Genomic DNA, 66403 nt, shown 5'->3' with positions numbered 1-66403 from the left:
AGAAAACTGCAACAAATGTTGACATTTTGGCATTGAGAACATTGCTTTGCCTAGGGTCTAAGTGGTGGAATGTCAACATTCTTCACTTTCTCTCAGTAAAATATTTGCTTTAAAATGTAAATGAAGACCAGAGAGCTTTTTCTTCATTTTAGCTTGTCAAAACATGTGGATTTGTGTTTACATTGGTTGGCATCACAGGGTTGTCCTTCAAAAAAAATCTGCTTTTATTTTATGATTTCTAACGGGACCTCTCAAACATAAGGTGCTTTTCTGAGTAATGCAATACTGTCTGACATGGGACTAATCTTAAATATAAAGTAAAAAAGGAGCAGCTGAATCTACAGGAGGCTAATGTGAGAGCAGGTGAAATATGGAATGATACAGAGCAAATGCTACCTCCCTGTGAGGCTCAAAAAACCACTCAAAACCAGGTAATGCTCATACAGGACTCACTTCATCAACTGATGATTAATTTTAATGTTAAAAGGAATCAATTTTTAAATAAATTTTAAAATTAAAAATTAAAAATATTTAAATTTTAAATCATTTTTTTCTGCTATGGCAGGAGGCAAATCTAGCACTTTTTTCTCTTTTGTTTTCAAATTCTGTATTTTCAAGAAAGCATGAAGCAGAAAAAGACTAAATTTGTGTATTGATAATTCTATTTCAGTGATTACAAGAGCTGTCAGTTGGGGTCCAATACACCTGATGTGTGTTTACACAGCAGGGAGCAAGACTGAAAATTACTACCAGACAGCAATAGCAAGAAAAGCAGACAAAAATAATTTAGGAAAGCCAAAATTTTCTCCGTGGTTTTCAGCTTCACTCCAAGCTTTATCTGCCTCCAAAATTAACTAAGTGTTAAGCTACCAGTGTATTTGTACTTATTCTTTCTCCATCTCTGCATTCATTACAGCTCAACTGAGCCAAATATTTCTCTTCCATGGCTAGACTTTGTTGGAAAATTAGGTTAAACAGCCTTGTAATGGTTGCAGTATAAAGTAGTTACTGATTTTTTCGTTAAAACTTAGACCCTTTAAACTAATCATTAGTCAAACAAAAACAATAAACCCAATGCTGCAATCCCTCTTTGAAATAAAGTTTATTAGCAAGAAAGATAGGGGTTTTTCCCCATCCCCAAGATATTCCTTACAGCATTTTAATGTGCTTAATGCACATGTGTATACATTCTTGTATAAAAATTAGGAGTATGCTGCTGGGGTCTGTTAGTCCATCTGTTTACTTTACACGTGTGTATTTATATCAGGAATATTTCAGTTCGTTTTCACATCAGTGAAAAATTAACGCCCCAGTGCGTTTTTATACAGTTGATCTTCTATTATTGTTACAGTCAGAGAAGGGGCTGCAAAAATGGCTTTGTTTATGAGCATGCCAGTTCCTGTGTGGCTCTGAGTCAGTGGGAAGTTACAGTAATGGCTCTGCAGTTAAGGATTATATTTTACAGTCTTTGCCCTAGGGACACCAGCACCTACTTTTTCCAGTTTCTAAAATTCTGTATCTTGAAAGAATCCCATAAACCCATGTCCCAGTTTATTAGGAGGACTCTAATCATCAATTAAAGACACTTTAGACTTTGGGCATCTTGATTCAAGGACAGTGAGATTCACTGGATCTGCCCTAAGGCTGTGAAGTCTGGGAGATTACTTTTCTTGCTGTGGAGTGGTCAACAAGGCATGTGTGAGAGACACTTGTCCCACTTGCAGGCCTTGATTTGAGGCAAAGAAATTGGTAAAGAATACAAATTAAATCAGACAAAGCTCATCTGGAACATCTGCTGTAGATGGGGGTCACATTTCTGCAATTCTTTTTTTGTGGGTTTTGTGCTGTCTTTGTTACTGCTCACTTTGGACTCCCTGGAAACAAGAGAAATTGGAGGTAGTTTTTTCTTTTTCTTGCTTAATTCTTTTTTTTTCATGTTGGTTTCCTTCTTTTAGAAACTACCCTTAGGTAACTGTTGGACACAGTAAGCAAAAACTTTAAACACACCTTGAACATGTGCGTGCAACAGGAGCTGCAGAGTTCTGAAAGTGATCACAAAGCAAGAGTGACATTTTTCCAATGCACAGATATAGAATATATCGATACAAAGATCTGTGTGCAGCTCTTCTGCTTCAAAATACCACATCAGAAATTACAAGTGGGCATCTTTCAGGAGTTGTTAAGCACCCTGCATTTTTTTGGGCTCACTTACTGAAGGATATATAGGGTCAGCAATTTGAATATGAGGTGAATATCTCCTCTGGGGATCACAGTGAAGTAATTAATTGTCTCTGCACCTCGTTGTGCCCTTTGTAGCTGTTCCTCACAGTCTATTTGTTTCTTGACGTGATGCTTGAGGTGAGTTTCCTCTGATTTCTCTGAATATCCTTTCTGTAGAGCACAAATAGGTTGAAACAGATGCTGAGAAAAATCAACAATGGCAAAATGAAAAGTGGGTGGTGTTAGAGCACTTATAACCACAGAAACTGCAGAATCAAAGGGGTGGGGGGAAAAATGCAGTGGGGAGAACTTCTCTTTTGATAAAGGAAAATCTAATGACAAAATTTAACCCCTCACCCCCAGCCATCACACCAGACCTTATCAGAGCACAGTCTCTCCCCCTCTCTGCATCACCACGTCCCTTTCTCCTTGGGGCAGGATTATGTACTTCAGTATTTTAATTTCCCTTAAAAATGTCATCAGAAGCCAGAATACTCAAAATGAAATCTCCCTAGATTTTATTATTCAGTACTTTAATGAAAATCCTTGTAGAGATGGATGCTCCCAAATGCTTTGGAAAGTGACAGAAAGATTTCTTGGGTAATCTTAGTGTAAGATGCTTATTAATCTATCAGCAGTTGTGATACCTCTTCCCAAAGCTTGGCCACTTTGTCCCATTCATGAAGCAAATCATCTATTTCTCCCAGCTCAGAGAGTTTCACTATATTCAAAAAATTAGCATCTCTTTATAACCCAAGTGCCCTGTGTTGATTTAGTTAATTAACAACACTTTCATCTCAGCAAGTCAAAATCCCTCCTTTTGGTAACTCCCCCAACATGTTCCCCTATGAAATGTCTGTTTCACAAAGCCCTTTACAAACCAGAACAGCAGATTTGGGGTAAACCTCCCCTTCGCCTTCCACTTAAACCTGCTCTGTGAAATAGTTACTCCAGGGCTCTTCTACCTGCTTTATTTTCCTTTCCCAAGGGCTCATTCCTTCAGAAAAGGTGATAAATTATCAGTAATGAAAGACTTTAAGGGTAGCTTTTCCCTTTAGATGAAGGGAAGAAAGGGAGAAACAACAGTGAGGGGAAAAAAAAAGCAGCACAGGACTACAGCTTTTCCAAATTAAACTCTTATCTCTCTTATCACTACAGATTTTACAGCCCTAAAGAGGGAAGGTTTGTAAATTAGTTGAATTTCTATGCAATTACAGAAAATTATGCCACTTCAGGCATAACTGCACATAGAAAGTGGACTTGTAAAATTCCCCCAGAACCCAGTAAAAATCCTCCAGGATATTATCTTTTTTCAAGGTGATGTGGTTAAGTTACTATTTTTAGTAAGCTCAAGGGAAAATGTATTCATGACATGCAAAACTGGTTATAGCATGCTCTGGAAGCTAGAGAGAGAACATTCTGAGGGCCCCACAAAAAAAAAAAAATAGTCAGCAAAAATGAAATACTGCCCTCTTCTGATTAAATTTGATCCAAGAAGTAGCTGCACTTGCAGTGGAAGAAGAGGTCTGAGGAAAAGACTGAAATGAGTTTAAAAGAGGGGATGGCAGGTGGATGAACCCTCTCTGCAGGCAATGCAGTCGGGAACCTCCACAATTTCTGTGTGGAAAATAATGTCCCACATCAAAGCAGAGATATGGGGAGCCTGAATAAAAGCAACTTGCACTGTGCCTGTGTGTTTCGGGGTACTTCTGTGATGTGGTGTGCAATGCAAGCAGCAGATGGATTAGTTAAAGCACATCTGGCATGGTTTCCCCCTAATTTAGGCATGGAACTTCTTCCTTGCCCAGTTTTGTGCACATGAAGCCTTTTACGTGTCCAAAACCAATCCAAGCCCCAGAAAATCAAGTGCACTGGAGACCTGTCAAACACAAATACCCATTTGATATTCAAACCGCTGTGTGAGTGTGCTGCAAATATCAAATGCCTTTGCTTGATGATGCCCTCTCCTAAATATTTTTTTCACTGGTAACTATCACTGATAATTTGTGGCATTTTCAATTATTTTTATTAATATAGTATTTCTCTAACTACAAAATATGAGTGGGACACCGGTCTTAAAGCATTTTGCAGACACACAAGCATAAAAAAATTCAAAAATCAGATCAGAGAGATATGTGCATGTTGAGCCACTTCTCCGGTCATTTTGACTATTTTGGTGGTAACTTCCTTACAGATTATTTCACACCAGACTGACACGCAATGTCGTTCCAGCTGTAAATTACCACATGATCTGAAAATCCATGGAATGTGGATGTGCTTGAGCCCAGGTTTCAACTGGCCTTTCTCACCTGAGAAAGGCGAGAAATCTCTCTTAGAGATTTCTATGAACTGACCTTCAGCAGTGATCCCTGCGGCAGTCTGAATTTGTCTTTCTGCACGATGTGAATCAGGACATTTCCAGCAGAACTTTAATGCATTTTTTGTTCATCCCCAGGCTGTGCAGGACGTGGTGGAGCCACCTCTGACACGTTCACTGTTGTTACTCTGTGAATCAGACTTGTCTTACTCAAGGTGTGGCTCCGGTACTCACGGAATAGTTGGCTGCTTTACTCTCTCATGTCTGGATTCTTTTTTTTTTTATTATTATTTTTTTTTTTTAAGGTATTTTAAATACACAACAATATGTAAATGGCTTGTGCATACCTAAGTTTCTGTTCTAAAAGAAATACAAAAGCACTTAGAAGAAAAGTTTTCAAGCAATTCATCCACATAAAAAACTTTGCTCTTCACTAATTTACCTTGCACAGTGCTTCTTCCACTTACATGATTTCAGGCTGAGTAAAATGATCTTTCTGCCCATTGCTGAACCTTTACTTTTTGAGTGTGAAGAGCTAAAGTAAAAATATTTATAACAGGCTATTTGTAACATGGGAAAATAATTACAGAACTAAAAATGCAAAATAGTGGCATTTCTGTAAGAACCACTGGGCTGATTAGAGCTGATACTGCCGCAAGCGTTTATCTTCTTGCAACTCTCTGTCTGTTTTCTCTGGAGAAAACATGTTAAAACATAAAAAGATTATTAAGCTAATCACAAAAACAAATGCTTGCAGGCTTTGTTGCTATACACAATGGCAGGACTGGCAATAGGTGCAGCCACAACTTGCAGACTATGCCAGAAAAAGAAAGCATCATGAATTGTGAAGAACCTACTTTCAGATGAAGTAAGGCATCATTCTGTACTTGTACAAATCTTTACATACTTTTGTGTAACTTGGAGGAAACGAGGGGAATGGTCAACCATGTAAGTAACAAATTGTCCATCTGCTCAGTCTGAAGCATTTTCAGTATTTGCTCACATTTAAGTTGTGATGGTGGAGAGACCAGTGAGTCCTTCCAGCAAGTATTCTGGCTGAGCGATAGATTTTGATGAATTTTCATTAGATTACATGTCAGAGACTTGCAAGATTTCTTCTAGCACATTTCCAACAAGGTATGACTCTACCATGATGAAACAGATGACTGCCCATCTATCTCAGCCACACTCGTATTAAGGAGTTCTTGTTTTCCGACAGAACCACTCATATTTTTGCAATTTTAACTGTAGAAAAACCAGTTTTTCTACAATAGGCACAAACCAAAGAATTACTGCTGGACCTGAAATGTTTTACCATTTTATGAGCTTTTACATTTTTTGTGTAAGGCATGTGTTTTACACCAAGAGCTGCTGGTCCTTTGTCACCCCTGTAAGAAACACACTTGGACTAGAAAGTAGGATTTTAAATGCTGTTTATTAGAGTTTAGACTATCAAAAGACAATAGCACAGATAACCCCACACCTCTCTAGGTGCTCTGAGTCCTGAGGGTGTAGCATTGAACACAAACACAGCACTCCATGCAGACCTGGTCCAAAGCATAGAATCTCCCTTTTCTATTATTTTCTTACAGGGAAACAACCCTTTTCATCATTTCTACAGTCAATATGAACATCATGAATGTTCATGCTGGTCCTGAAAAAGTACTGGCTGTGTGTCCTTAGTGCTAAATCATCTCAAAAAGTTCTGATTTGTTTGTTTGTAGGAGCTGGTGAAACAGAAGATAAAGCAACAACTGACCAAGCAGCAAAGGTCTGCTCTGAGGCAATGACTGCAAAAAGGGGAGGGAAATATTTACACCAAACAACTTGGAGAAAATATGCACATTATTTCAAGCTCGGATGCAGACAGTTTCTGGGAATAATTTATTAAAGCGCCAGTGGAACATGAGACATGTAAAGAACTGAAAGGATTGTGCTAATTCACCTTTTATATAAAGGAGCAATCCCATCTATGCAAACCAAGTGTTTTTCTGCAAACCAATAAACCTCATTCTCGTTCCTGTGAATTTGGCTGGGAGATTGTGTTTTGTGTTTCTATTCAGAACTGCTGCCTCTAAATTACATTGTATCAGTGGTACTGGTGAAGATTAGGACAGTAACTTTCCACAGTATTGAGCTGTAAATGAATCCCAGCGTGTTTGTTTCGCAGAGGATTGCTCTGAAGAGGCAAAGAAGGAAGAAAATTCAAAACCCATTTTTGCAATGATGCTGAATTTAAAAACAAGATCAACCAATACGATGTACTTGCAAAATGCACTGGCACTCTCAGGTGTAAAGTTCTGAGCCTTTAATACATACTATTATAACCCAGATCCTATAATACTTGTTTTACCAATGCCTCTATAAACATTCTTGGTTAGGTGGCTCTCCAGCTGCTGGAAGAACCATACCCTGGGTTGCAGTGGAGCACATGGGGAAAGGAATAAAGTGTTTTGTTTTGGCAAAAAAAATAATGACAAGAAATAGAAAACCTTGTATCTGCATAATGAAAGCAATACTAATTAATTTTTCTGTTTAATTGTTAAGGGAAAACAAAAAAAAATGCCCAAACAAATAAAACCTCAAATAAAAACAAATTAGAAATAACTGAATATTTACCAAGAAAAAATAATAAAGCCTTTGTCACTGTGGTGTGGCTCAGAAATACCAGAAATACCTTTTCCCTCCCTAAAGATTTTTGTCACATTCTAATTCTGTAGCACTTCCCACCTGCTCTGACTTCTGCCAGAAGAGCCCAGCAGCGGTTTTAATCACCAGATCTATTTTGGAACAGCACTGAGGAGGAGAAGCAGGAGGAAAACCAGCACTGGAGTTTAACATTTGTATCTGCAGGCAGTTTTTGCAGGCGGCTGGAGCCTGAGAGGGGCTCAGAGCCAAGGGATCCATGATGAAGGAGAGATTCCCATTACATTCCATTTGTCTGCCTCTCTACATCCCTTCTGATCTTACTGACAGCAAAAAAACAGCTTTGAAAAATTGAGCATAATACCCTTACATTAAAACTCTCAATACAATTGTTTCTATCTGCATAACTTGATTAAATACAACTTTTCTTCAATCACAAAAATATTTTGATTCAGTTCTACTAGGAAAAGGTCATCTCTGAACACTTGCTGTTTATAAGTAAGTTGCTCTCACAACTACAACTGACAGAAAATCCACTTTCATATTCATCTTCCCCTGCTAATAATGAAGACTATTTATGTATTTTAGGAAAATTAACATCTTGACTTGCACTGTAAGGAACATGTAGATTCTTTTCAGTGACACACTTCTCCAAACCAACCCATGACCATGCACAGAAACACCTCCACTGAGCATAGTTTATCTAATAAACTGAGGATCTTTAACAGGTCAGAGCAAGTAATTACCCAAGATGAATAAACCAAGATGTAAGATTTTAATTTAGAAAACAGTGACAACAATAGTAAACTGGGAAACCTTTTATTCAGGCAACAAGGTAGAAGTAAAATGTATTAACCAAGCAGATTTTTTGCAGCAAAAGTCCAACAGCCAGTGAGAAAAGTAGTAGAATTAAGTAAAGTTGTAGCAAATACCAGTCTTATCCAAACTTGTTTCCAATTTGTGTCAATAACTGCCAAACTAGCAGCTACAAAACCCTCAGTAATTTGCCAATACCCAGTGCAAAGCAGTTCTAGTTAATAAAAGTAATTCCCCAACACTCAAAGTGCACGTTAGGTATCATGCATCTCTCTCACCTACCTGGCAGGCTTGCACAGAAGCACCAGTACCAGCCTACATCAAAAACAGAACAATTTCAGTATTAACTCCTTGCAGGCAAAAGCCACAGTCTGTGGAACAATCACAATAAATTCTGACAGGGCTGAAGTGCTGCACTGTGAGTTACATGTTAACTTCCTTCCCTTTCACCTCTCTTACCACAACAGCTGCCGCAGGCATTTAGTGGGGACTGGCATGTAAGAGTTTAGGAAAGGAAGACCTCCTTGTTTTCCAGGTTATCCAGAGATGTCTACATCTTCCCGTTTCTAGTGTGTCTGAGGCCCTGGGAGACCTTCACACTGAATATTTTAGAATGAACAGTGCAGCACTCTTAAATCTGCATTAGACCTCTCATGAGCACAGATACAGAAATGGTGGAGACTTGACACTGGGCACATTCGTGGTTTACTGATCCTTGTGCCAGAATAAGGTCGATAAACTATTGCTGGTAAACACACTGGTATCAGAAACCACAAGCAGTAGTATCCCCTTGGAATAAAATTACCTAACAGGCATTCCTGTGGAGAAGCAGACGGTTACAGCCTGTAAACCATCCCAGGAGTCTTCCCTGACCTCCTTCCCATTTTATGTTGTATTTTTATTGTTTTCTTTGAGGGTGTGGAAAACACAAAGTTCCAGCTGATGTAGTTTCATGATTAGGTGGATTTTGAATGACTTCAGTCATGCACGTGAAGCATGTACAGGTTTTATTAGAGAATACACCTCCACAAGGTGTGTACATGAAAAGTGTCTTAACCAGAAAGTTCTCTAATGGCATGCTGGACAAAAGCATAATCCAAAAAAAGGAAGAGAACTAGTTCTGCTGGAAGCAAAATTGCTGTGGATAAGTGCCCACTGACCAGAAAGCACCAAACAGCCTACAAACATTCCAGGAGGCACCAACAGTCTGCATCCAATGGAATCAATCAGCAAAATCCTGGAGGTCTTTAAAAGCCTCTGGACCCAATCCTGAGTAATCTGCTTAGGCAGGGAGGTTGGACTAGATGACATTCTGTGATTCCCACCCCCCCACAATCTCACCCACTCTGATTCCGTGAAAATTAATAGCAAGTCCAAATCCCTTCTCAAAGTTCCCGTTACATAATTTTCCTGTTGACTTTCAAGCTCTGCTGTTGACATTGCTCTCATGCACACAACTGAACATGAAGAGCTGAAAGAGGGAGGAAGACACAGCAAAATGCAGCGAGCAACTTCTTTTAGGCATCTCCTCGATGCTTTATTTGTACTACCCTGCACAGTCTCACGTGCTTTCTGGACACTGAGACCTTTATTCACTGTGCAAATTAATAAACTCCTTCCTTAGTTTTCTCCCCTCACGGAGTTATCCCCAGCTATCCTAAAAAGGGATATTTTACACTTGGCATTCAGCAGGTGTCACTGGTTCTAGGTCTTTAACACGATCAGGGGTCTCACAGGTTGTTTTTAACATTACTACTCCTGCAGCTGCACCACCAAGTATGGGGCTCTCCAAACAACACGGGAAGTATTTGGCTTAAGCAGCAACTTATTTTACAAGGTTTCTCATAATGTTTAAAGAAGACCCTCTGTACCCTGAACCAAAATGGTTCCAGTGGTTCATGTAGTGGAACAGCTGATAAAGCTTCAGGCGTTTCTCAAACCCTGTGGCTTTGGGGATTTTACTGTGGTAAGCAGAATAAAAAGAACTGCTGAAGCCACCAAACATCCCAGCTATTGCAAGCTCGTACTCTGAATGGCCATAGAAAGAAGCCGGATCGAAGATAATCGGACCAGAATCATCCTCAGCTACATTTCCTCCCCAGAGATCCCCATGCAGGAGAGCAGGAACAATTTCCACACCACAGAACAAACTGGGTATCTTCAGCTGCAGGGGGAGAAAAGCAAGACATGTAAATTAATGTAGAGGTTTATCTGCATACTTGCAGTGTCTTGAAACCCATCATTTGAAACACCATAAGACCTGGTCAACAGAGATGATGAGTACATCCACAGGACACTTATTTTTCATAAAAGGCAGCAGCAGAACAGTAATCTAAATCTTTTCTAGCAGGAAAATACAATCCTTGAAACTCAGATATTGACCAGGGTTAGTAATAGCAACCACCAACCCTTCATCATTAGAAAGCTCATCAAATTTCCAAAAAGCAGGACCCAAGGAGCCAACCAATGGTGCAGTCACTTAAACAGGTGCAAACAGTGAACAAACAGACAACACGCAGAACAGAACTACTTGTGTACATTTCTCCTCATGAACGTGTTACAGGGAATGAGAATATGAGCTCCATCCAGTATTTCCCAAACGGTAAGGCAGGGCAGTATCTGGCAGTTTGGAATTCACTCTGGAATGTTAGCATAGGGCGATGTGGCAAATGCCATTTTACCTTAGAATAAAGGGCATTTTAATCCTTAAAAACTGGAGTCTCTTATCAACTGTACCTGGTGCAAACCAACGAACTTGAACTTTGGTTTAAGAAAATAAAATTGAAGTATACCCAGCTCTGCCAATAATGAGAACTGAGGGAATTGCTCCTACCTGAAGCTGTGCCCAAAGTTCTCTTGCTTCTCTGTCACCTGATTTCTTTTCGACCATGTCCATCTGGGGTTGGATCCTCTGTCTGGCAAAGAAGGTCACCCAGTCACTCTGCCAGTCATTCACCTGAAGGAACAGTACTGCAGATGTCAGTTCTACAGCACACAAAAGACAGATTTTCTTCTTTTTCAAATAAGCCTTTTAAGGATCACACAGCTTTTGTGCTGGTACCATCCAGGACAGTAAACGCTATCATTTAATCGAATGTTATCTTAAAACATTAAAGTAGAGTAATAATTTTCTCTCAGTGATTAAAGTCCAAGAAACTGAAGAGTTATCAGTGTCCAAAGCAGTTATAAGTGCTGTCCAAAGCACCACCTTCCTTAGCAGGCTGAACCATGTTTCGTTTATTTTCATGGCTCCACAAAAATTCATTTATTTCCATTACGGTAATTTTTGACCCTCTGTGTCACAGAAGGGAAAACAAGATAAATTTGAAATCCTATCAGTCTGATGAAGTACAACCTACCTGTGGAAGATAACCGCAGCAGGTAACTGTATGAAAGCCAAACTGATCCACAAACTGGACTTCTGTTTGCCCTGGACCTTTACCTTTTAAACCAAAGACAAAAATTCGACACCAGTGACAAAATACTGAGCATCCGTGACACAACTGAACCTTTAAAACTAAAAAAGAGTGCAATGCTGCTTCTACTGAGAATAAAAAAAAAAATTATGTTCTTTTTATGGTTACAATGTGGTGGGTTTTTTAATTTAAATTTAAATTTCAATGTAAAGCAGACTTATTCTACTCTTCAAAATTGTATTTTAAGGTTCTTTATCCCCTCTGATACCATGTCCTTGTAGAAACTGTGGTTTGGGCTCCAAAAAAGGGTCCAATACTGAGTAAGTGTTTTGCTTACACAGACCCAAACAATGCAAACAAAATCAAAAATAAACCCTCCCCAGGTTTGTTTCATCCAAACCTATTCTCATTCTGTTTTCAAGGGAAGATGAACTTGTCCTGAAGTAGCAAAAGTTATTTTAACAGCTTTGTAGATTATCATCAACTGGGTTAAATTTGCAAACAGCTGTGTACTGTACCAACTGTGTTCCCTTCTTTCTTCAGCTTCTCTCCAAGTTTCTGGTTATGAAGGTGAAGATCAGCCAGCTGAGTTCCAAGCAGTGCCGAATGTCTAAGAAACAAAAAAGCAATCTGAGTACCACTGACACATGAACAGAATCAGGTCTTGATATTCCAGGAGTTACTTGAACAGATTTATCGAGTAAGTAAAAGCAGTTCTACACCTCTAACAAAATAATTTTTCGGTGTATCCCAGTTATAAACACCTTGTCTTCCTATCAAGACTGCACATTAACACAAAATGTACTTACTTGGCTGTTTCTGACACCGCTACTGAAAGTGAAAGTGAGCAGCAAGCATGAATTTACTAATAATGAGAAACTATCAATTCTAATTTCTGTGTGATATCCTCTGTAAGAACTCTCAGTAAGATATGTGTAAGAAAGCATGCACAACATGTTATGCCTTTTTTGGTTTTTTAACTCTGGTAAACTGTATTTGGCAAACAGAACGAAATAAGGCTGATCCTTTTCTTTCTACCGCTGCTTCCAGCTGCTTTTCTCTTATATGCCTAGATGATGAGAGAGTCACAGGGACCTAGTTTATTATCTAATAAAGCCTCATCCTCTACACGGTTCAGAAGAGCACTGAAGTAATTACAAACAGATTTTACAACCAGTCACTTCCCATGTCAACAAAATTATGTTCCTTTTACTGCCTTTGATCTTTATCAATTTTTCCTGTTCTCAAGGCACTGTCATTCAAGGCAAAGTTTTTCTTCAATTTGTTCCAGTTAGCACAGGAAATCTGCATGCCAAAGGTACCATTTTTAAGCCCAAAACAGCAACATCTCTGCCCTTTCTCTTGGGACTCATTGAGGGCTCCTCATGAGTTAGAAACTCTGCCAACAAGCAGGATGAAGGACAAGACTTTAAACTGGCTGCAGAAGTTCTAAGGGAGAGAGATGAGAAATCGGTCACAATCACCACCCTAATGGAAGCAGACAGATGAATTCATCATATTAAGTGCTCGTCACAGAGAAGGGTCAAAAGTTTGAAACTATCAAAATGAAGGTAAGAGCTGAAAATACTGAAATCAAGATCTATTGATTTGGGGAAGTGCCTCTGCACAATCATGTCAAGCAAGAAAGTACCGGTTCTTATATAGAGGGCAAGTACACAAAACATGGGATCAGGCTGGTCATTTTCCTTTCTGTGAAAAGAAACCTTGCTGTAAAGATCACTAATTACCTAAGCTAAAAAAAACCCAAACTAACCAAAACCCAGGCTCACTTTGGGATGTACGATCAATTTGCTAGGTGAGGCATTATGAAGTATTTGATACAGCTCTACTCTGGGTGATTTCCCATATTTGTCTTGGCTTGCTTTAGAAAGAAATGAAACAAGGTTCCCCTGTGAAAACAAGTGATTGGACTATAGTAACAGCCAAAATTTCTTGTTAAAGGAGGCAAAGATAACACTGTTTTACCTGTTTAAGCCTCCCATTTCCAAATGTTCCATCACAAATGCAGTACTGCCCCCGGGCAGGTCTATAACTTTGATGGGTTTAGGCACTTTTATCGTCTGTGTTTTCAGGATGGCTTCCAGGCTTGCCATTTCTCCCTCAAACATTCTTCTGGCCTGCCAGATATTAAGGGAAAGCATTAGTGTCTACGAGCCATCAGTCAGAGGTAAGCAAAGCACTTCCACAAAGTCAACTGGTTTCATAAAACTTACACAGAAAGGCTGGAGGAAATGTTTATTCACACACAAGGTACAGGCAGAACCACACCGTCAGACTTGACAATAGTTTTACAATTACAGAAATTTCACTTCATAAAACAAGTGAGTGAAAATTACTTAGGCTCTAGGATTCTCTATAATTTAGAAAGTCTGTTTGTAACTGAAGGAGTGCAAACTGCTTACAGACAGAGTATGAGCTCCTTCAGCTGTGCCCCATCAGACTGGTTTTCTAGAATGGTTTTCCATGTTGTTTTCTTTTACCTCATGGGGGAAGGGTGTGGGTGGGAATCTACTGTTGGAGCCAAATGCCCCTTATCACACTTGCACAACCCAAGCCACTACAAACTGCATTTGCTTGGAAGACATTCTGAATTTGGGGCCTATTTCTGCACCTGTTACCCACACCAAGAAAAATCTATTCTCCTGAGCTCCTCCTCTGACATCAGTCACACTCATCACATGGAGAAATGCTTCTTTACAAGAGTCAGGCAGGGGTTGTAGAAAGAGCGTGTGGGAAATTTAACATATCTGGCAAAAGCAAAAGCAGAGAAGCAGAATGAATAAAATAGAAAGAGAATGCTAGCCCTTCAGTAATGATCCACACAATGCAGTCATAGGACAGTCTGAGTAGACTTCAATTAAAAATTCCAAAGCTTAGAGGCAAACACAGAATGTTTGTGCTTGAAGGGACCTTAAGACATCCATAAATATCCATAAACACTACCTTGTCCCATCCCCTGCCATGGGCAGGGACACTGTCCTGGGGTGCTCCAAGCCCTATCCAGCCTGGCCTTGGACACTTTCAGGAATCCAGATGCAGCCACAGCTCCTCTGGGCACCTTGTGCCAGGGCCTCACCACTCTCAGAGTCAGGAATTTCCTCCTAATATCTAACCTAAACCTACTCTCTGTCAGTTTGAAGCCATCCCCCCTTTCCCTGTTACTCCAGGTCCTTATAAAAAGGTCTTTCTCCATCTTTCCTGTGGGCTCCCTTCAGGCACTGCAGGGTGAAACTGTGTCTCTACAGAGCCTTCTCTTCTGCAGGCTGAGCAAGCCCAGCTCTCCCAACCTCTCCTTATGGTGCTCCATCCCTCCATCATCTCTGGCTGTCCTTCTGCCTCAAGACTGAAGAACTGCTGCGTTACTGAGGCATGAGTTATGTGTCCACAGGAAACCAGGAAATTCTGTGTCTCTGTCTAAAGCATCACATTTGGCTAAAGCCAGCTGCTCAAACAGAGTAAAAACTGCTGATGCACAGCGGCTGCTGCTCACACAGCACAGCATTTACTTCAACAAAGTTTGCTTTGATCAGTGCTCAGGATCCACATACAGGCAAAAGCATACAAAATGAAACTGCTGAATAGAAAATCTATCCAGATCTTTTTTGTCCCCCCATAAGCCTGATCTTGCAGCTAGTTGGATTGTATAGCTAAATACAGAATTAGTGAAGGGCTACACCATTTCAACTTCTCTTCTGTAAAGAAGGACAACTGTCCTGTGTCCTTCCATGTTACCACCGCAAATCAGCTCCCCAGCTTGATCAGAAATTGTTGAGAAATCTGGAATAAATATAGTGGCATGCATACTTTCAAACACATTTGCTTGCTATGAAGGGCAAACATAAGTTTGGCTCCTGTTTGCCACTGAAGCTCTTTATGTGATAAACACAAGAACAAAGTATCTTTAAAGTAAATTCCACCTGATCTCTGTTTTTGCAAAGGATGCTGAAGAAGTAAGTTACATTATACTTATCTCTACCAAACCTAGGTATCTACCTTCCACAGTATGTTCCAGATATTGAAAGGATAAAGCAGAAAAGCTTGAAGAACTGTGAAAAAATATCACTTACTGAGAAAAGCTCTTTCTTGTGTGCAGGGAATTAATTAGTTAAAACCATGGAAATCATACATCCCCTCAGCAGACAATTTTATACCTACTGGGTTGCCTTAGCCACTGTCACAGCACTTGCAGACACTGTTACAGCACTGCTACCCTCTGTAAATGACAAAAGCATGTCATGGTACTGCATATCCTGGACCAACAACACTGATACCACCACAGAATCAGTCAGGCTGGAAAAAACCTCCCAGACCATTGAGTCCAACCTTTGACCCACCTGCACCTTGTCACACACACCACAGCCCTGAGTGCCACGTCCAGGTGTTCCTTGGGCACCTCCAGGAATGGGGACCCCACCATATACCTAGGGAGCCCCTTCCAATGCTTAACAACCTTCTCTAGGAAGAAACTCCTGCTGATGTCCTCCCTGAGCCTCCCCTGGCCCAGCCTGAGGCCGTTCCCTCTCCTCCTGTCCCTGTTCCTGGGAGCAGAGCCCGACCCCCCCGGCTGTCCCCTCCTGGCAGGGACTTGTGCAGAGCCACAAGGGCCCCCTGAGCCTCCTTTTCTCCAGGCTGAGCCCCTTTCCCAGCTCCCTCAGCCCCTCCTGGGGCTCCAGCCCCTTCCCAGCTCCGTTCCCTTCTCTGGGCCCGCTGCAGCCCCTCAATTCCCTGTGCTGAGGGGCCCAGAGCTGGACACGGCACTCGAGGTGTGGCCTCAGCAGTGGCAGCACAGGGACGGGCACTGCCCTGCTCCTGCTGCCACACCAGGCCCGGAATGCTGCTTCCCATCGCGGCACCTCCCGATCCCCACCCCGCCACACCTCCGACCGAGAGTTGCTCTTCACGAACACCCGGCCGTGGTCCGTGTCGTAGCTCCGGCCCTGGCTGATGCAGCCGCCCCCCGTGTGCCCGGTGGGCCGCAGCCCCGCCGTGCCGAGCGCTCCCTTCAGCGCCTCCTCCATGGCGGCGACTGCCGGGGTGGGGACGGGGCGGGACGGGGCGGGCAAGGGAGGGGCGGGACGGGCCGAGAAGGGGCGGAACGGACCGGGCTGAGGCGGCTGAGGCGGCTGAGGCGGCTGAGGCGGCTGTGGCGGCTGAGGCGGCTGAGGCGGCGGAGGGGGCAGAGGGGGCAGAGGCGGCGGAGGCGGCAGAGGCGGCGGAGGCGGCTGAGGGGGCTGAGGCGGCTGAGGCGGCGGAGGCGGCTGAGGCGGCTGAGGCGGCTGAGGCGGCTGAGGCGGCTGAGGCGGCTGAGGCGGCTGAGGCGGCTGAGGGACCCGGCCGGTGCTGTCAAAAGATTCTCTCGTTCCTTGTATGCCAATTCTTCCGTACGTTCAGTTTTATTCTTCTCTTAATCACCGAACCAATTACAAAATCAGATAATATGTTGAGTTGGAAGGGATCCACGAGGACCATCAACTCGTGGCCCTGCACAGGACGTCCCCACTATCCCATGTGCCTGAGAGCACTGTCCTACGGTATTTTTCTTAAAATCTGCACAGCTGCATAGTAAGGGTACCGGCTCTCCAGGATCTACTGACAAATTTCTTATAAAGCCCTGAAGAAAGGAAAAGACCAGAAAAAACTCAGCTTCAAATATGATAATAGGCCACAACAGAAGTAGTTAAAATGCTGAAATTTCTGTAATACTAAAGTTTGGTGCTAACTTACATCATCTTAAATAAATAAGCTATAGTACAGTAATGACATATGTAATCCTACAGGCATTAACCTAAAGTTTTAAATAAATAAGGTAGACTTGATAAACGTGGCCTGGCTAAAGCAGACAATGGGTGCCAGGACTCTGCTCGCTGTTGCCAAATTTCTGTATTAGTCTCTTAATGCAAGATAGATTGTTGTGCAGATACTGGTGTTAGAGATGACAATATAATATTTGCTTTCGCATTTATACATAATTTTTATTTATATATAACCTTTTCTATCACAAGTATTTTGATATAGTACAATTTATACTTAATTTTAACTGCTTTTGTATAGTATAATCTGTCAGTATACACTTATATGAATGGTAATGTAATAAATACATTGTGTCGTAGGCATTAGTGAACTGTTAAAGATAGAGACTAAAAATATCTCTATATAAACAACTTAAAGAACGGTGCAAAACCACTAATTTTCCTTACATTTGTGAACTAGCGCATAAGCATCCAGAGCATGAAATAATAGGATAGGAAGACGGGAAGACGTTACCTATAAAATATCCTGCAGGCAGGTCAGAGGTTAAGAATCAAACAAGAAGAGAACCTGGAATATCAAGAATTGCCAAAGAAGTTTGAGTAATAAAACATGAATATGCGTGAACCAGATTAATGGCACAGTATAAAGGCAAATTGTTTCAAATCTACAGCGTCTTCTTTGGCTGTTTGCAAGGAGCACCCCAGCACTGGACTTTCGTCTCTTATTTTATTCCCTATTAAACGTCTTTAAAATCCTGAAGAGTTACTCCGTTTTTCGCACTGGCATCCATTCTTCATTCGCAGTAGCCAGGGCTACACTAGAAAGGAAAGCAAAAAGAAAATTAAGGCAGGTAAACATTTCTGAGGAGTTTAGTGTTTCTTGTTCTTCGCTTTAATGCAGCACCAAAGACAGCTCAAATAGGTGGAGTCTGAGGGCTGAAAAACTTATTTGGCTTACTTTTGCAAAAATCAGTCAGCACACGCCGAGTCTAAGCATCTGTGGGAATTTCTCATGGTTTTCCTTTGTCTCCTGCCACAGCACCAGCGAATTTGGAATAATAATTCTGCCCGCAAATACATTAGCAATATAGCAAAAAAACTAAATAAACGCCAGCCGACACCCCTCTAAGTTCTTAAGAATCTAAAGAATTCTGATACTGAAGATGTGAAATGTGTGTGTCCAAATCAGAAAAGTTTGCAGAGGAAGAAGTTTACATACTATCACGGCATATCCAGGTGGCGACCGTGAGCCCGCCTGGCGACACGGGCTCCGCGGAGCTCCGCTGTAACCGGGGGCTCCCCCGGGGCCATTGTGACCTCACGGCCGATGCGGTCCCTCGCTGCCCCGCTGCGCTATAAAAGCGGGCACTCCGGCGCCGCGCCCGCCTGCGGCGGCATGGCTCGCTACCGCCGGCGCTCCCGCAGGAGCCGCAGCCGCAGCCGCAGCCGGAGCCGGCGCCGCCGCTCCCGCCGCCGGGGCGTGCGCAGGAGGAGCCGGGCCTCCCGCCGCTCCCGGTACCGCCGCCGCCGCCGCAGCAGCCGCAGACGCCGCCGCCGGCGCTGAGCCGAGCGCGGGGCTCGGCCTCGCACGGCCCGAGGAGCGCGCAGAGCGCGGCCGTGGCGCGGGGCTGGCGATGCCAATAAAGGCCAGCAATTCCTACTGGCGTCTGCGTGTCCCTGAGTGTCCCTGAGTGTCCCTGAGTGTCCCTGAGTGTCCCTGAGTGTCCGTGCGTGTCCCCAAGTGGGCGCTTGCCCCGAGTCCCTGTCAGTGTCAGATCGCTCCAAACATTAATCCAAAACTACCAATGGCACCACTGAGCCATGTCCCAGGTGCCACATTTACCCGCCGGGACAATTCCAGTCCACAATGAGCCACTTGCAAACGAGCCACCAAAAAGTCACTGGGAAATAAAAAGACACTTCAGGGCCCTGCGATGACTGCAGGGGGATCAGGAGCCCAGGTGCTGATTTCCTCAGCTCTTCCCAGAAAGCCAAATTGTATCGATAGAAATAGGCAGATTCGGTTGGTGTCAATGGGAAAATGTGGGCTTTGTTCACCACAGAAAGATCTACTCAACACCTGCCTGAGCCACTGGCAATGATGGGAGGCACCTTTCACTGAGGAAAAAGAGTTCCAGCACAGGAGTCAATAGCGGGGCTCATTGACACAGCTTTAAACTGCCTTGGATGGGAGAAGGGTCAAACTTGGCTTGCCAAGTCTAAGAAATGGCATGGTATGCCAAAAATGGAACAAAGCAGCACAAATGGGATCCCTCCATCTGCTTCATGAGCTGTTGGCTACCATGTTCCAGACCTGTAATGTTTCTACAGCCATGCACTCAGTGTGAGGAACAAACGAGAGGAGCTCGAGGCTTTGGTGCAGCCCCAGAGATTTGGCACCTCTGGCTCTCTCGGAGTGAGAGCTGGTGGGATGAGTGCTGTGGATGCAGTGCCCTGTCGGACTGTACGGAGCAGCAGGGTTACCGTGTCTGCAGCTCACAGATGCCAGGGGCACAGCTCAGGGCCTCTGGATGAGAACCAAGGAGCAAAGAAATGATGTGGATGTGACCGTGGGAGTCCCCTCCCCAAAGGACAGAGAGCTCCGCTTGCCACGTGAGTCCAGGGACCGGCCCTGAGGGTGACTGAGGGCTTGAGCCACCTCTGAGACAAGCTGGACCATCCCAAGAGGTGCCCGAGCATTCCCTGGGATTCCGTGGATCTGCACCTCAACTGCATCTTGCACACGCTGGCAAGGCAGAATGATGCTTCTGGGCAAAACCACCATGAAGAAAAGACACTGAATGCAAGAACTGGCCAGGTAAATATTCCTGTATCTGCCTTATGCCATTATTGAGGTGTGTTGCTTTGTCTTCAATTCTGTTCTGATTCTTAACATCAAAAAAGGCTATATTATAAATTGAAATAGGAGGAAAAAGGTAAAAACAAAACTCTGAAAGCCCAAAAATACCTTGAACATTAAGGAAATATACACTGCTAATGCAGAGAGCCACAGGATCACTGCAGCTTGAAAGGCATTTATCTGAAAGCTCCACTAGGGATCAGATTTACCACAATAAGAATGTTGTAGCTGCAGGAAAATTCCCATTTTTCCGTGTGCCTTCAGCTTTCTCCCCACAATCTGATCAGTGTCAGGCACTGACAGAATCGTTCCTCCCCTACCCAAAGCTCCCGTGTTTAGTCCAGCACAGATACAACCCCTGGCCCGGAACTCTGGCCATGCACTGATCCAGAACTTGCCTGAACACAAACTTGTGCCACAGGAGGTGATTTTGGAGGTGGATTTGGCTTTGAAGTCAGCCCTGCCTTGTGTGGTGGAGCTGGACAAGAACCTTTAGAGATCAGAGCCAGCAGGGCTTGTCCCCCATTTCTGTGGCTGGAGAGCTGCATTTGCCAGGGACTTCCACTCCTCCGGCACCAAGGCCAGCTGAGCACTTGCAGGTTTTGCCATCAGACCCTTCTTTAGTATCCACTCTCAAAATGCTCAGTCATGGTCTGGTCCTTCTGTAGCTGAAGCAGAAATAAAAGGTCTCGGCTGGCTTAGTTCCTGTTCTTGCCAAAATGCAGGGGTGGTGTGTGGTCACTTCATTAAAGCTGATGGGAAATACCAAAGGCTGATCCCTGGCAGAGAACCGTGGTGGTCCTCATCACCAGCAGGAGACATGGTGCAGACAATGGAAGAAAAATGAAAACTTGAAGTTTATGGATATTGATAATTCTTCAACACAGACATTTTAAAAAGTTTAAGTTCAAAAGGTATTTTTCTCTTTTTAAAGTAGTCTGCAAGGAAAATATAATTGCATTGGCCATTTCTTTCCATGCACAGCAAGGACATCAGTAATAATTTGTCCTGGGTTGATGTTACGGTGCTTGTATCCCCAATGGTCTTCTGTTTCTGCTACAAATTAAGTTCCACATCTTTAAGACTGGTTCCAGTAGCGAAACTATTTGTTTTCAGAAATTTTCAGAAATGTTTATTTGTTTTCAGAAACAGCGCTCACTCCCAGCGCATGTTTCTCCAGACTGCGTTGTCTGCAGCAGGGACAGACTGCGGGTCAGAGCTCTCCTTTGCTTTTAGTTAGTTTTTAAGCTAGATGAGACAGAGGAGTTCCCCGGATTGTGGGGTGGGGTTTTTGGGGTTTTTTGGGGGGTTTATTATTTGTTTATTAATTTATTTATTTTCTTGGGTCTGTTTAAACCTGCTCTGGACAGACAACTCAGAAAACCCCAGGAGCTCACGCATGTGACGCAACGGGACCTGGGTCTCGCCACTTTCCAGCGCCACAGGGACTGAAAAGACATTGCACAAGCCGAGGGACTCGGTCTCCCTCGGGAGCGAGGTTGCGGCGGAGCCCTTTGTGATGCCAGAAGTTCGCAGAGGCGACGTCCCCGCTGAGGTCACGGCGGGGCTGCCCCGCTGCGCTATAAAAGCGGGCACTCCGGCGCCGCGCCCGCCTGCGGCGGCATGGCTCGCTACCGCCGGCGCTCCCGCAGGGGCCGCAGCCGCCGCCGCAGCCGGGGGCGGCGCCGGCGCTCCCGCCCCCCGGGCGTGCGCAGGAGGAGCCGGCCCCCCCGCCGCCCCCGCCCCCCCGCCCGCGGCCGCACCAGCCGCAGCCGCCGCCGCCGGCGCTGAGCCGAGCGCGGGGCTCGGCCTCGCACGGCCCGAGGAGCGCGCAGAGCGCGGCCGTGGCGCGGGGCTGGCGATGCCAATAAAGGCCAGCAATTCCTACTGGCGTCTGCGTGTCCCTGAGTGCCCCTGAGTGTCCCTGAGTGTTCGTGGGTGCCCGTGCGTGTCCCCAAGCAGGAGCTCGCCCACGTGATGGGATACAGAGAATGAGGTTTGCAGAGAGCTTTCAGGTCACCAAATCCAAACATCAACCCGAAACTACCTGTCCCACCACTAAGCCGTGTCTAAAGTGCCACATTTACCTCTTCTTTAAATCCCTCCAGCATTGGTGACACCACCACAGCCCTGGGCAGTCTGTTCCAGGGTTTGATAACACTTCTGTTGAAGAAACCTTTCCAAACAGCCAACTAAACCTTTTCAGGTGCAACTCTCAGCATTTTCCTCTCATGCTTTTTCTTGCTCCCTGGGACAAGAGCCTGGAGCCAGCTCGGCTTCAGCCTTCTGTCTGCTGCATCCTTGGCAGGGGGTGTCTCCAGCGCTTTGGGTCTCTGTTCTGGGCAGTCCATGACAGTTTGGACCTTTGATAAGGACAATAGCACAGAATAGCACAGCCTTGCACAAATAGATAAAGGATGGAACTTAGGCAAACAGAAGCCATGCCAAATGCAAGCAGGACATTTTCTCTCCTTTTAGAAGTCCCTCCAGGAACGGTGAAACCACCCTGGGCATCCTGTTCCGATGTTTGACAACACTTCTTGCTGAAGAAACCATTCGAAATAGCCGACTTAAACCTTCTCAGGTGCGACTTTATGCACTTTTCTCTGGCACTGGCTGCTTTCACCCTGCCAGAACAGCCTGGAGCCAGGCTGAGCACAGAGTGAACAGCAGGAGATCGCCGTGGCACCCGGCCCTTCCCGCTCCTCATTTCCTCCCTTCTCCCCCCAGCTACAGCCCAAAGACCGCCCCAGCCGGGTCCCCCCGCAGGTGCCGCTGCGGCCGCTCCCGGGCCGGGCCGAGCAGGAGCTGCAGCCCCGGGGCCCGGCCGGAGCTGCCGCTGGCACCGAGGCTGAGCGGGACGTCGGGGCCCAAGGCAGCGGGAGCCCGTGAAGAGCCGGTGAGGCTGAGGAGCACCTGCGGGGGCTGTGGCGGCTGGGAGGAAGCGCCTGCCCTGAGGGGACTGGCGGGGAGCTGAGGAACACGGCGGGACTGAGGGGACTGAGCGATGGCGGAGGTGGCGGAGGCTGGGGGGGGGGGGGCGCTGGGGGCAATGGCGGGGCTGGGGACGCTGAGGGCAGTGGTGGGACCGAGGGGTGTGGGGTGCGAGCGATGGCAGCAATAAGGGGCTGAGGGTGATGGTGGCACTAGGGGCGCTGAAGGCAGCATTGAGAGTTGCGGGCGATGGTGGCACCGAGGGCAGCACTGAGAGCTGAGGGCGATGGCGGCACTGAGGGCAGCATTGGGCACTGAGGGCAGTATTGGGAGCTGAGGGCGATGGCGGCGCTGCTGGTCCGAGGGCAGCGACGGCTCTCGGGACACGAAGGACAATGCTGGGGACCTGAGGGTGATGGTGGCACTGAGGGGCTGGCGGTGATGGTGGCACTGAGGGCAGTAGTGGGAGCTGAGGGCGATGGTGGCACCGAGAGCAGCATTGAAAGGTGAGGATAATGGCGGCGCTGAGGGCAGTACTGAGAGGCGATGGCGGCGATGGCGGCGCTGCCGGTCTGAGGGCAGTGACGGCTCTGGGAACACGAAGGACAATGCTGGGGACCTGAGGGCAGTGGTGGCACTGAGGCCCATGGCCGCTCGGGAGGGCACTCAGGGCACCGGGGGCTCTTTGCAGCCGCCGCATCGAGGGAGCCCTCCCTGCCCGGAGCCACCAGCCCGAGCTCAGCAGATGTTGAAGTTGTGGCAGATTCTTGGAGGAGAAGCTTCCATTGCCCCATCTTGAAATGGCCTCTTTCTTGGAGGTAAGTCTGCTCGATGACAATGCTGGGTCTGGACTGAGAGCTTTCTTGCAAGCTAGAGAAGGCTTCTTTCATTCAGATTTTGATGGACAGATTTTGATGCTTTTTACCCTACAGATTTTGTCACACGCTCCTGGAAATACCCAATTTTCCTCTGGAGCAGCAGCAGAGGGCTCCAAAAAGCAGCAAATTGGAATTTCATGTCTGAGCAGCTGGGTGGGTTGAGGTTCCCAGCCAGAAATGTGTGCTTTGCGTGTGGGTTTGTAGCACATGGTCCTGGGCAGTGCCTGGAGCGAGATCTGTCCTTGCTCACCCGTGCTGGGGACAAGGAGAGCCCCTGGATTTCTGCTGGCTGATTTCTTACAGCTCATGGCATAGGCCAGGGTCAGAGTGGGAGGGCACGAACGCTCCTTTGGTGTATTCTGGTTTTCTGAGTTCATGTTTTGCCTGGGAGATCATTTTTTGACAGCTTGAGCTTCTCTGCGGCAACTTCAATTTGGAGTTTAAAGCACTTGTCATGTGAACCACCAGGGCAGTGCTCCCCTCGTGTTCCACATCCCTTGGGAGTGGAGAACAGTTACTGTGTGCCTGAAGTGATTCCTAGAAAATACCAAGTGATCTTTGTTTGACTTGTTTTTGTTTTTCATCCAAGGAGGATGTCAGCGTTGTCCCTGAGTGTTCAGGGCAGCAGCCTGTCAACAGGGCTGCAGCTGAGACAGCCTTGCCTGGCAACACAAGCGGTGGGAACAGTTCCCTGGAGCCCGAGGAGCCTGGTAAGAGGGGAGCCCCCATTCCTTGTGAGAGGTCTAAAAGGGCTGCTCTGAGCTGGACAGACACAAAGGGAGATCAGGAGTTCAGTCCTGTCTGCAGTGTGGGCACCTCCTGAGCCTTTAGTTCAAATGCTGCAGTGGCAGCACCTCCCCGAGCCCTGCCCCGCGCGCTCCTGAGGAGGCACCGACACCGAGACCTCTGCTGTGGCAGCAGAGCCATCCCTGAGCCTGACCTGTGGGAGTTGTGTCACCAGCCCCAGTGTCCCCTGTGAAAAACGAAGTTCACTCCTGTAAATTTTAAAAAGTTTAATAAAGACAATAAGAGACATAAAATAAAGCAAAGAGTTAAAACGGTCGGGTGCCTTGGCGCGCTGCCAAGAGCACACCTGGTATCCTATGGATACCCCTTTTATCCCATCCTTGCTGTGAGGGGTTAATGCATATTCAAGCATGTCCCCTCCCTGGTTCCGCCTTCTTAGATCATGCTTTTGCACAGTCTCAGTTTCTGCTGGTCATCATAATTTTTTTGCTGGTCATCATTATTCTTGCTGGTCAGCATTCTTTTGAAGTCTGGTTTCCTTTTCTCTACAGATGGTCAGTTGTTGATAAGGGTCTGGGCCCCTCATCCTTCTTCTGAGGGCAGCTGAGCTTATCTTTCCCCCCTGCCCACGTCCTGGTACCGGTTTTTTTGATAACAGTTTGCTCTCCCTTTCCTGCTGCTGATAACAGCCTGTTTTCCACAGCTTGATCCTCCCATTGTCTTGCCTTGTCCGGATGAAACATATCTTTATTATTCAGAATTCCTATCTAAGCCTATAACTTACTAAGAGAGAAAAGAATATAGTGAAAGCATATAATATATATTTATCAGAATAATTGTGAAAAGCCAATATTTACAACATGAATTCACAACACCCCATTCCCAGCTGAGGTCCACAAATCAATTTGCTGCAGGGTGACAGCGCTGCTGAGGCGGTGCTGAGCGTGGTGACTGTTGCAGCAACAGCAAAACCCCACCAAAATGATGAAGCCAGCACCAAAATCCAAACTTTTTTGCCTCAAATCATAACCTAAATTTGGGAGCACTCTGCTCATACCTGTCCTGAGACACAGGAGAAAAACAAGCAGCACAACATCTGAGGGCAAACAATTGTCAAAGCCAGTAACCAAAGGGAAAGCCTAAATGTCCCCAGCCTAGCAAGGCCTCAGAGGAGAGAGGGAGCCCTTTGGGTTTGCATTCCAGATGAAAGCTGGTGCAGCCTGCAGGCCTTGAACGGAGCTCTTTTCCTCCCAGCTGTTCCTGCCAGGGCTGCAGGCAGAGCTGGAGGAGCTGTGGCTCACTGCAGAGGGAGTTCCCCAGTCCCAGGTAATGGAGCTGGTTCATGACTCAGCTCATGGCACTTTTCAGCCTCAGCCGTTCCAGTGAGGACTGAGGGCTCTGTCAGCACAGGGAAAGAGCAGGGCCGGGCTTCTTTGTGTGAGCTGGGGCTGTGTTCACAGCTCTCATGGGTGTCACTTGCACTGCAAGTGCTGCAGCTTTATGGGGATACTTCAGACCTTTGCAGTTTGGAAACCTCTGGAAGCATTGCTGTTCTCTGCAGAGCAGCTTCCAATTCCCAGGTCACACTCTGCATTTCTGGCCATTTCTCACAGTCCCTGGTAGGAGTACAGTTGCTGTCCTGGGAAAAGGTGCCCGATGGCCGCTGCTGACTCCGTGTTCCCGGTGTTTCTCAGAGCTCCACCTGCTGTACCTCGCCAGGAGGGCTGCCCTGCGTAGGCGGAAGTGCCCGAGCTCCCAGCCAGGGCCGGCCCTGGTGGGTGCCGATGGTGGCCGCGCTGCGGGGCCGCAGCTCCTCGTGAAGAGCCCCGACTGCTGCCCCGAGGTCCCTGCAGACACCAAGAGACTGAAGAGAGACCAGAAGGAGAACCTGCCGGGTGGCCTGGAGGTGTTCAGCTCCGCTTCCAGCCAATCCCAGCAGCACCTGGACTCAGCCCTGAGCAGGGACCTGCAGCTGCCACCCTCGAGCCACCTGTGCGGTGAGACCAGGGTGACATGGGGGATTTGGGGGTTTGAAAATCTTGGGGTCCATGTAGATGTGAGGTCAGCTGTGTGCAGGGACAGCTGGAACTTCTGTCTCTTGTGTGCCAAGGGGAAAGGACCTGGCAGTGAGGCTTCTGGCAGTGCTTTCCTGCCAAAGGATTGCAAGCTAGCCTGGTTCTCAGGAGGAGTGAATGGGGATGTGAAAGCTAAATAAACAAGTTCTTCATTCTTGGAAAACCCCAGAACTTGTTGGGGTATTTTCTTTCTTAGCCTGCTCAGGAAGATTTGGGATTTTATAATCCCTGAGAGAAGTACAATTGCTGCCAAGGGAAACGTGCACACAGCTGATGCTGACTGAGGGTCCCTTTTTCTGGCTTTCTCCAGACCCCTCCAGGACAAGTGAAGCTGCTTCTGGATTGCTCCCAGGTAAGGAGGCTTCCCCAGTTCTTCCAGAGAAAGTTTTCTACACTCCAAGAATTTAGAGATTTTTTTAATGAGGCCACAGCCTTGTCCACGTGTGCAGTCCTGGCTTATATTTGTTTTTTGTCAGTCCTGTTGTAATCTGAAGAATTTTTGACACTGGAATTGATAATTCAATATATTATCAGTGTAATTGTAGCAGTTTCCAGTAAATTAAAGTATTAATTGAGATGGGTGTTGATCTAGTGGTTCAAATTTGCCAATTTAGTTTCCCAGCCAACGCACCAAATAAATGTTGTGGTTTTAAAGCAGCAATTAAAAAATCACTAGAAAACTTATTTCTTGCTGTGAAATATGGATTAGAATAAGAGCAAAACAGGCTTAAAACTTAAAAGGAATAAAGAAAGTTTATTAACAAAACTACAAGAATAAGAAAACCAGAATAAACCCTCCAGAAAACCCCTTTATCCCCCACTACCCAACCATTCCCTTGTTCACATGACAACATAGACAAAAAAACTTTGGTGTTTACAACAGTCCCAATTCCTGCTAGAGTCTTTTAATCAGTCTTTGTAGAGAAACAGAAGTCTTTTTCTGCTAATTTATGGAGTTTCTCACAAGAAAACTATTTCAGTTATATCTTTCTATTTCTCTGATGTCAGCTGCCTGGAAATCTGCCATCAGTTTTCTCTTCTTATTTCACATCACTCTGAGGTGCATTATGGGTCAAATGAGTCTAGGGAGGTCATTTTTAAGGATGAGTTATTTAAAGGCAGAAGTCCTCTTTATTTGTCTCTGTGAGCCTCCCTGGAAAAAGAAGTTTTCTCTTTGCCTCTCAATGGTCCCAAATCTTCCACCATTACTTCTCCCCCTCTGTTCCAGCACCTCACTGTATCACAATTACTCCACTTTTTGCTTAAAATCTATACTTTGAAATACTTTATTCTGCCCAATATACTCTGTCATGAATTAAAGGAGTTTTTTTTTCAGAACACTATTGTCCATCTCCATAGCTTTAACAGAAAAATATTTTAGCTTATTAACGCATCTCCTTATTCTCTCTTCCCCATCTAAAACTTAATTATTTTCTTCACTGTCTTTGATGGTTTTATGATGTCTTCTTCATGTTGATTATCCCTCTCTCTCTCTCTCTCTCTTCCCCTCTTTCTGGGAAAAAGGAGTCATCTGTAAGTCTCATCCAGGCAGTGAAAGAATTAAAATCTTGGAAAGCTGCAGATGTTCATGGTGTCAGGTTTCAGTTTAGCAACAGAAACTACAAACCAAGCCAGGCCGGCCGGCTCCGTTTCTCCCCCCCACCGCCCTCTGCGACCTTGTCCGGCCTGGAGGGGGAGGAGGAGGCCGAGACAGAGCCTGTTACCTCCTCAGAAGCCGGAAACCAAAGAGAACCAGAGAGCCCTGGCCTTATATCTTAAGGTGGTGTTCACAAGTTGATCTCACTTCTCAGTGGTTAAAACCACCGCCAGTTCTCAGAAATGACCAATAGTTGGTCAGGAGAAAAGACTCCCATCAGCCTCCAGCAACTTCAAACTTCCCTAGCTCCCAAAGCTGTCTTAAAAGTAAAGTCACCCCAAGACAGTTACTCAAAGCACTTTGCAGATGTAAACATTCTGATGCTGAGGATTTTGGCAGTGAGTGAAGGCAGCTGGGGGAAAATATCCAAGCAAGCCCAGCAGATCTCTCAGTTCCAGTGCAGCTGGGCCATGAAACCACAGATTTTTGGTGGCCCAACCCACTGTGTGAATCCTAAAATCCAGAGCAATTCCCTGTGGCAGAGGTCAAAAGGGAACAGCTCCAGGGCAATGCTGGCCATGGCTGGCTCTGAGTCACCCAGCTGTGGATGTGCCAGGCATGGGCTGCTTTCAGCAGATGCATTTGCAGAGCTTTGGCTGGGCAGGCCCTTGGGTCCCCACTGAGCTCTCTGTGCCTCTCTAACACCGACAGAGGTGCAGAGCTGCTGGGAAACCCTGCAGGCCTCTCACTGATTTGGCTTGGCAGAACTTTACACTGTCCCAGCACAGAAGGTGCTTCACCTGCTCCTGCAAGTCCCTCTGCCTTGCTGAGGCCCCAGGGAAAGCAAAGGCCATGCCCTGCTACCTGGATGGGATAGGAATGTGCATCTGTGCTGAGAGAGAGAGAGCAGGGAAGCAAATTCAATCCTATTAACAATTACAGTTTGCAAACCACAGCTGTCAGTATTTCTGTGTTGGTATTAATGAGAAGGGTAGGGAGTAGCTTCATGTTTCGATGGAGGGTGAAGCAGTGTCAGAATTCAGCTTATTTCTGTTTCTTTTCTGGCATTTTTCCTGTCATAAGTCTCACAGCCAAGGGCATCTTGCTCAGAATCCCAGATCTGTGACCTTAGCAGTAGCCAAGTGTCCCCTGTCAACTTGTTTGCCTCAAAGTAAGCAAAGTTCAAAGCAAAGGTGTGTTCACAGTAAAGGTGTGAGCTCCTGGCTTCTTTTAGAGACAGAAAACATACTAAACTCAAGCCTGCTTGCTGAATTCTCTGGAAAATCTGACTCACTCAAGGGAGTAGCATTTTGGGGTATTTGTGATGTGACAAATTTTCTGTTGATCATTTATTCAGATAATCAGTAAGCCAGACCAATAATTCTTTTTTTAATGCTTTAACACATCTCATTGAAATAATATAACTTGAAATTTTGGCTTCAATCCGCAGCGGTGTTTTGAAGATGAGAATATTCATTTGAGGGAGGAACAGATTGCATTTGCAGAGTTGTGGTTTTTTGTTCAGCACACAGATTCTCTCATTTCCCCTTCTATAGTTGTAAGCATTAAAGTAAACCATCAGCTTTGGAAATGCTGCTCAAATGTACCTGTTTATATTTTGCTTAATGTATTTTTTGCATGAGCTGAAAGTACTCATTGGTCATTTACTTCATAGCATTCTTTGTAATTGTGAGACTGAAAAAAGACCACAGGAATTTCTCCCATCAACACAAAGTACATAGGAGAGCATTACAAAGACTCTTTAGCCATATTCATGTTTTGCTTTACATAGACCTTTATTAAATGTATAGTTTTAAATGTATTTTACCAAGCAGACTTTCAGTTAAGTTACAGCAATTCCTTTTCAGTCAGTTAGACAAGGGAAGTATTCCCACACACATCTGCAATACCCTCCTCGTCGTGAACTCCTTCCTCTGAAGTTTCAGAGTTGCAATGTAATAGAAGAAAATAATCAGGCACCACATCAGAGTTTAAAAGCGGGAGTGGTCCCTGCCCTGGCCAGGAGCAGAGGAGTTGTGGTTGCTGCCCCAGGCACCTGCACCACACCGCCTCGTTCGGGGCCGCTTCCGCTCTGTGGCATTGGGCACAGTCTGGGGACAGCTGTGACTCCCCTGGAGACCTGTCCATGGTGTTCCAGCTTCCTCCTGCACAGTGGAGCTTGAGGATCCACTGGAAGGAGTCCTCACCCGGGAGCTGGAGCTGCTGGGGCTGGCGCTGTTGTCCTCTCTGGCATCGTGGGAGCGCAGCTGCCTCTTGGCCTCTGTGCTGCACTGGTCCACAATGACATTGATGAGGTCACGAACCAGGGGTGCTGTGTGTTCCTCCAGGCGGTTCTGCAGCCTCAGAACCAGGATCGCCGCATTCGGACCATGGAGGCAGAGCTCACACAGGATGGAGCTCTCTGCACCATCTACCAGCCACCACTGGTCCTGGAATATTCCCTGCAGCTCCTGGCGCAGCCAGGGCCGCACGGGCTCCAGGAGGAGCTGTCCTTGACGGAAAAGTCCTGCCCACAACTCGGGCGGGAGGCCACCCACAGACTCCAGCTCTGAAGGCTCAACTGGGGACGGCATCCCCTGTGGAGAAGGTGCAGGGCCCTGGGGGCTGTTCTCGTCCAGCTGATGGGCAGCTCTCCTTGGCTGGCTGCTGGTCTCTGCTGCCTCCCCAGGGTAGGTGATGACAAACTGGACATAGTCCTGTTCGCGCCTCTCGGAAAACCTGACAGTCTCTATTGCTGTCCTGCAGAGCGGGCAGGAGGGATTTGTTGTGGCCCACCGCAGGATGCAGCCCAGGCAGAACTGGTGGCAACAGGGCAGAACTGAAGCCGCGTCATCCCAAGTCTCCTGGCAGATGGGGCAGTTGCTGTCTGTCCCTGTGGCCATCCGTGTGCTCTGCAGCACGTTGGGGACAGCTGAAAACCAGGAGCTGCTCCCCTTGCTGGTGTCACACGCTGCAGGAGGGAGAGACCATAGTCACTGGCTGTGCCAAGGAGAGGAATAAAAGGCAGGAAATGCCCAGGTGCCTGGAGAAGGACACCCTCCTGTCTCCCTGAGCCCTGTCACCTGCCCCACAGCCACCGCAGGGACACAAGGGTGTCACCCTCAGTCTGCACCTGCTATGCCAGCTTGCCCCAAGCGGGCAGGGTGGGGAAACAGGAGTCATGGCTCTGGGATGGGCACTGGGAGCTGCTGAATTCTCTGACATCAGCTCCAACACACCACCCAGTACTGGAAAGGCCTGACTTCACCCTCCAGACCTTGCAGTCTTGGTTGGCGGAAGTCAAGGTTTGCCCCAGATTGTCCCAGGCTCTGCTGGTGCCTGAGTGAAATCAGCAATGGAGGTGATGTCACAATCTGACACTTGTGATGTCACCCTCAACCACCCTGTGATGTCACAATAGGATGTTCCTCTCCTGCAGGTGCACATTGTCAGGTGCAAAAATAAAATACTCTTTCTTATTTTTAACTTCTACATTTCCGTGTTACTCTCCTTTGGTTACTTGTGTCAGGTGGCCACGACTGTGTGTCCCTGCTCCTGACACGCTGCTGAGCTGTCCCACGAGCAGGACTGTGGTGGGAGCAGTCGCCATGGGCTGCCTGGGGCATGGGAGTCTCCCACCCCTTTGGATGCCCCTGCCACAGGGAAAAGCAGAAGGGAAACCTTTGCTCCAAGCACATCCATTTCTGCTGGCATTTGCCCACAGTGCCCGAACTATCTCTGCTTCCCAAGTCTCCATGTTCCTGAAAAACAGTGTCTTGCTGCTCCTCAAAAGTACCAGCGATGGAGACTGGCTCGACCCTGCAGGAAGGAGCTGGAGTTGCTGACTCTCAGGAGCGGGGTACAACAATCCTTTTCTCTGAAGAACCCAGGATCCATCGCCACAGTCGGCAGGCCTTAATGTCGCAAATCCCTTCTTGTCTCAGATTGCTGTCATCATTCAGAGTTATTAGCTCTTCAGTAATTTTTTTTCCATGAGAAGGGCACTCTGGTATCCTGAGAGCTGGCTGCTGTGAGCCCAGGGTGCTCAGTGCATCCCCCACAGGCTCTGCCCAGGAACATCTCCTCAGGTGACAGTCCCCGGTCTCTATTCATGGGGCTTCTGCTCTGCCTCGCTGCCAGAGGCCATCACCTCCAAGCATTTCAGGCCAGTCTCTGCACAGGATTCTTCTCTTTTAAGGTTTAAAGTCAGACTTTGTCCTCTCTGCAGCCCCGCTCGATCGAGGGCACGAGGGCTCCTTGCACCAGGTTTTGGCGCCGTGTGACTGTTGTGCCTTGCTTACCCGATTAAATGAGTCCCCTTGGTGGTGTCAAGCAGAAGTGCGGCTCCAAAGCCAGGAAGGAATTCCCTTTGCTACTTCTTTTGGCAGCAGTTTTTTTTTTCACCGGCACAGTGACAAGGCCGGGCATCCACCCCGGCCACGACAAGGCCGCTTTTCACATTCCAAAATCCTGCTCCCCGCCGGGCATCGCCCGGCCGTGGGAGAGGCGGGCGGTGTGCCTGGGGGTGTCCGTGTGGCCCCTGAGAGCTCAGCGCTGATGCGGCTCTGCGGAGCTCGGCCATCACAAGGGGCTCCACCCTGCCGGCCGCGATGTCATCGGTGATGTTTTCCATTCCACGCTCAGGCGTCACAAGGCCTTTACCTGGACACGCCTGGCGACACGGGCTCCGCGGAGCTCCGCTGTAACCGGGGGCTCCCCCGGGGCCATTGTGACCTCACGGCCGATGCGGTCCCTCGCTGCCCCGCTGCGCTATAAAAGCGGGCACTCCGGCGCCGCGCCCGCCTGCGGCGGGATGGCTCGCTTCCGCCCGCCCTCCCGCAGGAGCCGCAGCCGCAGCCGCAGCCGGAGCCGGCGCCGCCGCTCCCGCCGCCGGGGCGTGCGCAGGAGGAGCCGGGCCTCCCGCCGCTCCCGGTACCGCCGCCGCCGCCGCAGCAGCCGCAGACGCCGCCGCCGGCGCTGGGCCGAGCGCGGGGCTCGGCCTCGCACGGCCCGAGGAGCGCGCAGAGCGCGGCCGTGGCGCGGGGCTGGCGATGCCAATAAAGGCCAGCAATTCCTACTGGCGTCTGCGTGTCCCTGAGTGCCCCTGAGTGTCCCTGAGTGTCCGTGGGTGCCCGTGCGTGTCCCCAAGTGGGCGCTTGCCCCGAGTCCCTGTCAGTGTCAGATCGCTCCAAACATTAATCCAAAACTACCAATGGCACCACTGAGCCATGTCCCAAGTGCCACATTTACCCGCCGGGACAATTCCAGTCCACAACGAGCCACTCGCAAACGAGCCACCAAAAAGTCACTGGGAAATAAAAAGACACTTCAGGGCCCTGCGACGACTGCAGGGGGATCAGGAGCCCAGGTACTGATTTCCTCAGCTCTTCCCAGAAAGCCAAATTGTTTTGATAGGAATAGGCAGATTCAGCCAGCCAATTCTCGGCTCCGAGGTTGGTATCAATGGGAAAATGTGGGCTTTGTTCACCACAGAAAGATCTACTCAACCCCTGTCTGAGCCACTGGCAATGATGGGAGGCACCTTTCACTGAGGAAAAAGAGTTCCAGCACAGGAGTCAATAGCGGGGCTCATTGACACAGCTTTAATCTGCTTTGGATGGGAGAAGGGTCAAACTTGGCTTGCCAATTCTAAGAAATGGCATGGTGTGCCAAAAATGGAACAAAGCAGCACAAATGGGATCCCTCCATCTGCTTCATGTGGGAAATGCGATTCTAAAGTTATTAGTTGTTGAACTGAGAGTTAATCACTGTTAATATTTGATTGATTGTTGGAGTTTTTAGTGCCTTTACCCCTGATTTTTTTCTCCCTGCTTCACCAAAGCAAATCAAATCAAAAGTGGTTACTTTTCCCTTACACTGTATCCCCTTCCCCTGGGGTAGTGCCTCCACCACTCCCCAGAATGGTGCCTGAGGCTGCACGCAAACGAGGTTGGACTGAGCACTGCCAGGAAACAAAAACCCCTAACAACAACGAGCCAACAGGAAAATAAAGGACCAAAAGAACATATCCTGGTGAAGTAAGAAGGAAGACCATCTTCCTACACCACCTGAACCTGCTTAGAAGTGGTCGCCATGACCTGGAAGGAACGGGAAAGGACGGACCCCCTGGACTAGGAGCCGGTAAAGCAGTCTTCCTAGGGACTCCCGTGAGGAAGGAAGGCCCAGCTCTGCCCTAGTGACAAAGCTGCACGGATCCTCCTCTTCTGCGGCGTCCAGTGGGAGCAGTGGTGGTGTGTGCGACCCCTTGGGCCTCCACCCCAGAGCTGTCCAGTCCAATAAAGGCCTTTTTAAAAGGAGCTGGTCTCCTGGCCAATTCATAAGAGCTTGGGGGCTCGTCCGGAATAGCCACACCCCGAAGAGGACCAGGGATGGGACAGCCGCCCAGCCTATCGGGCCTCCAGGGCACAGCTGGCTATACTGGATCCAGAAGGACAGCCTGGGATCGACGATGCAGCAGAGTGCCAGATTGGGTAAGCCACCGGTGACGGGAGGAGGAGGCGAGTGAGTGTGGTGTGAGTGAGACTGGGGCTGGCAGCTCGGACCCCCCAGGGCCAATGAGGACTGGCCAGTACTGTGGTTCCAGACTCCCGCGAGGCGGCCGGCCGGGAATGGCCGGAAGCGAAAGTGGCCCAACTGGGCCCAGAGAAGCAGGTGAGGCATCTCCTGGGGATAGCAGGGCCCCCCCTCCGAGCGTGCGGAGGGAACCAAGAAGTGTGAGTGGCACACAAAGGGGTAGGTACCCCAGGGACTAAACGGTCTAGGTGACCGCAGGGCATGTGGGGGCCTAGATATTGTGAGAGTCACACGCCTTTACAGGGTATCTCCAGACACCGCCAGTACCAGGGGTGGTCAGTGAGAGCACCCACTTCCCAGAGCTAGATCACGACGTACCGAGAGGTGCTGTGCTGTCGCAGTCTAAGGGAGAGGCTGTAAACCCACTGCCTAGGGCACGGGGGTGGGGAGTCCAATGTGGGCGAGGCAGGCAGCATACACACACATCCCTTCTGGCCTGGGCCATTCTGCTGGGGAGGAGTGGCCAACCTAGGAGGCAAAGGGGGTTAGGAGTGACAAACCTAAGTGAAGGCCTAGGGGGGTTCTGGGACGTGTAGACACCTAGGTCTAGTGTGAGTCACACGCTAACGGTACTAGGGCCAGGACGTTCTAGCCTGGGAGGAGGCTAGACAGGGAAGGTCTTGAGGTTACCCTAGTACTAGGGACCCTGGCTGTGTTGATCAAGGTAGTCCCAGAGGGGGCAAGGCGCAGGGGTACGGTGAGAGGTGCAGCGTAGGCAAAGTAAGCCCTACAGAGGCTGACCTCCATGACCTGATAGGGAGATCAGGTCTAGTGTGCGTCGTGTGAGAGGAATCTGGCCAGAGAGAGTGTGTGTAGTCCCATCCGTTCCCCAATATCCTATTCCTGGTGAGAGAGTGGAAGTAAGCAAGTGTTAAACTGGTTGAATGAAAATAAGTTTTTTTGAGAGAGTGTGTAAGCCTCAGCTTTTTGGTTGATCGGTTGTATATAACTTCTTTGCTTTAAAGAGAAGGGCCGAGTAAGTTTTAAGAGTTGATCTTGTGTTGCCCGTCAGTAATTTTCCATTTGGGTAGGGCACCTTAAGATTTTTGTAAGAGGTCCAAGTTATTGTGTTAGCTGTTTGTAATTTTCTGTTTGGATGCCCAGAAAGAAGGAAATGGGAAATTGTGTTAGCAAAAGAACAGGCTCCCAAAAGAAGGATGAAGATAGAATAAAGAACATTCCCCCTAATAGTCCCCTAGGAAAAATGCTAGATCAGTGGGACACCCGGGAGGCCACAAGAGGCCTGGACAAAATTAAAATGATCCATTATTGTATAGAAGTCTGGCCTAGATTGGAACTCCAGGGGGAATGGCCATGGTATGGGACACAGGACACCTGGATGTGTTCTCAGTTAAAACAATATTTAAAGTCCCAGGGGAGCCCAGATGTGGATCAGCTAACGTATGCTGCCTGCTGGGGAAAGAGCACCACAGACCAGGAAACAGCAGAAACATATAAGGTGCAGCAACAAAAAGAGAAAAGAGAGAAAGGAGAGGAAATCAAAAGATGGGACCCCCTTGATTACCTACCTCCCCCTCCTCCGGTCTACCCCACAGTCCCTCAAGCCCCTTTCCCAGATCTTCTAGTTCCTCCTGTAGTAACTTCAGTTTCTCCCTCAGCCTCTTCTGTTGAGACTTCGGTTTCTCCCCCTCCAGAATCCTCAACCTCCTTAATCTGCTCACCAACTTCTAACACCTCTGTCCCAAAATCAAATCCCTTACCCACTCCCACTGTTCCCCTGCCCTGGTCTTCTAACACAGTTACACCTTCAGTCTCCCCCTCAGTCCTTCCACCCAATCCTTCAATTCCATCTCCAGTGCCTCCCACTGTGAGTTCAGTTCATTCTCCCTCACCCACTGTTATCCCCTTACTTCCTCTTAATTGGGAAATGAATACCAATCCCCTGCCCACAGGTCAGCAAGCCTTTACACCTCCCACTCCCTCCCAAGAATGGAACACGATGGAAGGGCCATATTGTAACACCAGGTCTAGAACGCAAAGAGTAGAGAAACTTTTCCCATTAAGGGAAGTCCCTGTGGGCGGAGTTGCTGGAGGGGTTGGATTTGTTAATGCCCCATTAACGGCCTCTGAAGTCCGGGGGTTTAAGAAGGAACTGGGCAATCTGGTGAAGGACCCCGTAGGAATATCTAACCAAGTAGACCAGTTCCTTGGGCCCAATATTCATACGTGGGGTGAACTGGATTCTATCTTTAAGATCTTGTTCAGTCCAGAAGAAGTAAGGATGATCAGAGCAGCAGGGATGCGTATATGGGAGAGGGAAAACAGGTTAGGGCTTCCAGGGGATCAGAAAATGCCCGTGATAGACCCCGGGTGGAACCCAAACCGAGAGGAAGGGAGATGAAATATGGAGGATTACAGAACTTTAATGATTAGAGGAATCAAAGAAAGTGTTCCCCAGAGCAGTAATACCAAGGTAGCTTATTGCGGAATGCAAGAGAAAGATGAGACCCTGGCAGCTTGGTTAAATGGGTTAAAAAGGAATTTTCAAATGTATTCAAACATAGACTCTGATAGCCCTGAGGGGCAAGTACTATTAAAGTGCAGTTCATTACTAAATCCTGGCCAGATATTAGGAGGAAAATTGAAAAAATGGAAGACTGGCAGGAGAAAGGTATAAATGAACTATTGAAGGAAGCCTTAAGGGTCTATCTCAGGAGAGAGGAGGAGAGAATGAAATCTAAGGCCAGGATCATGGTGGCTATAGCCAAGGAAAGCCTGGGAGACCAAGAGAAACAGCCATCTGAGACAGGTGGGAGTCAACCAAAACCCTCCATGGGAACATCGAAGAATAAAATTGTGCCTTCCTGGGTGGGTTAAGGGTGATAGGAAACTGGGGATGCTGGTAGAGAGAAGAAAATGTTATTATTGTGGGGAGGAAGGGCACATAAAGAAGGACTGTAACAAGCTGACATCTGACGAGGCCATTGCAAAGGAACAGGATGCCCTAGAAAAGATCTTGAGAGGTGGCGATTAGGGGTGTCAGGGGCTCTACGTGGTGGGGGACCCAATGGAACATCGAGAGGAGCCCTTGGTGAATTCTGAAGTGGGTCCTCAGAACGAGGAATTTGAATTTTTAGTGGACACAGGAGCAGATAAATCCAGTACAAATAAGCTTCCTGTTGGAACTACCATTGGTAAAAGAGTTTGTGAAGTGATAGGGGCAGAAGGACGAGCATTCCAAGCTCCTGTAGTGGAGGGTGTTGAAATAAAAGGTAACTCCCAAAAATGCTTAGCTGACTTCATATACCTGCCCAATCTAGGGGGAAATTTACTGGGGAGAGATTTGCAAGTCCAATTAGGAGTGGGGATCATTCAGGAGAATGGAAGAACGGTAGTCCGGATTATGAAATTGACCAGTGAGGACATAGGGGAAATAAATCTGGTAGTCTGGGCAGAAGGAAGAGGAAGGGGGTATCTAGATATTCCTCCGATAAAAGTGGAAATGCAGAAAGACACTCCTCCAATTCGAGTCAAGCAGTACCCAGTATCCCCAGAAGGAAGAAGAGGGCTCACCCCAGTAATAGAACAGCTATTGGAAGAAGGCATTTTTAGAACCGTGTATGTCCCCCCATAACACACCCATATTAGCAGTAAAGAAAACTGAAGGCAAATATAGACTAGTGCAGGATTTAAGGGAGGTAAACAAAGTGACCATTGCAAGGCACCCCGTGGTCCAGAATCCCTACACCCTTTTAAGCAGAATACCAATGCATGGTTCACTGTCATTGATTTGAAAGATGCATTCTGGGCTTGCTCCCTGGATGAGGGAAGTAGAGACTGGTTTGCCTTTGAGTGGGAATACCCGGACCAAAGGAGGAAGTTACAACCAAGGTAGACACGCCTGCCTAAAGGGTTCACAGAGTCCCCAAACCTTTTTGGACAAATGCTAGAAAGCCTGCTTGAACAATTTACCTCTGAGGGCCAGGGGCAAATATTACAATATGTGGATGACTTATTAATATCTGGGCTAGAACAAAATGAAGTCAGGGTCACCAGCATAAAGCTTCTAAATTTTCTAGGGAAAAAGGGATTGAAAGTTTCTCAGAGCAAATTGCAATTTGTGGAACCAGAAATCACTTATTTAGGTCATCTGATTGGAAAGGGGTATAAGAAGATAAGTCCTGACCGAATCTCTGGTATATTATCATTACAAGCACCAAAAACAAAAAGGGATGTAAGGAAATTATTAGGATTATTTGGCTATTGCAAATTATGGATAGACCAATACACACAGAATGTTAAATTCCTCTATGACAAACTGGTGGACTCCGAGCCACTGGAATAGACTGATAATGATGAAAGGAAATTAGAGGAGCTGAAAGTAAAGTTATCCTCAGCACCTGTCCTAAGTCTACCCGATCTGAGGAAAGGGTTTGACTTATTTGTAACTACGGAAATGGGGGTGGCGTGCGGGGTAGTAACCCAAGAATGGGGGGATGTAAAAAGCCAGTCGCCTACGTCTCTAAGCTATTGGATCCAGTAGTCAGGGGATGGCCCACTTGCATCCAGGCAGTTGCTGCTGCTTCTATTCTGATAGAGGAAACCCAGAAATTGACTCTACATGGAAAAATAAGAGTCCATACACCACATGACCTGAAGACATTACTAAGTCAAAGGGCCCAACAGTGGTTAACTGATTCAAGAATTTTAAAATATAAAATTATCCTAATGGACAGTGACAACTTAGAGTTGACCATTTCGAAAAGTCTAAATCCAGCCCAGTTCCTCTCTGGAGAACCTCTACCAGAACTAGAACATGACTGCATAGAGCTCGTGAACCTGCAGACTAAAATTAGAGAAGATCTGGATGACATCCCCTTACCTTATGGGGAAAGATTATTTACAGATGAATCCTCTAGGGTGATAGGGGGAAAAAGAGTATCAGGGTATGCTGTAACAAAAGCCATAGAAAGAGGGAGTCTACAGATTGCAGAAAAGGGAAAGTTGCCCTCTAGTTGGTCAGCACAGTGTTGTGAGATGTATGCTTTGAAGAGGGGGTTAGATCTGTTAGAAGGAGGTCAGGGTACAATATACACTGATTCACGGTACGCTTTTGGAATAGTGCATACATTCGGAAAAATCTGGGAAGAACGTGGTTATTTAAACTCAAAAGGAAAACATCTAGTACATAAGGAGTTGATAAAGCTAGTGTTGGAGTCCTTATCTAATCCAGTGGAGATTGCAGTAGTGCATGTTAAGGGACATCAGAGAGGGAATACACTTGAAGCAAAGAGGAATCAACTAGCAGATGAAACAGCAAAAGAGGCAGCATTAAGTCCAGGGGAACCAGTGAAAATTTTTAAATTAATGAAGCATCAGATAAAGATGAAGAAGAAGAAAAGCCAGTATTCAATGAAAAAGAACTAAAGCTGATGAAGGAGCTGCACATGAGTCAGGGGCAACAAGGGGAGTGGTTGACGCCTGATGGGCGTAAGTTTTTAAACAAATCTTTAGCCAGGAGAGTATTAGCAGAAATACATGAGCTAACTCACTGGGGAGTCCAGGGACTTTGTGATCACTTTCTAAGAGAAAATCTGTGCATTGGAGTATATGAGTTAGCCAAATCAATAACCCGGGGGTGCTCAATCTGCCAAAAAGTGAACCAAAATGTAATGAGGAAAACCACACTTGGGGGAAGGGAATTGGCATTAAGGCAGTTTCAGAATATTAAAGTTGACTTCACCAAAATGCCACCCATCCAAAACTACAGGCACATACTAGTAATAATAGACCATCTTACCCATTGGGTAGAGGCCTTTCCCACTAGAAAGGAAACCGCAGAGGTCGTTGTAAAAATTCTATTAGAGCAAATCATTCCCCGATGCGGGTTGGTTAACAACATTGATTCTGACAGAGGCCCCCATTTTGTTGCCCAAATTCTACACAAAGTAATCAAAAAGCTTTAGGAATAGAGTGGAGATTACATACCCCATGGCACCAACAAAGCTCAGGGAAAGTAGAAAGAATGAACAAAACTCTTAAAAATGTGCTTACCAAGCTTATTACTGAAACTCAAATGAGCTGGCTTAAATGCCTGCCCCTTGCCCTCTTGCAAATTCAAACCCGACCCAGGTCAGATATAGGAGCCTCCCCTTATGAAATGATGTTTGGGTTACCATTTCTAATAACCCCCTACAGCACAGGGAACTATTTGGAAGGGGAAGATGTAACTCAGAGGAACCTGAAAACTATCAGGAAAACACTGGAAGATTTAAGAAAGACAGGGTACCTGCCTCAGACTTCCCCCTTAGACTCCAATACACATCAGATTAAGCCTGGGGATTGGGTTTTAATAAAGTTGTGGAACAACATCCCGCTAACCTCTAAATTTGAAGGTCCCTTTCAGGTGCTACTTACATCACACACTTCAGTTCAGACTCAAGAAAAAGGCTGGATGAACATTTCCAGAGTAAAAGGACCGGTACCCCCTCCAAGTAATGAACCAGATCCTGTAAGAGCACCAACAAACTCACCCAAGTGGATTGTTATACCCAATTCAAACAACCTTAAAGTAACTTTTAAAAAGGAAAGGAAGAAAGACTGATAAAGACTGGTGATAGAACCTAATAAGTACTGAAATTCTGAGGTTTCTTAAGGGTTATAATGGTTATAATTACTATTATTCGAGTTCAGAGTTTGTTTTCTTTATTAATCCCAGAACCGGTATAACTTCAGAGAATTTCTTGTATAAGTGTGTTTAAGAGTTATAACTGTTATAGTTACTGTTATTCAAGTTTAAAGTTTGTTAAGTTTTCTTCATTAATCCCAGAACTTGTATAAGTGTGAATTTACAAACTTTCTTGCATAAGTGTGACCTCACCAAACCTCTCCCACAGAGCATTTCCCAAGGAAGCATCAAATTGTAGGGAAACGGGAGGAAGCAAACCCGGTCATATTTCCAAGGGAATAAGAACTCGCTAACTCAAGAGGCAAGACCGGGTGAGATCGAGAAATGGTTCACACCGGACTCTTGAGGGGACTAATAATAGTCCTGGTGATGAGGAACACCACAGAGAGAGGAGAGAATGCATGCTCCAAGTGTTACCATCCTCTCTATGATGGGGAGAACCTTGGCTCACTAATCTGGGTGTACACTAACATAAATCCCAAATGCTTCAACCACTCCCAGTTAACAACCTGCCAAGAGGGTGGGAAAGTATATTGGCTTGCAAGGAATATTGCCTTGTTTAGGCAACGCCTACTGGATGAATGCCCTATGGGAGAAGCATGGTTCTGTTTTGAGCAAGAAGGAATGAAGGACTTGATTAAAGAAAAACAACTAACAGAAAGACCCAAAAAGGACAAATTAGAGATACCTGATGGGAAGAACTTATTCATAGATTTGGTGGAAAGGATCAGTAAAGAACTAAATAAAACTAATTGTTGGATTTGTGGGAGTACAGAGATGTCTGAACTGTGGCCATGGGAAGGAATTAGTTTGAGACCATTGGAAATCCTCAGATGGAAACAAACAGAAACAAAATCCTAGCTCTTAACGAAGAGAGCTAAAGAGAGATGGGATTTAAAATCAAAAGTAATTGGTGAAGAATGTATACTGAGAACAGGAAAAAGGTATACTACTCCAGTTGGAAGGATGGCTTGTAAAAGGTATTTGATCACAAAGGATATAGGTACTAGGTGGATCCCACGAGAACCAAATAGATATTGGGAAATTGAAAAGAAAGAGAAGGGATGCATTTATCATGATGGGTTATAACCTCCATGAATGTGCAGACAAGGGAGTAAACCCCTTTTGGGAAATAAAGCAGGTATCTCAATTTTGGGAACACCCTACACAGAAAGCAGATACTTTTTGGGAAGCTCCTGACCACTTGTTTTGGATTTGTGGAGATGTTGCTTACACTATACTCCCAAAGGATTGGACAGGGAGCTGTACAATAGGCATTATCAAGCCAGCTTTCTTCCTTCTACCTAAACAGTCAGGGACGAGCCTGGGAGTTCCAGTATATGATGACCTGAAGAAATTAAACCGAAGGAAAATGGATATAATTGACATGGAAAGCACTCAGAAATGGAAAGGGAGAATTTGGACATCAGAAGAGATCATTAAAACTTATGGGCCAGCAACACGGGCCCAGGACAGATCCTGGGGATACTGTACCCGAATTTACATGTAATCGGATTATCCGACTCCAAGCAGTGCTTGAAGTAATCTCCAATCAAACAGCCTCAGCTCTCGATCATGTAAGAACTCAATCGGCACAAACCAGAACAGTTATCTACCAAATTTGATTGGCAGTGGACTATCTGTTGGCAGAAGAGGGAGGAATTTGTGGTAAATTTAATTCTTCCGCGTGCTGCTTGGAGATAGATGATAGGAGTGAGGTCATTAAAAACATATCCACAGAGATCCGTAAAATTGCTTATGTAGGGACTCAAGAATGGACTCCTTTGCTAGACACCAGCTGGTGGGATGACTTCTGGTCATTTAAGGGAAAATGGTGGAAGAAGGTAGCTTTTGTAGCTGCAGCCGCACTAACAAGCCTACTATTTCTACCCTGTCTGCTCCCCTATCTAATGAGAATAATCTCATCCATATTCCAAGCAAGTACTCAAATTTCAAAAACAACTGAGCATACTAAAATTATGGTCATGGAAAGTCAACATGAGGAACATGAATCAGCTAAGAAGGTCTATGACCAATACAAAAAATTGAGGAAGTTCTATTTTCAGGAATCGGAAATTGCCAATTGATGCGGGCTCAAGCCCAACGAAAAAGAAAGAGGGGGGATGTTGTGGGAAATGAAATTCTAAAGTTATGAGTTGCTGAATTAAGAGTTAATCACTGTTAATATTTGCTTGATTGATAGATTGATTGATTGATTGATTGATTGATGGAGTTTTTAGTGTCTTTACCCCTGGTTTCTTTCTCCCTGCTTTACCCCTGGTTACTTTTCCCTCACGTTGTATCCCCTTCCCCTGGGGTAGTGCCTCCACCGCTCCCCAAAATGGTGCCTGAGGCTGCACGCAAACGAGGTTGGACTGAGCGCTGCCAGGAAACAAAAACCCCTAACAACAACGAGCTAACAGGAAAATAAAGGACCAAAAGAACATATCCTGGTGAAGTAAGAAGGAAGACCATCTTCCTACACCACCTGAACCTGCTTAGAAGTGGTCGCCATGACCTGGAAGGAACGGGAAAGGACTGACCCCCTGGACTAGGAGCCGGTAAAGCAGTCTTCCTAGGGACTCCCGTGAGGAAGGAAGGCCCAGCTCTGCCCTAGTGACAAAGCTGCACGGATCCTCCTCTTCTGCGGCGTCCAGTGGGAGCAGTGGTGGTGTGTGCGACCCCTTGGGCCTCCACCCCAGAGCTGTCCTGTTCAATAAAGGCCTTTTTAAAAGGAGCTGGTCTCCCGGCCCATTTCAAACACTTCATGAGCTGCTGGCTACCATGTTCCACACCTGAAATGTTTCCACACCCATGCGCTCAGCGTGAGGAACAAACGAGAGGAGCTTGAGGCTTTGGTGCAGCCCCAGAGATTTGGCACCTCTGGCTCTCTCGGAGTGAGAGCTGGTGGGATGAGTGCTGTGGATGCAGTGCCCTGTCGGACTGTACGGAGCAGCAGGGTTACCGTGTCTGCATCTCACAGATGCCAGGGGCACAGCTCAGGGCCTCTGGATGAGAACCAAGGAGCAAAGAAATGATGTGGATGTGACCGTGGGAGTCCCCTCCCCAAAGGACAGAGAGCTCCGCTTGCCACGTGAGTCCAGGGACCGGCCCTGAGGGTGACTGAGGGCTTGAGCCACCTCTGAGACAAGCTGGACCATCCCAAGAGGTGCCCGAGCATTCCCTGGGATTCCGTGGATCTGCACCTCAACTGCATCTTGCACACGCTGGCAAGGCAGAACGATGCTTCTGGGCAAAACCACCATGAAGAAAAGACACTGAATGCAAGAACTGGCCAGGTAAATATTCCTGTATCTGCCTTATGCCATTATTGAGGTGTGTTGCTTTGTCTTCAATTCTGTTAATTCTTCGGAACAAGATCTTACAAACTGAAAAATGGAGGAACAAATTTGATAAATGGTCTTTTTAAGTCCAGAAACCCCCAAAAATTAGGGTAGTAAATGCTGCATGCTACTTTTCTCCAGTGCCACAGGATCACTGCAGCTTGAAAGCTGTTCCTCTGAAAGGTCCATCAGGGATCAGATTTACCACAATGAGAATTCAGATTTTCAGAAACGCTTTCCCCCTGTTTAATTAGGGACACTTTTTATTGTTCTCTTACTCCATCTCAGACCTGCTCTGCTCGTGCCAGCTGCCAAGGGATGATGGCAGGAGCTGGGAAAGGTTTTCTCTTCACAGATTATTATTGCTCTTCCAGCACACAGTGCCTGCAGGCTCTGCAAAAGCGCTGCAAACACCACACACCTACACAGAGCCACGGCTAGGGAGGGACCAGCAGTAAAATACCTGCAGGAAATTCCCATTTTTCCGTGTGCCTTCAGCTTTCTCCCCACAATCTGATCAGTGTCAGGCACTGACAGAATCGTTCCTCCCCTACCCAAAGCTCCCGTGTTTAGTCCAGCACAGGTACAACCCCTGGCCCGGAACTCTGGCCATGCACTGATCCAGAACTTGCCTGAACACAAACTTGTGCCACAGGAGGTGATTTTGGAGGTGGATTTGGCTTTGAAGTCAGCCCTGCCTTGTGTGATAGAGCTGGACAAGAACCTTTAGAGATCAGAGCCAGGAGGGCTTGTCCCCCATTTCTGTGGCTGGAGAGCTGCATTTGCCAGGGATTTCCACTCCTCCGGCACCAAGGCCAGCTGAGCACTTGCAGGTTTTGCCATCAGACCCTTCTTTAGTATCCACTCTCAAAATGCTCAGTCATGGTCTGGTCCTTCTGTAGCTGGAGCAGAAATAAAATGTCCTTCTGCCGGTGTCTGGTGTGACTTTGTTCCTGCTCTTGCCAAAATGCAGGGGTGGTGTGTGGTCACTTCATAAAAGCTGATGGGAAATACCAAAGGCTGATCCCTGGTGTTCTAATCACTGGTTGGAGACATGGTGCAGACAATGGAAGAAAAAGGAAAACTTGAAGTTCATAGATATTGATAGTTCTGCACAAAAAAAACAGTTTTAGGAGTTTAATTACAACTTATATTTTGCCCTTTTCAAGTAGTCTGCAAGGAAAATATAATTTAATTGGCCATTTCTTTCCATGCACAACAAGGACATCAGGAATAATTCAATAATTGGCACCCAGCAGTGTCAGCTCCCTGTTGAGCACCGTGTAGGTGATGGTACCACACAGGTAATCAAAGTAGCAGCCAAGAGAAGGGATGTGGGGGCCTGGAGCCCACGAGCATCTGAGCATCCACAGGATGCCCAGGGCTCTGTTTTTATCACAGGAACAAAAGGCACTTCCTCCAGAGCAGAGAAGTGAAATCTGCACCAAGCGTGCTGCTCTCGGTGTCTCAGCCCCCGGCACTGGTGGCTGTTCCCGAGTTCCAGTTCCACTTGGCACTTGCCATTCCACCGTCCTTCCAGCATCCAGCATCTCCAGTCACTGCTCTTTTAGTTTCCTGTTTCTCGAGTGGTCGAACACACGATTGCTCCTGAGGGCACCTGACACATGAACTTCAGCAGTGCCAGGAGATCCCTGTGAAACAAATGACTCAATCCCATTTCCACAAGCACCACCTCAGCCTCTCCCTTTCACCACCCCTAGATGGGACGTATGACGAAACTAAATTACACACTTTCTTTATTCTTTTCGTTCTCTTTTAAAGGTTTCTGCTGTTAGAGAAGAGTCAAGTAGCACAGAATGTCTGTGTAATTTCGGGTTACATTTCGAGGGACTCGGTCTCCCTCGGGAGCGAGGTTGCGGCGGAGCCCTTTGTGATGCCAGAAGTTCGCAGAGGCGACGTCCCCGCTGAGGTCACGGCGGGGCTGCCCCGCTGCGCTATAAAAGCGGGCACTCCGGCGCCCCGCCCCCCTGGGGCCGGAAGGCTCGCTACCGCCGGCGCTCCCGCAGGAGCCGCCGCCGCAGCCCCAGGCGGAGCCCGCGGCGCCGCTCCCGCCGCCGGGGCGTGCGCAGGAGGAGCCGGGCCTCCCGCCGCTCCCGGTACCGCCGCCGCCCTCGCAGCAGCCGCAGGCGCCGCCCCCGGCGCGGGGCCGGGCGCGGGGCCCCGCCTCGCACGGCCCGAGGAGCGCGCAGAGCGCGGCCGTGGCGCGGGGCTGGCGATGCCAATAAAGGCCAGCAATTCCTACTGGCGTCTGCGTGTCCCTGAGTGTCCCTGAGTGTCCCTGAGTGCCCCTGAGTGTCCCTGAGTGTTCGTGGGTGCCCGTGCGTGTCCCCAAGCAGGAGCTCGCCCACGTGATGGGATACAGAGAATGAGGTTTGCAGAGAGCTTTCAGGTCACCAAATCCAAACATCAACCCGAAACTACCTGTCCCACCACTAAGCCGTGTCTAAAGTGCCGCATTTACCTCTTCTTTAAATCCCTCCAGCATTGGTGACACCACCACAGCCCTGGGCAGTCTGTTCCAGGGTTTGATAACACTTCTGTTGAAGAAACCTTTCCAAACAGCCAACTAAACCTTTTCAGGTGCAACTCTCAGCATTTTCCTCTCATGCTTTTTCTTGCTCCCTGGGACAAGAGCCTGGAGCCAGCTCGGCTTCAGCCTTCTGTCTGCTGCATCCTTGGCAGGGGGTGTCTCCAGCGCTTTGGGTCTCTGTTCTGGGCAGTCCATGACAGTTTGGACCTTAGATAAGGACAATAGCACAGAATAGCACAGCCTTGCACAAATAGATAAAGGATGGAACTTAGGCAAACAGAAGCCATGCCAAATGCAAGCAGGACATTTTCTCTCCTTTTAGAATTCCCTCCAGGAACGGTGACACCACCCTGGGCATCCTGTTCCGACGTTTGACAACACTTCTTGCTGAAGAAACCATTCGAAATAGCCGACTTAAACCTTCTCAGGTGCGACTTTATGCACTTTTCTCTGGCACTGGCTGCTTTCACCCTGCCAGAACAGCCTGGAGCCAGGCTGAGCACAGAGTGAACAGCAGGAGATCGCCGTGGCACCCGGCCCTTCCCGCTCCTCATTTCCTCCCTTCTCCCCCCAGCTACAGCCCAAAGACCGCCCCAGCCGGGTCCCCCCGCAGGTGCCGCTGCGGCCGCTCCCGGGCCGGGCCGAGCAGGAGCTGCAGCCCCGGGGCCCGGCCGGAGCTGCCGCTGGCACCGAGGCTGAGCGGGACGTCGGGGCCCAAGGCAGCGGGAGCCCGTGAAGAGCCGGTGAGGCTGAGGAGCACCTGCGGGGGCTGTGGCGGCTGGGAGGAGGCGCCTGCCCTGAGGGGACTGGCGGGGAGCTGAGGAACACGGCGGGACTGAGGGGACTGAGCGATGGCGGAGGTGGCGGGGGCTGGGAGGAGCGGGGCGCTGAGGGCAATGGCGGGGCTGGGGACGCTGAGGGCAGTGGTGGGACCGAGGGGTGTGGGGTGCGAGCGATGGCAGCAATAAGGGGCTGAGGGTGATGGTGGTACTGAGGGCAGTAGTGGGAGGTGAGGGCGATGGCGGCGCTGCCGGTCTGAGGGCAGTGACGGCTCTGGGAACACGAAGGACAGTGCTGGGGACCTGAGGGCAGTGGTGGCACTGAGGCCCATGGCCGCTCGGGAGGGCACTCAGGGCACCGGGGGCTCTTTGCAGCCGCCGCACCGAGGGAGCCCTCCCTGCCCGGAGCCACCAGCCCGAGCTCAGCAGGTGCTGAAGTTGTGGCAGATTCTTGGGGGAGAAGCTTCCATTGCCCCACCCTGAAATGGCCTCTTTCTTGGAGGTAAGTCTGCTCGATGACAATGCTGGGTCTGGACTGAGAGCTTTCTTGTAAGCTAGAGAAGGCTTCTTTCATTCAGATTTGAATGGACAGTGATGCTTTTTACCCTACAGATTTTTGTCACACGCTCCTGGAAATACCCAATTTCAGTGCACATTTTCCTCTGGAGCAGCAGCAGAGGGCTCCAAAAAGCAGCAAATTGGAATTTCATGTCTGAGCAGCTGGGTGGGTTGAGGTTCCCAGCCAGAAATGTGTGCTTTGCGTGTGGGTTTGTAGCACACGGTCCTGGGCAGTGCCTGGAGCGAGATCTGTCCTTGCTCACCCGTGCTGGGGACAAGGAGAGCCCCTGGATTTCTGCTGGCTGATTTCTTACAGCTCATGGCATAGGCCAGGGTCAGAGTGGGAGGGCACGAACGCTCTTTTGGTGTATTCTGGTTTTCTGAGTTCATGTTTTGCCTGGGAGATCATTTTTTGACAGCTTGAGCTTCTCTGCGGCAACTTCAATTTGGAGTTTAAAGCACTTGTCATGTGAACCACCAGGGCAGTGCTCCCCTCGTGTTCCACATCCCTTGGGAGTGGAGAACAGTTACTGTGTGCCTGAAGTGATTCCTAGGATATGCCCCGTGATCTTTCGTTCAGTCACCATGGTCTGCATGTCCCTGTCTGTCCCTGTGTGTCCTTGGCTGTCCCTACAAGTCTGTGGATGTCTGTACACCGCAGTCCCAGTGTCCCTTACAGGGGGGCTCTGCTCCAAATGCAGTTCTCACAAATGAGGCTCATGTCCCAGTGGCACCCAGAGCCCTCCAGAGCTGTCCCTGACCTGGAGGCACAGGCACTCAGTGTCACACATGGGCTCCATTTGTGCAGAACTGCACATCCCGTGCTGCTCCTGTTCCAAGCCTGCTGAGGGTAAAGAATGGGCTGGAGGTTGGGGTGAGGGCAATGTCACTAAGTGGGAGCTTGCCCTGAGGTTCCTGTCAGTATCAAATCTCTCTTGTGCAGGTGGCAGGGCCCTGAATCCCCAAGTGATGGGAACACAGAATGAGGTCTGCAGAGAGCTCTGAAATCGAAATGTTAACCCAAAACTACCAATCCCACCACTAAGACGTGTCCCCAAGTACCATTTCTACTTCTTTTTGAAATCCCTCCAGGAATGGTGACACCACCACAGCCCTGAGCAGTCTGTTCCAATGTTTGACAACACTTTTTGGTGAAGAAACCTTTCCAAACAGGCAACTTAAACCATCACAGGTGCACCTCTCAGCACTTTCCTCATCCCTTTTTTTGTTCCCTGTCTGAAGAGCCTGGCGGCAGCTGCCTACAATCCCCTGTCAGGGAGTTGTGCAGAGCCAGAAGGTCCCTCCTGAACCTCCTTTTCTCCAGGCTGAGCCCCTTTCCAGCTCCCTCAGCCTCTCACAGGACCTGGGCTTTATAGACTTCTCCAATTTCATCGCCTTTCTGTGCTGCAGCACCTCCATGTATTTTAGTGAGGGGTCCAAAACTGACTCCATGATTTCAGGAGCCTTAGGACACACTTTCCACAACAGATTCCCAAATAAAAAGCTATACCAAACGTCAGTAAACATTGCCACTGTGGTACATTGTCTTAATGCTTGTCACAATTTTATCCTCTTCACTCATATTCCACTGATTAATTCAAAACAGCAGTCACCACTTTATTATGAAACATTGTTCTCTCTTTGGAGACAGGGAGGGTGTCATGGAGTTACTTTACCTTTAAGAAAGTTTAAGTTGCTGGGATCTGCCTGGCGTCTTTTCTCCTGACCAATTATCGGTCATTGCTGAGAATTGACAGCAGTTTAGGCCATTGAAAAGTGGGATCAACTTGTGAACCCTACCTTAAAGTGTAAAACCAGAGCTCTCTTGGTTCTCTTTGTTTCCTGGCTGGGAAGGGCGGCAGAGCTCCAGGCTTCCCGCTCCCTGCCCAGGCCATGCGGCCGGGCGGGGACTGGGCTGGGCCCAGCGTCTCCCGGCCGGGGGATGCGGGCCCTGTGGAGGGGGTTTTCTCCGGGCTCCGGTCGGGCCGGGCCGAGCCGATCTCTGGCTCGGCTGCAGGTTTTTGCTGTAACTAAATTCACTAGAAACTGCTGAGTGAAGAAAGAGAGAGGCCCTGGGCCTGCAGCGGGCTGGGCGCGGCGCCTACACTCTTCAGAGCAGCCATGAGGAGCTTTCCATCGCAGACGGCTCCAGCTCCTGCACCGGCCGAAGCCACAGAACTACCTACAACAGCCTGGGCAAGATTTTAACTCTTTCATTTCCCAGATGAGACTTGCGGATTAATCTTTTTATCCAGACAGAGAAAAGAGAGTGATCAACATGAAAAGAGACTTTATAAACTACTAGTGACAGGAAAGAAAAGAAAAGGTAGAGAATTAAGAAGATGCTTTAATTAAGCTGAAATATCTTTCTGTTAAAACTATGGAAATGGACAATAAGGTCTTGAAAACGCTCCTTTAATTCATGACAGTATATAGGGAGGAATAGAGTGTTCAAAGTGTAAATTTTGAGTAAAAAGTAGAGTAATTATGGCACAGTGAAGTGCTGGAGGATTTGAAGCCTTGAGAGGCAATGAGAAAACTGTTTTCTGGTGAAGCTCACGGAAACAGATGAAGAAGACTTTTTTGCCTTTGAATAACTTATCCTTAAAAATCCCATCCCTAGACTCATGGCCCATACACACTTGAGAGTGATGTGAAAAATGGGAGGAGTGGGCTCTAATAATAGCAGCTCTGGGCAGCTAACATTAGAGCAATGGAAAACTATAACAAAAATAGTTTTTCTTGTGAGAGACTCCATAAATTAACAGGAAGAAACTTCTGTTTCTCTATGAAGACTGGTGAAAAGACTGTAGCAAGAATTGGGACTGTTTTAACCATCAAAAGTTCCAAAGGTTTTTGTCTCTCTTGTCATGTGAACAAGGGAATAGTGGGTAGACAGGGGATGAAAAGGTTTTTCTGGAAGTTTATTCTGGTGTTCTTATTGTAGTTTGTTAATAAACTTTCTTTTTTTTCCCTTTTAAGTTTTATGCCTGTTTTGCTCTTGTTCTAATCCATATCTCACAGCAAGAAATAAGTAATTTTCTTAGTTATTGGTTTAAAACCACGACAGAGGGCCATGCCTTTCTCAAGTGTTTCTGAATGATGGTGAGCCTCTGGGGAAGTGCAGGTGGCAATTAATATTTGGTCACTCAGGGCTCCAGAGATCTGAACATTATTTGGACAGATACTGAAATCAGATGGAAAATAAACTTTCCAACACAGTTTGAAGTGTTAGAAAACAGGCATTCTTCAGCAGTGCCAGATACACAGAAGGATATCTCCTTTAATCTGATGCATGTGGTGAAATTTTACAGCAGGGTATTTATTCCATCACAATCACACGTATTTATTGCAACTTGCCAAAAAAACCCATTGTAGTCCTCTTCATCTATTTCTACACTGGTTCCAGCTACACTTACCATCCTGTGTGCACACTTTTACATTCTTTTATCTGTTTTGACAATCAGTCTTTAAGATCTATCCAGCACCTTCAGGGTAACCTAAAATTTCTATTCTGTGTGTTATTTGTCAGGACAAACTACTGTTGTCCAGCATGAGATTTTGGGTACTGCATCTTTATCTCCAGTACTGAAATCTCAAGTATAATTAGCAGGAACAGAAGGACTATACAGCAACGAAGAGGCTTCCTGAAGTCCCTGCCAGAGGAGATGCCCAGGGGGTTTCTAACCCTGAGAAAGAGCAGGGATCCAGGACACAGCACAGTCCTACCTTCAGGGTTGGGGCAGGTGAGCTTAGGACTTTCTGTGGTGCCAGTGCCCAGGGAGGCTTTGGGGATATGCTGAGTGTCCCCAGCCCCCTGCTTCTTCCCACCCCAACCTGCTGAGCCCCCTTTCTCCCACCAGGCCATGGCCCTGACACTCGTGTCCTTCCTGGCTCTGCTGGACATCCAGCCCAGGCTGCAGCACCATGGCCAGACTGATGTGGACATGGTCAAGGATGCATTCAGGGCATTCCAGGATGGAATCAAGCTCAGCTGATTCAGTCTTCATTGTAGCATATGCTAAATCAGGAGGAGGAAAACTTGCACTTCATATTCTCTTTTATTTTATTTATTAAATTTACCTTGTTACTAGGTGCTGTGTGTGGCTGGCATGGATTCCCCTGGAACTAAATCAGTACTTACACAGGATTTCTGTGCTACTTGGATGTTCTCTCATAGCGGCAACCTTTCAAAAAACAAATAGAGGAAGAAAGAAAAGAATACATGTAATTGGTTTTGTCATCTGTCTCATCTAGGGCTGGTTAAAGGGAGAAGCTGAGGTGGTGCTTGTGGAAATGGGATTGAGTCATTTGTTTCGCAGGGATCTCCTGGTACTGCTGAAGTTCATGTGTCAGGTGCCCTCAGGAGCAATCGTGTGTTCGACCACTCGAGAAACAGGAAACTAAAAGAGCAGTGACTGGAGATGCGGTGCTGGAGCTGGAAGGACGGTGGAATGGCAAGTGCCAAGTGGAACTGGAACTCGGGAACAGCCACCAGTGCCGGGGGCTGAGACACCGAGAGCAGCACGCTTGGTGCAGATTTCACTTCTCTGCTCTGGAGGAAGTGCCTTTTGTTCCTGTGGTAAAAACAGAGCCCTGGGCATCCTGTGGATGCTCAGATGCTCGTGGGCTCCAGGCCCCCACATCCCTTCTCTTGGCTGCTACTTTGATTACCTGTGTGGTACCATCACCTACACGGTGCTCAACAGGGAGCTGACACTGCTGGGTGCCAATTATTGAATTATTCCTGATGTCCTTGTCGTGCATGGAAAGAAATGGCCAATTAAATTATATTTTCCTTGCAGACTACTTGAAAAGGGCAAAAAAAATATAAGTTGTAATTAAACTTCTTAAAATGTTTTTGGTGCAGAACTATCAATATCCATAAACCTAATGTTTTAATTTTTTTCCATTGTCTGCACCATGTCTCCAACCAGTGATTAGAACACCAGGGATCAGCCTTTGATATTTCCCATCAGCTTTTATGAAGTGACCACACACCACCCCTGCATTTTGGCAAGAGCAGGAATGAAGTCACCAGAGACCGGCAGAAGGACATTTTATTTCTGCTTCAGCTACAGAAGGACCAGACCATGACTGAGCATTTTCAAAGTGGGTAGTGACACTGAAATTGGCCAGCCAGAAACTTTCTAACACAATTTGAGTACTAGAAAGCAGCCATTCTTTATTGCAGCACTGAGCACTCAGGGGATCCTTCCTCCACTCAAGTGCTACAAGTGTTGGGTGAACAGAGATTTTGTCAGACACCCGGATTACATATTCATCAGCTATCCCCACTTATTTGACTTTCTCTGACACCGTCACACCCCTTATTTGAAGTCCTATATGGTTCTTTGGGGTCTCTCTTCAATGTCCAGTGTCTTTTTTAGCTAGCTGTTTCTCTAGCCCCTTTAAAGTACAGTATCTTTGCTGTTTCCCTTCTACTGTCCTTATTGTGCTCCCCCGTTGTTTGGGGACTGGTTCAGTCAGTTCAGACAGTTCCTTTGGGCACTGGTCTGTCAATATCTCTGTTTCATTTATAGTATAAGGCACTAAAACAGCTGCAAAATTGAATCATGATGCAAACTAAAACCATACAGCAATTATTGTGGTAACCATTACAAACACGTGTTTTCACCAAGTCCAACTGGGTAACCAGGAGTTAATTTTGGTCCAGATTTCTTCTAGAGCTGTGCATTGCAAAAAGTTGTCAGCGGCACTTGGAGAGATCCCTTCCACTTTTGCTGGAGCGTAGCAGTTTCCCAGTCTCTTTCAAGCAGACCCAGTCTCCTGGCTGAAACTCGTGCCCTGGCGTGTCCAATCCCATTGGTCTGGAGATCTCCACTGACGCTGCTCCTCACAGCTCACCAGAGCTCCGGGCTAGCTCTGCTCCACTCCGGCGCTGGCAGCAGTCAGGAGTGGGGAACGGCAGGGGAATAAATACCTCACTGCCGAACCTTCAGAGCCCCGCTCGCACTCGGGCTCTGCAAGTCCCAGGTGTCGTAGGTCGCAGTGGAAGGATGGAGGAGGCTCAGTCTCTCGTACTTCCCAGGAACAAGTTTATTAATAAGGAGAGGGAAGGGTGACAAGGGTGCAGGTTGGGACGGATGAACAAGAGAAAGAGCCCCAAGCACTTTTGTGCACTGGGTTTTAAGCAGGGGTGGGTACAATCCAGGGACCAATCAGGGCTTACTTTGGGAGGAGTCAAGGGAGGGGTTCACAATCTTAGGGGCCAATGGGAATACAACAGAGGTGGGATAACAACTTTACAACTAATCATGTGCTGAACAAGGTATAAAAGACACAGAAGGGACTGGATAGAAGGGTGGGGTTCACACTGTTGGATAGGGAGAAGGGGCAGGGTAAAGGTAACTGACAAGGAATTTTCAGGACCAAGAGGAGGGGTTTACAACATTGACAGTTAGGGAAAAACCATTACATAACCATAGGGGAGCAACAGGAACGTACCAATTTAACAAAATTAAGTAAACAGACTGCAACACTCCACTGCTCACTGGAAATCCTGTAAAGTCTTACTAAGAGAAATGAGGTAATTATTCAAATCAACCCCTCCTTTTATGTGTGTGTTTCCTGGAATGTGTGGAAGTTAGTAGGGTTGACCATATAGCTCATATGGGCTGATTTTGCTAGTGCCTCACAGCTGAATTCTAATTTGAACTAGACCTTGGACCAGGTAAGGCTTGGACCTGTGTCAAGGCTTCCTGACATATTGTACCCAATTTCAATTTGATTGTATCATTCATACATTCTAATTTGCCAATAGCTTGGAGCCTCTAAGGAGTATAATGATCCCAAGCTGTTCCCACAGCTTTCCTAACCTGTTGTACCACTTCTGCAATAAAGTGGGAACCTCTGTCTGATGATATTCCCAAAGGTACCCCGAATCCAGGTATTACTTGATTCAACAGTATTTTAATCACTTCTCCAGCCTGGTTAATGCAACAAGGGAAGGCTTCTGGCCACCCAGAAAAGCTATCCACCTGAACTTGGAGGGATTTATACCCCCCTTTTCTGGGCCATTCACTAAAATCAATCTGCCAGTATTCACCCAAAACTTTTCCAGATTTGACGGCTCCTAGCACTACTTTGTTAGCCATGTTAGGATTTGGTTTTTTTTACAAACTATACATTGCTGGATTCTTGATTGTACAATCTGAGCCATTTTAGACCCAATTACAGATTTTTGCAAATGTTTCTAGAGTTTTTCGGTAGCCCATTGAGAGGCTTTGTGTTTGTGTTCCACTATTTCACAAAAGATGGATTCTGGGACTACTCTTTGCCCAGTTGGAGTAACAGCCCAGCCTCGTGGATCAAATCCTGCTTCTGAGGTTTCAATTAATTGACAGTTCCTAAGCACTGTACTCTGGGAGGTTTTTTTCTACTAGGAAAGGTATCTCTGGCAGTGGTATTAAAGATAAAACTTTGTTTTCTTTGTGCCTTTTTCTGTAACCTCTTTGGCAGCCTTATCAGCATAAATTATTCCCCAGTTCTGGGTTGGTCTTACCCACTTGGTGCGCTCTCCAATACATGATGGCAACTTCTGCTGGTTTCTGGACACTTTTGAGTAAATCCAAGATTTGTTTTCCATTTTTCATCAGCATGCCTTGAGATGTCAAAAAGCCTCTTTCTTTCTAGATAGACCCATGTGCATGTATCAGTCCAAAAGTGTATTTATAACCAGTCCAAATATTAACTCATTTTGCTTTACTCAATTCCAGAGCTCAAGTGAGTGCAGTTAGTTCTGCTTTCTGGGCTGAAACATCAGAGAGAAGCACTCCTGATTTGATTTCCTCATGGTGTGGAGTCACTGAGGATCCAGAGAGTCATTTTCCATTTCAGACAAAGCTGATTCCATCACTAAACAATTCCCAAACAGGTCTTTCCAAGGGGCTGTCTCCTAGGTCAGGTCTGCTGGAACACACTACTTTGTAGTCTGTAAGCAGTCATGCTCTGGGGTTTCTTCCACTTGTTGGTCAGATTAGAACATAGCAGGGTTAACCATGGAAGTTGTTTTGAGTGTCACGAAGTCTTGCTCCAGCAAGACCACCTGGTGTACCAACTGCACCATGTGTGGTACATAAATGACAATATTTTGTCCCAGCGTCAGTTCTCAAGCTTCCTGGATCAAGAGAAGAGCAGCTCCCACTGCCCTGAGTCTAAGCCAGCCTTGGTTGACATTATTTAGTGGTTTTGAAAAATAGGCCACAGCTCTGGTGCCCAGGAGTTGTGACAGCACTCCCAGTGCTGGGTTTCATCTTTCAGAGGGAAATTGTTATGGGGTATGGCAGCCCCAAAGCAGAGCCCCAAAAGGGCTCACTGGAGCTGTAAAAAGGCAGCCCATGAATCATCAGTCCAGGATAAAAAGTCCTCCTGAGATGGCTTCAAGAGCTCACACAGCCCGTAGTTGCTGATCCACAGGTGACGCCATCCCACCATCCCCAGAAATGCACACAACTCTCCCGCCTTTCATGGCTGTGGGAATTGGCAAATTGCTTCATTTCATTCCTGAACCAGCCTCTTTTGTGGAATCCCAGGGCAGGATCTGGAATATTTGTGCTTTGTCTTTGGATACTCTGTACCCACTCAGTCCCAGGAAATTCAGTAATGGCACGGTCTGATCCCAGGATTGCTGTTGAGTTTCAGTGCCTCTCTGAATGGCATCTCCATACTGGAACAAGACTCCCAAGAGGGTTCTGATTTTTCCATTTCACCAGTTCTTTTGACAGTTGATTCCAAACATGGTGGGGCTGTTTTCAAATCCCAGTGGTACAGCTGTCCAAGCCTGTTGGGTCCTTCTTCCCTTTGTTTGGAATTTTTTTAGATTTGAAGAGCAAAAAGCTCTTCACTTTGAGTACTCAAAGGGATACAGAAAGAGGCATCTTTCAGCCCTAATACTGTGAAGAATTTTCATTTTTCAGTCAAGATTATTAGCAAGGTATAAGTATTTACTATACCGGGTATATATCTTCTACTATCTCATTTATGGCTTTGAGGTCCTGTACCAGCTGGTAAACATTTCTATTTTCCTTCTTCAGTGGCCAATTAGGGATATTTAATTTGGAATCACATTCCTTCAATATGCCATATTTTATCAAGTTTAACATTATTTTCAAAGGATAAAGTTTTTGCTTTACCAGTCCTGCTCCACGTTTCAGTTTAATTCTTACAGGCTCTGTTCTTTGGGACCTCCCAGGCACCTCTCCAGCACGGACTATTGGAATCACTTTATCCCCAAATGATACTGGCACATGGATCACATCTCGTTCCAGTGACTCCACTGCAAAAATAGACTTCCACATAATTAGATTCTCAAATAACCACCTGTGTTTTGACAGTTTTAAATTTAATTCCAGCATTTAGTTTTTCCAGTAAATCTCTCCTAATGAGAAGCTTTGGTAAATTGGCTAGATACAAAAATTGGTGAATCGTTAATCCATGGTTTTCCTAATTTGAAATAAATAGGTTTTAAAAATGGCCGAGTTATGCAATTCCCTGTTGCACCAACAGTTACTATACAACCATTACTCAAATTTCCTTTTATTGGGAAATCTAGTGGTGCACCCACCTTGCATATCCTGTCACATTTCTGCTTAGCTCTAGTTCTCCCTAAAAGCCTCTGCTCCTTGACACATCCCCTCTATCCTCTCTATCTTCTCCTCTGCCCTTCGACACTTCCTCTCTATCTCCTTTATCTTCTCCTCTCCTTCTCGATACATCCTCTGTATCTCCTTTACCTTCTCTTGTGCTCTTTGATGCATCCTCCCTATCCTCTCTATCTTCTCTTCTAGATGTGCTAAATCTGCCTGGTTTTGTGCCAATTCCCTCACAGTATCAGCCTCAGCAGCCTGATTATCTGTTCCCCCGTCCAGCCTGCAGCTGCTGACTCTAAGATCAAAATCATCCTCCTTATCGGGGAGGTGTTTGCAACAAATTTGTCTTACTCTGCTTGTAGAATAGTGTTTTAAGTGTTCTCCTTGGTTCTCCTCTTCAGGAGGCAGCACCAAAGGGTCTGAGGGAGCTGGATTCAAGCCACAATCTTTCTGCCATTCGGGATGATTCCTCAAAGTGACAAACATATCAGCATACATCACCTCATCCCATTTCTGCTCCCGCCTTAAAAACAACAGTAACTGTAGCAATGTATTGTAATTCAAGGTTCCATTTTGTGGCCACTTTTCTCCAGAGTCCAGTTTGTACAGCGGCCAACACTGATTACAGTACTTAATCAAATTCTCTGTGGTCACTGTTCCCCCAGAGGAGCCCTCAATCTTGCTCCAAAGTTGCAAAATGCAACCAAGAGGGGATTTTTTCAAAGTACCCTCTTTAGACTGTCCACTGCCCATCTCCAAATAAAAGACCCAGAATGTTACAATACAGATACAAATACCAATACCAATACCAATACAAATACAAAACAATTATCAGTCAATAAAACCAAGTCAAATACTAAATTCTGGAATACCAAATAACCAACCCACTGTGCTGGAATATGAGTGCAGGATTCCCAAAAAATGCTTTATTATTGAATGGGGTCTTACCTGTATCCCAGACCGATCTGAGGGTCTGTGGTCTTCTCCAGGAAAGTCCCAGTCCTGACAAAAAGATCCAGAGACCCGTCAGATCCACGGGAGATCAGGCAGAGTGTCCCATCTGGATCTGCCGAAAATGACACTGAAATTGGCCAGCCAGAAACTTTCTAACACAATTTGAGGACTAGAAAGCAGCCATTCTTTATTGCAGCACTGGGCACTCGGAGGATCATTCCTCCAATTGAGTGCCACGAGTGTTGGGGGAACAGAGATTTTATCACACACACTGATTACATATTCATCAGCTATCCCCACTTCCTTAACTTTCTTTGACATGGTCACAGCCAAACCTGGAAGTCTTTGTATGGTTCTTTGGGGTCTGACTTCAACATCTGGTGTTCTTTTTAGGTGCTGTTCCTTGACCTGTTCCTTGACCCCCACTTCTGAGTATACACAATATTATTGTTTTGCCTAATTTCTGCCTTGTCAGGCTTGCAGAGCTGAGATTGTGTCCAGCTTGCATTTGGCATGGCTTCTGTTTGCCTAAGTTCCATCCCTTACCTATTTGTGCAAGGCTGTGCTATTCTGTTCTACCACCCCTGAGAAAAGTGCTATTCTGTGCTATTGTCCTTATCAAAGGTCCAAACTGTCATGGACTGCCCAGAACAGAGACCCAAAGCGCTGGAGACACCCCCTGCCAAGGATGCAGCAGACAGAAGGCTGAAGCCGAGCTGGCTCCAGGCTCTTGTCCCAGGGAGCAAGAAAAAGCATGAGAGGAGAAGGCTGAGAGTTGCACCTGAAAAGGTTTAGTTGGCTGTTTGGAAAGGTTTCTTCAACAGAAGTGTTATCAAACCTTGGAACAGACTGCCCAGGGCTGTGGTGGTGTCACCAATGCTGGAGGGATTTAAAGAAGAGGTAAATGCGGCACTTTAGACACGGCTTAGTGGTGGGACAGGTAGTTTCGGGTTGATGTTTGGATTTGGTGACCTGAAAGCTCTCTGCAAACCTCATTCTCTGTATCCCATCACGTGGGCGAGCTCCTGCTTGGGGACACGCACGGGCACCCACGGACACTCAGGGACACTCAGGGGCACTCAGGGACACGCAGACGCCAGTAGGAATTGCTGGCCTTTATTGGCATCGCCAGCCCCGCGCCACGGCCGCGCTCTGCGCGCTCCTCGGGCCGTGCGAGGCCGAGCCCCGCGCTCGGCCCGGCGCCGGCGGCGGCGCCTGCGGCTGCTGCGGCGGCGGCGGCGGTACCGGGAGCGGCGGGAGGCCCGGCTCCTCCTGCGCACGCCCCGGCGGCGGGAGCGGCGGCGCCGGCTCCGGCTGCGGCTGCGGCTGCGGCTCCTGCGGGAGCGCCGGCGGTAGCGAGCCATGCCGCCGCAGGCGGGCGCGGCGCCGGAGTGCCCGCTTTTATAGCGCAGCGGGGCAGCCCCGCCGTGACCTCAGCGGGGACGTCGCCTCTGCGAACTTCTGGCATCACAAAGGGCTCCGCCGCAACCTCGCTCCCGAGGGAGACCGAGTCCCTCGAAATGTAACCCGAAATTACACAGACATTCTGTGCTACTTGACTCTTCTCTAACAGCAGAAACCTTTAAAAGAGAACGAAAAGAATAAAGAAAGTGTGTAATTTAGTTTCGTCATACGTCCCATCTAGGGCTGGTGAAAGGGAGAAGCTGAGGTGGTGCTTGTGGAAATGGGATTGAGTCATTTGTTTCGCCGGGATCTCCTGGCACTGCTGAAGTTCATGTGTCAGGTGCCCTCAGGAGCAATCGTGTGTTCGACCACTCGAGAAACAGGAAACTAAAAGAGCAGTGACTGGAGATGCGGTGCTGGAGCTGGAAGGACGGTGGAATGGCAAGTGCCAAGTGGAACTGGAACTCGGGAACAGCCACCAGTGCCGGGGGCTGAGACACCGAGAGCAGCACGCTTGGTGCAGATTTCACTTCTCTGCTCTGGAGGAAGTGCCTTTTGTTCCTGTGGTAAAAACAGAGCCCTGGGCATCCTGTGGATGCTCAGATGCTCGTGGGCTCCAGGCCCCCACATCCCTTCTCTTGGCTGCTACTTTGATTACCTGTGTGGTACCATCACCTACACGGTGCTCAACAGGGAGCTGACACTGCTGGGTGCCAATTATTGAATTATTCCTGATGTCCTTGTTGTGCATGGAAAGAAATGGCCAATTAAATTATATTTTCCTTGCAGACTACTTGAAAAGGGCAAAATATAAGTTGTAATTAAACTCCTAAAACTGTTTTTTTGTGCAGAACTATCAATATCTATGAACTTCAAGTTTTCCTTTTTCTTCCATTGTCTGCACCATGTCTCCAACCAGTGATTAGAACACCAGGGATCAGCCTTTGGTATTTCCCATCAGCTTTTATGAAGTGACCACACACCACCCCTGCATTTTGGCAAGAGCAGGAACAAAGTCACACCAGAGACCGGCAGAAGGACATTTTATTTCTTCTACAGCTACAGAAGGACCAGACCATGACTGAGCATTTTGAGAGTGGATACTAAAGAAGGGTCTGATGGCAAAACCTGCAAGTGCTCAGCTGGCCTTGGTGCCGGAGGAGTGGAAGTCCCTGGCAAATGTAGCTCTCCAGCCACAGAAATGAGGGACAAGCCCTGCTGGCTCTGATCTCTAAAGGTTCTTGTCCAGCTCCACCACACAAGGCAGGGCTGACTTCAAAGCCAAATCCACCTCCAAAATCACCTCCTGTGGCACAAGTTTGTGTTCAGGCAAGTTCTGGATCAGTGCATGGCCAGAGTTCCGGGCCAGGGGTTGTATCTGTGCTGGACTAAACACGGGAGCTTTGGGTAGGGGAGGAACGATTCTGTCAGTGCCTGACACTGATCAGATTGTGGGGAGAAAGCTGAAGGCACACGGAAAAATGGGAATTTTCCTGCAGGTATTTTACTGCTGGTCCCTCCCTAGCTGTGGCTCTGTGTAGGTGTGTGGTGTTTGCAGCGCTTTTGCAGAGCCTGCAGGCACTGTGTGCTGGAAGAGCAATAATAATCTGTGAAGAGAAAACCTTTCCCAGCTCCTGCCATCATCCCTTGGCAGCTGGCACGAGCAGAGCAGGTCTGAGATGGAGTAAGAGAACAATAAAAAGTGTCCCTAATTAAACAGGGGGAAAGCGTTTCTGAAAATCTGAATTCTCATTGTGGTAAATCTGATCCCTGATGGACCTTTCAGAGGAACAGCTTTCAAGCTGCAGTGATCCTGTGGCACTGGAGAAAATTAGAATGCAGCATTTACTACCCTAATTTTTGGGGGTTTCTGGACTTAAAAAGACCATTTATCAAATTTGTTCCTCCATTTTTCAGTTTGTAAGATCTTGTTCCGAAGAATTAACAGAATTGAAGACAAAGCAACACACCTCAATAATGGCATAAGGCAAATACAGGAATATTTACCTGGCCAGTTCTTGCATTCAGTGTCTTTTCTTCATGGTGGTTTTGCCCAGAAGCATCGTTCTGCCTTGCCAGCGTGTGCAAGATGCAGTTGAGGTGCAGATCCACGGAATCCCAGGGAATGCTCGGGCACCTCTTGGGATGGTCCAGCTTGTCTCAGAGGTGGCTCAAGCCCTCAGTCACCCTCAGGGCCGGTCCCTGGATTCACGTGGCAAGCGGAGCTCTCTGTCCTTTGGGGAGGGGACTCCCACGGTCACATCCACATCATTTCTTTGCTCCTTGGTTCTCATCCAGAGGCCCTGAGCTGTGCCCCTGGCATCTGTGAGCTGCAGACACGGTAACCCTGCTGCTCCGTACAGTCCGACAGGGCACTGCATCCACAGCACTCATCCCACCAGCTCTCACTCCGAGAGAGCCAGAGGTGCCAAATCTCTGGGACTGCACCAAAGCCTCGAGCTCCTCTCGTTTGTTCCTCACGCTGAGCGCATGGGTGTGGAAACATTTCAGGTGTGGAACATGGTAGCCAACAGCTCATGAAGTGTTTGAAATGGGCCGGGAGACCAGCTCCTTTTAAAAAGGCCTTTATTGAACTGGACAGCTCTGGGGTGGAGGCCCAAGGGGTCGCACACACCACCACTGCTCCCACTGGACGCCGCAGAAGAGGAGGATCCGTGCAGCTTTGTCACTAGGGCAGAGCTGGGCCTTCCTTCCTCACGGGAGTCCCTAGGAAGACTGCTTTACCGGCTCCTAGTCCAGGGGGTCAGTCCTTTCCCGTTCCTTCCAGGTCATGGCGACCACTTCTAAGCAGGTTCAGGTGGTGTAGGAAGATGGTCTTCCTTCTTACTTCACCGGGATATGTTCTTTTGGTCCTTTATTTTCCTGTTAGCTCGTTGTTGTTAGGGGTTTTTGTTTCCTGGCAGTGCTCAGTCCAACCTCGTTTGCGTGCAGCCTCAGGCACCATTCTGGGGAGCGGTGGAGGCACTACCCCAGGGGAAGGGGATACAGTGTAAGGGAAAAGTAACCACGGGTGAAGCAAGGAGAAAACAATCAGGGGTAAAGGCACTAAAAACTCCAACAATCAATCAAATATTAACAGCGATTAACTCTCAATTCAACAACTCATAACTTTAGAATTTCATTTCCCACATGAAGCAGATGGAGGGATCCCATTTGTGCTGCTTTGTTCCATTTTTGGCATACCATGCCATTTCTTAGACTTGGCAAGCCAAGTTTGACCCTTCTCCCATCCAAGGCAGTTTAAAGCTGTGTCAATGAGCCCCGCTATTGACTCCTGTGCTGGAACTCTTTTTCCTCAGTGAAAGGTGCCTCCCATCATTGCCAGTGGCTCAGGCAGGTGTTGAGTAGATCTTTCTGTGGTGAACAAAGCCCACATTTTCCCATTGACACCAACCGAATCTGCCTATTTCTATCGATACAATTTGGCTTTCTGGGAAGAGCTGAGGAAATCAGCACCTGGGCTCCTGATCCCCCTGCAGTCATCGCAGGGCCCTGAAGTGTCTTTTTATTTCCCAGTGACTTTTTGGTGGCTCGTTTGCTAGTGGCTCGTTGTGGACTGGAATTGTCCCGGCGGGTAAATGTGGCACCTGGGACATGGCTCAGTGGTGCCATTGGTAGTTTTGGATTAATGTTTGGAGCGATCTGACACTGACAGGGACTCGGGGCAAGCGCCCACTTGGGGACACGCACGGACACTCACGGACACTCAGGGGCACTCAGGGACACTCAGGGGCACTCAGGGGCACTCAGGGACACGCAGACGCCAGTAGGAATTGCTGGCCTTTATTGGCATCGCCAGCCCCGCGCCACGGCCGCGCTCTGCGCGCTCCTCGGGCCGTGCGAGGCCGAGCCCCGCGCTCGGCTCAGCGCCGGCGGCGGCGTCTGCGGCTGCTGCGGCGGCGGCGGGGGAACGGGGGGCGGCGGGAGGCCCGGCCCCTCCTGCGCCCGCCCCGGCGGCGGGAGCGGCGGCGCCGGCTCCGGCTGCGGCTGCGGCTCCTGCGGGAGCGCCGGCGGTAGCGAGCCATGCCGCCGCAGGCGGGCGCGGCGCCGGAGTGCCCGCTTTTATAGCGCAGCGGGGCAGCGAGGGACCGCATCGGCCGTGAGGTCACAATGGCCCCGGGGGAGCCCCCGGTTACAGCGGAGCTCCGCGGAGCCCGTGTCGCCGGCGGGCTCACGGCGGGTCCGGGTAAAGGCCTTGTGACGCCGGAGCGTGGAATGGAAAACATCACCGATGACATCGCGGCCGGCAGGGTGGAGCCCCTTGTGATGGCCGAGCTCCGCAGAGCCGCATCAGCGCTGAGCTCTCAGGGGCCACACGGACACCCCCAGGCACACCGCCCGCCTCTCCCACGGCCGGGCGATGCCCGGCGGGGAGCAGGATTTTGGAATGTGAAAAGCGGCCTTGTCGTGGCCGGGGTGGATGCCCGGCCTTGTCACTGTGCCGGTGAAAAAAAAAACTGCTGCCAAAAGAAGTAGCAAAGGGAATTCCTTCCTGGCTTTGGAGCCGCACTTCTGCTTGACACCACCAAGGGGACTCATTTAATCGGGTAAGCAAGGCACAACAGTCACACGGCGCCAAAACCTGGTGCAAGGAGCCCTCGTGCCCTCGATCGAGCGGGGCTGCAGAGAGGACAAAGTCTGACTTTAAACCTTAAAAGAGAAGAATCCTGTGCAGAGACTGGCCTGAAATGCTTGGAGGTGATGGCCTCTGGCAGCGAGGCAGAGCAGAAGCCCCATGAATAGAGACCGGGGACTGTCACCTGAGGAGATGTTCCTGGGCAGAGCCTGTGGGGGATGCACTGAGCACCCTGGGCTCACAGCAGCCAGCTCTCAGGATACCAGAGAGTGCCCTTCTCATGGAAAAAAAAATTACTGAAGAGCTAATAACTCTGAATGACGACAGCAATCTGAGACAAGAAGGGATTTGCGACATTAAGGCCTGCCGACTGTGGCGATGGATCCTGGGTTCTTCAGAGAAAAGGATTGTTTGTTGTACCCCGCTCCTGAGAGTCAGCAACTCCAGCTCCTTCCTGCAGGGTCGAGCCAGTCTCCATCGCTGGTACTTTTGAGGAGCAGCAAGACACTGTTTTTCAGGAACATGGAGACTTGGGAAGCAGAGATAGTTCGGGCACTGTGGGCAAATGCCAGCAGAAATGGATGTGCTTGGAGCAAAGGTTTCCCTTCTGCTTTTCCCTGTGGCAGGGGCATCCAAAGGGGTGGGAGACTCCCATGCCCCAGGTTCTCCAAATGCCTGCTTTGCCCAGGCCAGGGCAGGGAGGAGCAGAGTGGTCTGGATCCAGCTGCAGGCAGCCCATGGCGACTGCTCCCACCACAGTCCTGCTCGTGGGACAGCTCAGCAGCATGTCAGGAGCAGGGACACACAGTCATGGCCACCTGACACAAGTAACCAAAGGAGAGTAACACGGAGATGTAGAAGTTAAAAATAAGAAAGAGTATTTTATTTTTGCACCTGACAATGTGCACCTGCAGGAGAGGAACATCCTATTGTGACATCACAGGGTGGTTGAGGGTGACATCACAAGTGTCAGATTGTGACATCACCTCCATTGCTGATTTCACTCAGGCACCAGCAGAGCCTGGGACAATCTGGGGCAAACCTTGACTTCCGCCAACCAAGACTGCAAGGTCTGGAGGGTGAAG

At 47.8% G+C, this 66403-nt stretch overlaps 2 protein-coding genes across 3 annotated transcripts; one reads left to right on the top strand and one right to left on the bottom strand.

Moving 5' to 3' along the window:
- Positions 1-5953: 5953 nt before the first annotated feature.
- LOC102110282 (ketosamine-3-kinase-like) lies at positions 5954-16457 on the bottom strand. Of its 2 annotated transcripts, XM_088054475.1 has the most exons (8): positions 16314-16457; positions 13402-13553; positions 11934-12025; positions 11359-11441; positions 10833-10955; positions 10027-10163; positions 8282-8314; positions 5954-6716 (listed from the first exon to the last, which is right to left on the bottom strand). In XM_088054475.1, exons 1-8 carry the CDS (start codon positions 16452-16454, stop codon positions 6617-6619), a joined length of 861 nt encoding a protein of 286 aa, XP_087910601.1. In that variant the 5' UTR covers positions 16455-16457; the 3' UTR covers positions 5954-6616. The 2 variants fall into 2 exon arrangements, with proteins under 2 accessions (XP_087910601.1, XP_005529500.2); XM_005529443.2 differs by lacking the exon at positions 5954-6716 and having other exon boundaries at positions 7987-10163.
- Positions 16458-22881: 6424 nt separating this feature from the next.
- On the top strand, positions 22882-32900 carry LOC148184397 (uncharacterized). The gene is made up of 7 exons (XM_088054183.1): positions 22882-22945; positions 23672-23798; positions 24448-24568; positions 26300-26602; positions 26991-27032; positions 30626-30967; positions 32476-32900. The coding sequence occupies exons 2-7, from the start codon at positions 23781-23783 to the stop codon at positions 32898-32900; spliced, it is 1251 nt and encodes a 416-aa protein (XP_087910309.1). The 5' UTR covers positions 22882-22945; positions 23672-23780.
- The last annotated feature ends 33503 nt before the right edge of the window (positions 32901-66403 follow it).

This window comes from Pseudopodoces humilis, chromosome 4 (genome assembly GCF_049639895.1).
Source record: "Pseudopodoces humilis isolate 2021_Gansu_Grassland_sample_001 chromosome 4, ASM4963989v1, whole genome shotgun sequence".
NCBI classification, from domain to species: domain Eukaryota; kingdom Metazoa; phylum Chordata; class Aves; order Passeriformes; family Paridae; genus Pseudopodoces; species Pseudopodoces humilis.
The sequence above is the reverse complement of the archived record's forward strand: the minus strand, read 5'-3'. Positions and strand labels throughout refer to the sequence as shown.

What these genes read in the sequence shown, in the direction of transcription:
- LOC102110282 (XM_005529443.2), bottom strand. Translation starts at nt 16,454, where the DNA reads ATGGAGGAGGCGCTGAAGGGAGCGCTCGGCACGGCGGGGCTGCGGCCC. An exon ending in GAAATGGGAGGCTTAAACAG is followed by an intron (nt 12,026 to 13,401) that starts GTAAAACAGTGT and finishes TTTGTTTCTTAG; the next exon opens with ACATTCGGCACTGCTTGGAA. An exon ending in GAAAGAAGGGAACACAGTTG is followed by an intron (nt 11,442 to 11,933) that starts GTACAGTACACA and finishes TTGGTTTAAAAG; the next exon opens with GTAAAGGTCCAGGGCAAACA.
- LOC148184397 (XM_088054183.1), top strand. An exon ending in CCTGGAGCCCGAGGAGCCTG is followed by an intron (nt 24,569 to 26,299) that starts GTAAGAGGGGAG and finishes GGTGTTTCTCAG; the next exon opens with AGCTCCACCTGCTGTACCTC. An exon ending in GTCTCTGCTGCCTCCCCAGG is followed by an intron (nt 30,968 to 32,475) that starts GTAGGTGATGAC and finishes TTCTCTTTTAAG; the next exon opens with GTTTAAAGTCAGACTTTGTC.